Genomic DNA, 72,089 nt, shown 5'->3' on the forward strand with positions numbered 1-72,089 from the left:
GCGCAATGAAAATCATCTTTCTGGAATTGTGACTCGCGCGGGCGAGTTCAAATCTCGCTCGCGCGCCATGCAATTTCTACTGCGTGCGACAATTTTGAAAAATTCATATCTCAAGTTCTAGCTGTCGGATTGAGCTGAAATTTGGACAGCAGTTTCAAAACATCTTGAACTTCATTCTGAACGGTGGAGATTGGATTTTGATCTCTCTAAAATTAAATTGATTTTTTGAACAAAGCTGCTTCGTAATTCACTCTTCAACAATTCATTTTCCTACAAAATTAACCCGGAGAGTGAAATACACTGTGAGGCCCGGTTACTCTAATTACATTTAATTATCATACAAACAAGTAATTAGAAGTCAAAGCAGTGGAAAAACGATTTAAAATAAATTTTGGGCCTATAAAAATTTCGGCATGGCCTCCACGTAAGTAGGACATCCCAAAATACACAGACAGCAGTTTATTTAAAATAACTAAAACTAGGACCTCAACAAATTTAAACATCACACAACCATGTGCCGGCCAGGCACGAAAACAAATTAAAACAGTTAACACATACCTGAGCCGACAAGGCTTGATAATAATTTAAAACATAGCAGGAACTCTCAAATACAACACAAATACATCGGGGCATATCCCCGGAGAATATTAAAATGACTCTAACATAATACATAATATAACTCCGATAATACATAATATAACTGGGAGACAAGACATGATCCAACCTCCTCAACGAGCTCCGCCAGCGGACCCTTCGCCTGGTGCTGAAAAGTCACTTGGGTAGCCTACCATGGTGCCAAACAGCAGCCACAGTAGCCTCCCAGAATTAAATGAGGTTAGGATTCTGGTATGAAACAGTTAGGCAACAACAACAAAACATATAAACTATGCATAAACACATTATAAAATGTAGTATGCAATGCATGAACTGGGCTCAAAGTAAACGAGATAACAGGAGCCAACAAACGGTACGATAACAACTGGAACAATGCTCGAGCTAGAACACAGGGGAGCTACATCGTCATGTAACTAAACCGCCCTGCCAAGTATGCGAGGTATGTCGTGCTGGGTGAAATTAAACACCCACGACTCGGCTCCATACAGCTGATAACGATACAACAGATAGGCACAATAACGAACAACATACGATGTCAAGATTCCAAGTGCATATCACACAGAAAATGCATCAAGGAATAGACAATCATAATTTCGGTCTCAGGGATACTAGGCATAAAAAGCCACCAGCTGATTCCCGAAATAACAATACGTGTGCCCAGAGTACAATACAACATGATAACGGGTAACAAGAATGATAGGGCTCAACGTGTGATGTAGTGAATATCATGCCCTATTCTAAATGCCACAAAATATATCAAATAATTTAACATATAAACAACGAGGCATTTAAATTCACATAATCCATATAGTTCACGTAATCAACATAATATCGGTAAAACAATATTTATATTTTTACCGTTGTATGTTACAACCGTAACATACCTATACCAATTCAAACGAAGGTCCTCAACTCTAATTCCCAAAGTTTCGGCCTACAACACAATTAATATTTCAATATATATCAAAACGATGCGATATAACCAACGAAATCAAATTAAATCCAAGCGGGTAAAATCCCAATATCGGGCAGCCCACTATACCTCAACTAAACCAGTTGGAAACTCACGCTCAAGGCTGGAAGCAGGGATTAAAACATCACAACTCGAAGCTAAACTAGCTGGACCGTAGCAACCTTCGAACTCGTCGAAAAGCTCGCCGGAAAATGGCTGGAAAAGGGGCAAACGAACAGGGGAAGGTTCAGCTATCCTTAAGATTCAAAATACAGCATAAATATTGTCTAAAATACTCCAAGATCGAAGCTAGTTACCTTGAAGAAACACAGCAGAAATAGCAGCACAACCAGCTTCTGAAAGTGGGTCGATTCGTGCCTAAACGTGGACCAAAATCAGCGATTATTAGCTTCAATCGAAGCCACGGATGTAAGGAAGAAAACCCAACAAACGAATTGAATTTTGGACTCCGAACGAAGAAGTTATGGGCAATTTACCGGAGCTGCGCAGAGGGGTGACGGGAGTGACGGGATTTGGAATTAGGGAAGAACTTTTCTTATCTTTTCTCTTTCTTTTCTTTATGCGTGTGATGTATATATGTAAGGGTGTGTGTTTGCCTCTATTTAATTATTATTTGGGCAACTTGACACAGTCCAGATATTTTAACGCTCGTGTATTATTTTAGCTCTAATATGTATTTTATATCGCTTAAATCTCGATATTCAAAAATACATATATTTTTTAATACACTTTCTAATTTATTTGGCATAAATAATTATTTTTATTGAACATCTCAATAATTATTCTAATTATGCCAAATTACCAGATAATTAACTTCTGGGTCTTACATACACAAACATGGACTAAAACACATAAAAACACATAAAAACAATATGAATGCACACAAAATAGACATAAAAATATCACAAACTAATGCATACAAAATGTACTTATGATTCAGCTATCTATTATAAGATTGATTTACGATTCGGATATCATCAGCTATGGGTACGAGATGAAGATATCCCTAAAAATGCTTTCAGAACAAGGTATAGACATTATGAATTTATTCTCATGTCTTTTGGTTCAACCAATGCTCCTGCAGTATTTATGGGATTGATGAATAGAGTATTTCAGAAATATTTGGATGATTTTGTCATTATTTTTATTGATGATATATTGATATATTCCAAAAATGTGCATGATCACGTTGAACATCTCAGAATCATCTTACAGACTTTGAGAACTGAGAAATTATATGCCAAGTTATCGAAATGTGAGTTTTGGTTGCAGAAATTTGTATTTCTTGGGCATATCATTTTAGGTGATGGCATTTCAGTGGATCCAAGCAAGGTAGAGGATATACTTAATTGGCCTAGACCTACATCAGTGCCAGAAATACAGAGTTTTATGGGCTTAGCAGGATACTATCACAGATTTATCAAGATTTTTCCAGCATTTCCAAGCCTATTATGCAGTTAACTCAGAAGAATATGCCGTATGTTTGGACTGAAGCTTGTGAATCTAGTTTCTTGGAGTTGAAAAAGAGGCTTACCAGTGCACCTATCTTGACGATTCCTTCAGGTGCAGGTGATTTTGTTGTTTATTGTGATGCTTCTCACAGGGGTCTGGGTTGTGTGCTTATGCAGCGAGGTCATGTTATAGCTTATGCTTCGAGACAGTTAAAGCCACACGAGACTTGGTATCCTATCCATGATTTGGAGCTTGCCGCTATTGTCTTTGCATTGAAGATATGACGACATTATCTGTATGTTGAGAAGTTTGACATCTATCCTGATCACAAAAGTTTAAAATATCTATTTTCGCAGTCAAAATTGAATATGAGCCAGCGTAGATGGCTTGATTTATTGAAAGATTTTGATTGCGAGATTAAATACTATCCAGGGAAATCTAATGCAGCTGCAGATGCCTTAAGTAGAAAGGTATATTCTTTATCCTTATCTATGATAGGTGTATCTCAATTGGTAGAAGATTGCTGTATTTCTGGATTATTATTTAAAACAGATATGCAGCCTATCAGAGTTTGTGTTATTAAAGCTGAGCCAGAACTTCTGATGAGAATCAAAAAGCACAGAAAGATGATCAGAATATTCAAAAATCAATTGAAATGTTCAAATCTGGGCATCAATCTGAATATCAGGTCAGTGCTGATGATGTGTTATATGTGAATAACAGAATTGTTGTACCAGACATTTCAGATTTGAAACAACAGATAGTGAAAGAGGCTCACAGCAGTAGATTCAGTATTCATCCTGGTGGCAGAAAAATGTATAATGATCTAAAGACACGGTATTGGTGGAAACAGATGAAAGCAGATGTCACAGGTTTTGTGTCTAAATGTTTGAATTGCCAACATGTGAGAGCGGAAAGAAAGAGGCCAGGTGGTCTATTGCAGAGTTTGTCCATTCCAGAGTGGAAGTGGGATTACATTTCCATGGATTTCGTTACACAGCTACCATGTTCATCCAGAGGGTGCGATGCCATTTGGGTGATTATTGACAGGTTGACAAAATCAGCGTGCTTTATTCCGTACAAAATGACGTACAAACATGATCAAATGGCAGAAATTTATGTCAGAGAAGTGGTAAGATTACATGGTGTGCCTAAATCTATTGTTTCAGATCGAGACCCTAGATTTACACCACACTTTTGGAATAGCTTGCAACAAGCTCTTGGTACTCAATTGCATCTGAGTACAGCTTATCATACTCAAACGGACGGACAGTCAGAGCGGACTATCCAGACACTTGAGGATATGCTGAGAGCTGTAGTACTAGATTTTGGTACTACTTGGCAATATTCATTACCACTTGCAGAATTTTTTTACAATAACAGCTATCAGATAAGCATTGAGATGACTTCATTTGAAGCACTGTACAGAAAGAAATGTAGATCACCGTTATACTGGGATGATATCTCAGAAGTACCTGACGTTGGGCCTGATATGATCCGAGAAATGATTGAAAAAGTGAAGCTTATACAGAAAAGAATGAAAACAGCTCAGGACAGACAAAAAAAGTATGCGGATATCAGACGACGGCCTCTATCATTTGACCAGGGAGACAGAGTGTTCTTGAATATATCTCCGTTTAGAGGTACAGTCAGATTCGACAAGAAAGGAAAATTATCTCCACGTTTTATTGGTCCGTATGAGATTATCGAGAAGATAGACGATCTTGCTTATCGACTCGCTCTTCCTCCATCTTTGTCTGATATTCATGATATATTCCATATCTCGATGCTTCGGAAGTATCAGCCTGATTCTTCCCATATTATTCAGCCTGATGAAGCTGAACTTGATGAAACTCTCAGTTATTTTGAGCAACCTATTCAGATTCTTGATCGCAAAGACAAACAGCTCAGAAACAAGAGTATTCAGTTAGTCAAAGTTCAGTGGAGTCGACATGACATTGAAGAAGCGACTTGGGAGACTGAGTCAGATATGAGAAAAATATTTATAGAGTTGTTCCATTGATGTGAGTTCTTATTCTGTTTTCTATCATTTATTTATCTTATCTGTATACAGACTGCTTATACATATTGCTTATGAATTCGAGGACGAACTCATGCTTTAGAGGGGGAGAAATGTAAGACCCGAAATTATTTAATTTTAATATAAGAATATTTAATTTAGGAATATTTAGAGTTTAGAATTAAATTCTAATATTATTAAATTATTTAGTATTGAAATTGAATTAAATTGATTTTCCGGGGACTGAATTGAAAATATGCCAAAGTACAGGGACCAAAGTGCAAATAGTTGAAATTGAAGTAGACACATGGCCTTTTTATACATTTAAACGTGTATACATTATATTTTATCAGATATTATTGGCAAAAAAAACGTACACATCAGAATTCCCTTCAAGTTCTCAAGTTTCAAACTTTGATTTCTCAATAACCATTCATCCGATTTTTAATCCGGGCATAGTTTTGGAATCCTTACAAGAAAGGTTACGCTTTGATGTAAGTATCTCAATGATTCAGCATATTTCGAGATTTTTATGTTGAAGGAATCATATTTTAATTGTGACTATGTGTTCTTGAGAATATATGCATCGATATATTGCAATCGGATTGAAGAACGGACAAGTATTGTATCTGCTATGAAATTCCAGCCTTTATTCAAGATGTATAGCTTCTGATATGTTGGCATATGTTGTTGTGTATGCTGATATGTATGTGTTGTAAGTTGGAAAAGAATGGCATATTGAATTCGATATCGTTTCGATTACCGATCTTGTACCGTTAAGTCGTTAAGTCAGGAATTGGCTAGTATTGGATTCTCCTTGATTGAGATATGATTGAAGTGAGTTTCTTACTGATATTTCTAGTTAATCTATTGTGTTTTCAGCTTGAAAACAAGGGACATCGAACTCAAGAACTTTGATTTTGAATCGGAAGAATAAAGAACAAGATTGGAGCATTTTAAACACAAGAAAGAAAGGTATAAATTGATACAACCACGAAGGGATAGAATATTCGAGATAGATATATGATTCTCGAATTTCCTAAACCACATACGTGTATGCTTAGTTGCTTTTGCTTGTTTGTATGTATAATGTGAACTTTCTTGACTAGTATGAGTTGTATGTTTTGGTTTTGGCTTGTTGTATATAGATTATAGCTTAATGCATTAGTTTTGTATGCATTTATCTTGAGCCAAAAACCAAGTCTCATAGAGGGCCTGGCGGCCTAGATTGCAATTGGTGTTTGGTAAGTTGTAGTAAGTGTCAAGGGATATAGATTTAATCCTAGAGCTAGATGACTTACTATGATTGTACCAAAGTCAGAGAATTTAAGATATTTGACGCCACCTCGAGAGGGAGAGTCGGTGGTTAGTGGGATATTTTATTTTCCGGGATCCCAATAACTAAGAATTCTTTGTATCAGACTTGATAACCTTTCCTTTGGAACATGCATTTCATTTTTGTTTAACATTATAGCATGTTCATATCATTTATACTAAGAATTATATTTCTCACCGGAGTTATCCGGCTATTGCTTTGTTTTGTATGTGTGCATGGCAATAGGTGGGGCGAGATCGAATCAACAACCACCAGGATAGATTGAGATAAAGCTTAGCAAGTGAGGACTCAGGTTTTAAGCAAGAGAACATGTAATATGAATTGCTAAACATGTTAGAATAAGAACAAGAACCTTTGTATATATGTGTTACTTGTTGTATGCTCGTTTTTCATCTAGCTTTTCTTGTATTTGAATCACTAGATGGATGTGTTATTGACTCATGAATATATTTAGAACTTGGTTTAAATGTTGTGCATGTTTTGGATTGAAAAGAGAAACTTTTAGAAGCACTTAAACAGAGCACACAAGAGCTGAGAAAAACAGAGTCGAGCACTGCTCAGGGCAATGCTCGAGCTGCACAATTTGGCAGCTCGGGCACAGCCCAAGACAACCCAACCCATAGGTTGGGTAAAGAGGGAGCGCTCGAGCGGCCAAATAGTACAGCTCGAGCTCACCCTCCTTGAGTTAAAAAAAAAATTTATTCATTTAGCGACGGGTTTTTGCGTTGCCAAATGTATGGTTTTGCGTCGCCATATGTTCGGTATTACAGATTAAATATTTCTAGTTATTAATTGCCCTATAAGCTTAGATTAGCACCCGAGGTCCCCACAGTTCAGACGGTCCGAACTCGTGCCTATATATAAGGCCGAGGATCTCATAATTTAGACGCTCAGAAACTTCTCTCCTTCGTCCACGTGGCTCTATTTTAGGGCTTTGGGTACTTTTATTTTAGAGTTGAAATAGGAAGTATATTTTAGTACAGTCAGACAGTGTCTGAAATAGTAGCGGAGAAGTGCTCGAAGCTGTGGAGCTGCAGCAGGGGTGTGCCCATAGGTGCGGGATAGTCGCCATCAGCGGGCTAAAGACGAACGGTGGTATAGATTTTGCTTTCTAAAAATATTTAGAAGTATGCAATAGCTTATTTAAGGCTTTTAGAGCATAAATATTGATGCATGAATATTTGCATTGTAGAGTTGGTGATAAGCGTGAAACCTAGAGTGAGACTCATAGGACTGCTTTTAGAAAGATACGTAAGTACTGACTGATATTGTTAGCGGGTATGCATGCTAATATGTTGCAATATTTATGTGTCATGATTGCATGTTTATGTTATGCTACATATGCATATATCTTGATTAGCGGTATTATTGCCTTACACAGTATAGGGGTTGCTCAGCCCCATTGCATGTGTGGATGGATACCATGGTTTTGGTTTCGGATATGTCCACGGGTTATATGGTACGTGAGTAACCTCCTGATGCGATGGCTCAGCGTGCTACATACCATGGCGCCTAAACTGAGTAGGATATTATTCCTAGTATGACACCCAAGTATACATATGCATGCATCATGTTTATATGTTATCTGTATTAGCGTATTGAGCTTATAGCTCACGTCCAGTATTTTGTTGTTGTCTGGACGCCCCATTCGACGGGGCAGTTGCAGGTGCAAGTAGTGCGCCCAGAGACTCGGAGCAGTCGGTGACCAGGAAGAGACAGCAGGACTTAGCTGTAGGAATTATTGTTGTTAAAATTTATTCGATTGAGTTGTATATCGAATTATTTTATTAGTCGGTTGTATTCTGCTAACCAGTATTTATTTAAGATTCCGCAAAGTTTTTCTGATTAGTGTTAATTGTATGCTTTGTTAACTCTAAATTCTGATTAGTAATGAATTCGGGTTGGCTCACTACACATATTTATATCAATGAAACGGGTCGATTTGATCCATATTTTTAATCAAAAGAATTAATTTTATTTTTAACATAAAAAATAATATTTTTTTTATAGATTTGATCGAATCAGAGATCCGTTCACAAAATTAATGAATTATGAGGCACCCTCATCTGATTTTTTGTGAAAAATTATTAGGATACAACATGACATAGAGTATATAGTATTAATGGAAAAAAGTAGACATGTAAATTCAAAAATAATTTTATTTGAAATTGTGCATATCAAATAAGAGAAAAAAACAAATAATAAATAGTAGATGCATAAAATTTTAATTTTTTTATTTGAAATTGTGCATGATATATTTTTTTAATGAATTATTACTTAATTAGTTGAAGAGTTACATAAATAAATAATTAAAAAAACACATTAATTACGTAGTATTAATGGAAAAAAGATAGTCATGTAAATTCACAAATAATTTTATTTGAAATAATGCATACCAAATAAGAGAAAAAGGCAGGAGGAGGATTCATATAATCAAACCATGCAAACTTGTATGATAAAAATTGTCCGGTTAAATATAAATACTAAATGAGAATAATCGAAAGGAAAAGCATGTGTTTGAAGAAAATATTTTAGAAATTTATGGAGAATTACTTCGAACTTAATTATTATGTGATTATACCTTAGGAAATGTAAATGTTTCATGTTGCTAGAAGCTATTTATATTGATTTTAATATTTTTTTAAAAAAAATCGATTTACCACAATTAGCATTTTTCTTACTCAATTTTGTTATATCTTAATTATTCGTGGAAAAATATTTAGCTTATGAATTGAATTGTTCACAAATTCATAATGTATACCTAATGCACGATGCGCGGAGCATATATAAAATGTTTTTTGAATAAATAATGTTTTGATTTTAATTTATTTTCATGTTATTTCAAGACTAATAACTTAAATATTTAAAAATTTATATTTAGATTAAGATAAAAAAATATTAGTACTTTTAAAATTCTATAAAAAAAATAGATAAAATGTGATTAAAAAAATAAATTGATAAGTAATGTGATATTGTTTGAAATAAGTTGAGGGGAAGTTAAAATAAAATGAGGATTTGATTGTATTTTTGTAAAATTAATTAAGATGTCATGACTAAATTGATTGAAAATTAGTTAGCAAATGGTATAATTTTAATTAAACAGTAAGGTGTTAATTAGTTGATAATTAAGCAATAAACGGAAACTCAAAAGACAAATATAAGCTTTTTGATTCAAACGGAAGCTCAAAAGACACATATAAAGCAGCACTTTTAAGCAACCAAAATTTCGAGGTTTTATAGATTTAGGAATTGAAAGATACTAAAAAAAATATTACCATAAACGTATAATTTATCAAAGAGAAGCGAAATTCGAAGAAAATTAAAGGAAACAAGTATAGAATCATTAACAGTGTATTTTTACCACACATATAAAACATTGGTACAAGTACAACTCCAATTTCAAAGGTTGCTCACTTGTTTTGGAGTATAGTACTGAAGGTGTTGAGACATGATCTTCTTCAATGCTACAACAACATATTTCATGCTAATTCTCCTTTCGCTAGGATTCTCCATACAACATTTTAAAGCTATCTCCATTATTGACACCAAGCATTCCACCTTTTCATGGAGATATTCTTCTTCCGAGTTCAATAATTCCGAATCTATAACTTGCACAATTGCATCAGGCACACAATCATTCACCCACTTCCTTAGGCTTAAATCCCCTGTAAACTTTATATCATTCGGCTTCATTCCCGTAAAAACTTCCATCAACATTATGCCGTAGCTGTAAACATCACATTTTACGGATACCAATCCTTCCGAACCATATTCTATAAAACAAGAAAAAAAAAATAAGTTCATCAAAGTTATATATAGCAAGTAAAAGTTTAAAAATGTGATTAATGAAGGAGATGAAAAATGGCATGTTCACCTGGTGCAATATAGCCTAATGTGGCAAGCGTCCTTGTGAGCGTAACGCTAACTCCATCACTTAGAAGCTTCGCGACCCCAAAATCGCTCAAATGGGCAACCATTTCTTCATCTAAGAGCACATTGCTTGGCTTTAAATCACAATGAATTATCGGTATTGAGTAACCATAGTGTAGATATTCTAGTGCACATGCTATGTCTATCATTATGTTCAGTCTTTGCACGATATTCAAGAAGTTGTTTTCCAAATATAGCCATTGTTCGAGGCTTCCATTAGGCATATATTTGAGAACCAATGCCTTGAAGTCTTCGTTCGAGCAACTTCCAATGACTTTGCAGAGATTTCTATGACGTAGCGTACGCAAGACTTCACATTCAGTGTCAAAACTCTTGAATCCGCCTTCTGAATGCGAGTGGAACACTTTCACCGCCACATCTTCGCCATCCTCAAGCGTCCCTTTGTAGACAGAACCATAACTTCCTGTCCCAAGTAAATGATTCTCATTGAATCCTTCGGTTGCCTTTACAAGTTCCTGATACGAGACTCGTGATGGTGCAGTAATGAATGAACTCTCTGTAGGGGATTCTACCTTGTTTTTCTCTCGGTATCTTGCAAGTAGATATGACATGGCTATGATGAAAGCTAGCATTGAAATCCCCACGAAAACATACACAACATGAGGACTCACTTTCTTCCTCTTCGATTTAGGGATTGTATTTTCATGACAAGGTGGAACTCCATATTTAGAATCACCACAAAGCCCTTCATTAGAAATGAAGAATTTACTTGGAAAAGATTTGAAGGGGCCACCAGTAGGGATGGGACCGCTTAACTCATTGAAAGAAACATCGAAGTACTTGAGATACTGAAGTGCTTCCAGCGACGTTGAGATAGTTCCAGAAAGATTGTTGTGTGAAAGATCCAGTGTCTCCAAACTCACCAACTTACCAATGGACTCGGGAATAGATCCTTGAAATCTGTTTCGTGCCAAAGAAAGATCGACAATGCTCCCTACGCCTCCAATAGAGCTAGGAATGATACTTGAGAATTGATTTTTTGAGAAATCAAGGATGGTTGCAACCTTCATATATCTAATATCTGAAGGTAGAGAACCCGTCAACATATTTGAAGACAAATCCAACTCGAGAATATCGCGGAGTCTCCATAGGCTTGTAGGTATCACATAATTTAATCTGTTTGTCCCCAAGTATAGTGCCCTTAGAGAAGTAAGATTTCCAATGCAATCAGGGATAGAACCAGTGATTTTGTTATGCATAAGAGACAATAGAGCCAAATTCGGTAGTGTGCAGAGGATATCAGGTATCGATCCCCTCAGTTTGTTGTGGTGAAGAGAAAAAGCTTGAAGTTTTCTCAGGTTTTCCAATGTATTCGGAATAGCTCCTGTGAGTTCATTACGGAACATACCCAGAATAATCAAATTTTCAAGATTTCCAAGTCCATCTGGAATTCTGCCTCGAAGACCACAGTTGTGAGCATATAATTTCTGAATAGAAGTTGACAGATTCCCTATGGAAACTGGGAGAACTCCATTGAAAGGATTAGCTCCTATACTGAATTCACTTAGATAGCTGCAGTTGCTCAATGGAGTGATGAAGCTTAGTTCCGATGTTTCACTAACCAAATTGTTCGCGGTTAATAGTAAAATTTCCAAAAGACTCAACTTCCCAAAGGAGTGGGGAATTTGTCCAGTGAGATTGTTGAAAGAAAAGTCGAGGAAGATGAGTTTGGACGAATTTGAGATAGAATCAGTCATTTCTCCAAAGAAAAAATTGTGATCGAGGTAGAACACTTCTAGATCAGGTAGCCCATGATTCAAAATCGATGGAAGGTGACCCAATAGCTTATTCGATGAAACAACAATCGACCTTAATGTTGAGATGTTGAAGATTTTTTCAGGGATATAACCACTCAAGTCATTGTATGACAAATCCAAGAACAACAAGTTGTTAAGATTGCCTATCCCTTCTGGAATTGTTCCTGAAAAACAAGGACGATTTCATATAAATTTCTTGGATGCACAAGCTGCAATTTCATCAAGTATTTTACCTGTCAACTTGTTATAACCAATATACAACATTTGCAGCATTGTTAAGTTTCCGATCCCTTTTGGTATGCTTCCAGTTAAGTTGTTCCCATAGAAATAAGCCTTTCTGAGCTGAGAAGAAGAAGAACACATGTCGGACGGAATGGAACCGGTTAGATTACATTCTGCAACATTGATGTATTGCAATGAGGAGCTGTTGCAGATAGATGAAGGTACAGAGCCCACGAAAAAGTTATCTTCCATTCGTAGCTCCGTCAACTTTTCAAGGTTACCGATCTCTTTTGGGATTTCACCTGGCAAAAGAGTGAACTTCATAAAACTTAATATTGTTTTGAAAAGGTTAAAAGTCCATCAACAACATAAAATAGGAATAACATGCTGCAAATTCAATGAGCAAGATCCTGAGCCAATACAAGGTTTACCACCTACAAGCATAGTTAATAAAATGTAGAACTCTCCGCAATTCTTGAGGTTCCAGATAGGAGAAACCTTGTGTTTGATAAAGTTCGACATCCCAAGAGACAACAAGATTATGATAACATATAGAGGTTAACGCCTTATGTATGAGTATGAATAGTTAGAAAGGTATACTCTATAAACAAGAAAGGCACATTCGAATGCAGTGAAATGAAATCCAATGATGAAATTTCTGTTTCAAAATAAGATATACCACCTGTAAAATGGTTGAAACTAAGATACAATACTTCAAGTGCCCTTAAGCTTCCAATGCCTCGAGGGATGGAGCCAGTAAACTTATTATACCACAAGGAGAGAACAGTAAGCTGTGAACACTCGGAAATATTTAGCGGTATGGGACCTTCCAGCTCGTTGGAAGATAGATAAAGCGTTTTCAGATTCCAGAGGCGGCGGCACATGCCTTCAGGGAGATTGCCGGACAAACTATTCCCTGTCAAAGCAAGATTTTCCATGGTGGATATGTTGAAAACTGACATCGGTACGACACCGATAAGGTTGTTAGATTGTAATCGCAATTCCTTCAAGTTAAACAAACTTCCAAAGGCTTCTGGGATTTCTCCCTGTAAAGGATTGAATGATATATCAAAAACTTCCAGCTTGGACATATTCGTTACGAAACTTGGTATGGAACCAGTAAAAAAATTGTTCCGAAGATTCAAGAACCGAAGTTCAACCAAGATCCCGAACAAAGAAGGGATGTTGCCGGTGAAGCTGTTGAACCCGAAATCCAAGAATCTCAATCTATGCAACTTTGCCAACTCTTGGGGAAGTTGGCCACGAAAACTGTTATTTCTCAAGTTTAGAGAAACTAGGAACGACAGGTTTCCCAGTTGTGAGGGCAGATTTCCGTGAAGTCCCATCTCTGAAATATCTAAAGCTGTAACTCTTGGGTGGCGAGAACTGCAAGTAACTCCAATCCATTCGCATGTTGGGGAAGAATGGGACCAGTTTCGGGACAAAACATGAGAAGGGTCTAAACTGAGTTGGGATTTGAATGCAAGAAGGGCAGATTGATCAGTGATTATGTTGGTTAACGCCATGGCCAAACAAGCCATGATCAGAATATTTAGTAATGAAACTGCCACAAGAAAACACTGTCCCTTCTTCATGCCCATTTCCAGAAATATATATTTCATTCATATCATATCATATCATAAGACGATCGAATGCTTAAGTTCAAATTTAAATTTAAGAAAAGTTGTGAATCCGAGTATCCGACGACTTGTTTACTCTAGCTTGCAAAATTGCCCGAAAGTCTTCGTTTCACACCAAAAACCAAGTGGAAAAGGACATACTTCCATATCTCCTGTTCAGTTTCATAAATTTCAACTTGACTACGATTGATTTTTTTTTTTTGACTACGCATCCTTGGTGTCAGTTTTTGGTGTGCATTGGATAAACATCAGGCTAATACAATAGCCAGTAAATCATATTAGTGAGTCAAGTAACTCGCACTGACAGGTTCATCCGAAAAAGTGTGGCTGAAAAATTGATTTCGCGATCATTGTTCAAATTCTCACCAACTAGGTTCCTCAAGGACCCATTGTGTTAGATATGTGTTGATTTGTTAATGATTTTATTTCATCTTGTATCCTTATTGATATGATATTTTTCTTGTATATAGGTGTTTATCTTAGGTTGTGATTTGTATCCTTCTAGATTGATAGTCTAGCACACTCTGGTATAAATATACATATTGCGAGATCAATAATATTATTCAAGTTCTCTCAATCTCTACATGGTATCAGAGAAATTAGGCAAACGTCGCTAACCCTATATTTCTTTTTTCATGACCGACGGCACACCATCGGTCACCACCGTGACCACCATGGCCCTTACCCCACCGTCCAGCTCTCTTATTGCCATTAATGTGGCAGCGCAAGCTAGCTCCTTTGAAACTTACTTCCACAAACTACCCGGCATGGCGTCTTCAATTCCAGTCTCTGCTAATTGGCTACGACCTCTTTGGCTATGTGGATGGCTCGATGCCCTGCCCACCGCCAACAATCACCAGCAATGCTGTTACGATCTCCAATCCTGCCCACTCCTTTTGGGTTCGACAGGATCAGCTACTGCTCAACGGTATTATTGGTGCTTTCTCACCCACCTTAATCCCGTTTATTGCCGCGTCCAACACTTCTCATGATGCATGGCAAACTCTGGCCAAAACCTATGCGGCTCCGAGTCGTGGCCGTATCTTACAACTCAAGACTCAGATCTCCAATCCGGTGAAAGACTCCAAGTCTATCACTGACTATATGCACGACATCAAGGCAACGATTGATGCCCTTACCAAACCTTTGTCAGGCCAGCGTCTTCGCCAGTTACTTTTCAAGATTGGTGTTTCCTCGGAACCTCCATCGTGAGGGGGCCTGTTAGATATGTGTTGATTTGATAATGATTTTATTTCATCTTGTATCCTTATTGATATGATCTTTTCCTTGTATATAGGTGTTTTATCTTAGGTTGTCATTTGTATCCTTCTAGATTGATAGTCTAGCATACTCTTGTATAAATATACATATTGTGAGATCAATAATATTATTCAAGTTCTCTCAATCTCTACACATTGTATGGGCTGCCCAGCCTAGCCCACACCTAGGGATAACAATGGTTCGGGTCTAAATCGGGCCCTGCATCGAACCCGGCACGGCGGGGCGAGTTTAGACCCAGCCAAGCGGGCTCACATGCTTTTCCGGGACAGGTCCCGGGTTTAGCCGGACCTGCCCTGCCAAAATATATATAATAATATATAAATATTAAATATATGTATATATATTAATAATATATAAGGGGAGTGTTATTACACTCCAAAACGTGTTAATAACACTCCACCTTACCTAATCAATTTAATATTAGACAAAATTATCCTTATCATATCTTTTCTTATATAATAGAATTTTGATTTACCTTAATAAATCATACACACTTTTGTTTTAACTTTTAACTACTACAGTATTAATTTTTAGAATTTTGTTGCATACTTTATATCGGATATCATTTATTTTATCCTAAATTTTAGAATGATATACGAATGGTTATCGGAGTTTTTCAAAATGAAATATATATATATATATATATATATATATATATATATATATATATATATATATATATATAATATGTTGGATGTAAAAAATTTGATTTACAAAAAGTTTATTAAATTTTGATTTACCAAAATTTTATTAAAATTTAATATAAAAAAAAATATTTTAAAATTTAAGACTAAAATTTAAATTTATATGTTATTTTATACTTTTTATTCTGTAATATATTTTTTCGTGATTAAAAACATATATTTTATAATATAAAAATATTATTTAAACTCAATTATTATAATTTAAATAAACTAAATATTAACTATAAATTTATAAAAAAAAATTATTTTAAAATAAATTTTTTATTAAGTTATATATATTTTATAAGATATTATAATTATTTTAAAATTTTAAGTTATACTTAAAAAAATTGAGATAGGTTATACTCAATAAAAAACTAAAACATAAAAATGAACTATCAATTTTTTTCGAAAAATTAAAATAAAATATAAATTAAATGAAAGTAAAATTAGTAATTATTTTTTGATATTTTTTTGTGTTTTCATTAACAAATTAAACTATATTATTTTTAGTAATAATGTTATAGAAAACATATTTTAAGAATAGAAGGTCTGAAACTAAGAATGAGTTTGCTAAAAATAAAACCAATCAAAGGTTAGAATTGTCAATTTTTAATATAAAATTAAAAATGGAGTGTGTTAACCCTAATATATAATTATATTTTTATATTAAATAATCGATAATTTATCCATAATTTGAGTTTATAATATTTTTGGATTGAAATGATTTTAATATATCATGATATTTTTAATATGAAAATATATTATTATAAAATTTCTTTGGTTCTTAATTATTAATTAAATAAAAAATTATACATTTTAACTTGTGAGAATATTTTTTGTCCTAAATATTGTTAATATAAATTTGAAAAATAATTTAACAATTTTTTGTTAATTTTTGAAGTTATTAAAAAATTTTATTTAATAAAATTTAAATTATATAAAATTTGGCGGATCCAACAGATCTAACTCGGATTGGACCCGCTGGGTTCACGGAGCGATGCGGGTCCAAGGGGAGGCGAGGCGGGTCTCGGGTTTGCCCCGAACCCGCCCCCAACCAGCCCCGCTGCCATTCTTACCCACACCCAAGGGCAGAGCTACTCCTTGGCCCGGTGGCCCAATTTTTTTAAAAAATTTTATACATATTTTTGTGTTTATTTTTTGGATCACTTTGGAATTAGCCTGGGTAGCCCAAAACTAATAACTAATGCATTAGCCCATTAAAATACTCACTCATGGACATGCATTAGCCCACTAATATACCCACTCATTGAATGATTATAGAAGCCCAAAAAATCTATAATGTAAGGTGTTAGAATTTTTTTTCCTAAGAATAATTACTAAATTTTTTTCTTGAGAATTCTTTTTTTATACATTGTTTTCAAAAGAAACTTTTAGCCCGGGTAGACTTCAATTTCTGGCTTCGTCATTGCCCACGCCCTTATCCCTTATATATATGTGTATGTATTTTTTTTAAAAAAATATGTATGTATTTGTGTATATGACTTGGGCTTAATATAATTTTTATAGCACAACCCAACTCTTCATTACATTTAATGGAAAACTGCAATTTTGATTTTGTATATTTCTCACTTTGTGATTTTGGTCCTCTATATTTACATATTTCAGTTTTAGTCTTGCATGTTCTGATTTTTTATAATTTCAGTCCTTTTTCTTCTAAAATACTTACGTGACACTATACACGTCAGCTCCACACAACACTGCATTGGTGTCACATCAGCGTCACATCGAAAAAATGACTAAAATTACAAAAAAAATAAAAAATATAACAGACTAAAACTGAAATTTGAAAATATACAAGACCAAAATCGCAGAGTGACAAATAACAAGATCAAAAAAGCAATTTTTCCTTACATTTATTGGGCTTTGTTCTTTGAAAAATACTAATAAAAAATTACAAGACAATTAGTAAAGAATTGATGGTGTGAGTGGGAAAAAGCTTTAAATGGTACATTCGATAATATAGTTTAACTATTCAAGCAAGTTAAGAATAAAAAGAAATTTCTTAATCACACAGTTAAATTTTTACAAAATTGTTTTTTTTAAAAATCTAATCTACTTATGAAATATAATATATATAATTTAATACTATTAAATATTAATGCTATGTAAAGAATTTGTTAACCTATTTAATTATGAAAATATAAAAATTTAGCCCTCCCTGGCCATAACGATTCATTTTTGTAATTTTTATTAATTGGAGGAGGATGCAGTAAATTAAGGTACAATTAAGTCTTGAAAAAATTGTGCCGATCGAGCAGTTTCAAAGGCTCCAATTTTTCAAACATGCGAAAAAGTTTTCTGAAAAATTATTCAAACAGTCTAAAACAAACCATTTGTCGCGTCAAATTACATTGCTTGTCCGTCTCGAGTTGGGGTGCAAACGAACCGAACCTGTTTGTGAGCTTTACGAGCCCGCTCGATAAATATTTGATTCGTATTCGAGCTTATCGAACTCGAGCCGAATTCGAACATGTTCGAACATTTTTTCGAGCCGAGCTCGAGCCGAAATTACTCCGTTCGATAGTTCGCGAATAGTTCGCGAGCCTTAATATTTAATTAATATAATATAATTATATAATAATATATATACATTTCGAGCTTTCGAACCATAATATCCGAATAGTTCACGAATAGGTTCGAATATTTTGAACCGAACTCGAAATCGAACTTCATTTCGAGCCGAACTCGAGCCAAAATATTTGAAATTATCGAACTTCGAATCGAGCTCGAGCTCGAATATACTCTTATCGAGCCAAATTCGAACCTTAAAATTTTACCATTATTCGGCTCGATTCGGTTCGTTTGCACCCCTAGTCTCGAACACCGAAGTGCCAAAAAAAGTCTGTTCCACATAATATCTCTCTTCTCATTTGAATTTCGAAAATGATACATTTTATTTAGATTTTTCTCCTTAAAAACAAAAACCGATTTCTTCTCCATTTTTAGTGGTGGGGCAGTATATATAATATTTCTTCAAATCTCTCACACTCACTCACTCACTCACTCACTCTCTTTCTTTTCTTTTTTTTTTTTTATTTTTTTTTCCATTCTTCAATTTGTCAAAAAAGATAAAGGTTCAACATGCATATTGTATTAAAACCAAACTATATTTTATAACGAAATTTGTTCTTTTGCATCTCAAATACAAATCATAAACAAAATAAATAAATGAAAACTAAAATCTATCAACATAGGGAAAATAAAATGAAAACCAAATAATTATAGTTGCGCTTCTAAATTTCTCATTTTTCATCAGCCCGATATTAGGTATGCTCTTCCTCTTTGAGTTCTTCGTTCTTACCTGAGAAAGGAAGTAAGGAGGTGAGTGATAAGTGTGTTTAGTATGCATTATTTTATGTTATTTTATATTTATTTTGCGTGTATTTATTTTATTTTCGTGAGTTTTATTAGTGTTTTATTTTATATGTATGCATTATACTCTCCTGGTTGAATTTTGTAGGAAAATAAGCATTTTATGGGAATCCTGTGCAAACAAGCCCCGCGCGCGCGAGCCTATTGCTCACGCGTGTGCAGAAGGATTATCCAGAGGCATCCAGGCTAATGCGCGCGCGGAGGAGCTTCTGCCCCACGCGCGCGCAGAAGAGTTTTCCAGAGAAGTTGCAGGGAAGTCGCGCGCGAGGCGTTTAAGGAATCACTGTTTTTAATAGGTGCGCGCGCGCGAGCTATGAAATGCGCGCGCGGAGGAGCTTCTGCCCCGCGCGCGCGCAGAAGAGTTTTCCAGAGAAGTTGCAGGGAAGTCGCGCGCGAGGCGTTTAAGGTATCACTGTTTTTTATAGGTGCGCGTGCGCGCGTGTTCGTGAGGTGCAAAATCCGAGAATTTTAGTTTTACGAGGATTCTAATTGGCGCGGCCCTATAAATAGAAATTTTATACTCTTTTTCCAGACTTTTTGTCTTTTTAAGTACGCGCGAAGCTTACGGCGGCTGTGGAACAAACTTCTCCAGATTTTCTTCTACTCTAGTATTTTTTATTTTATGATTTTAGACTTGGTTTATTTAATTATGTTTATTAGTGAGTAGTAGTTTTTATTCGATCAAGACCACGTGATTGGGCCAGACAATTGATGTAGAAAACTCGTTTGTTTATTTGCGATTTTCAGACTTGATTTGAATTTATTGTTTATTGAATTTATATTTGTCTTGTGAATTTCCTGGCCAGTTATTTGCTTGCATGTTAATTGATTCCAATTCGATAGAGGAGGTTTCGATTTTGATCACTTCAATAATCAACATAGTGTAAAACTGACTAGAAATAGAATTCGGTTTTATTATGCGGTTTAGGTGTCGACTGAATTTTCACAGTTATTCATGCATTCAAATTTGATTAGAATTACGAAAGATTAGTTCATCAATATTTGAATAGGTTTGATTGTTCTAGAAATAGTCATTCGAACAAATTAGGAAAATTCTTGTGAATTAAGATTAAGTATGATGTCTTAGATCGACCGCTTGTTACATGAATTTTCTGGTACCCACGTGTGTCCTTGATCGAGCTTTTCCCAAATTGGATTTAAATCTAAATTTTCCAGGTGCGTTTTAGTTAATTAAATTTTAATTGCAATTTTTATTTTTATTTTAAAATCTGAAATCCTTCTTTTTGATTAGTCTAGATTAAGTAGAAATAAATATATTTTGGTAATCATATGTATACAGTCCCTGTGGGTTCGACATTCTAATTTTATTCACTATCTATAATTTGACCTGGTGCGCTTGCCAGTTGATTTTTAATCATACCGATTTAGCCGGTCAAGTTTTTGGCGCCGTTGCCGGGGACTGTTTGATATCAGAATTTTTATTTCGCTTGAGATTAGACCTTATTTATTTTCTTAATTTCTGACTATAATTTCTTGGTGATTTTCAGGTACCTTCTGTTGTGCATGCATAACATTCGATCAAGGAAATTACTACCACTTGATTTGGAGATCGAACGCACGCTTAGCAGGATCCGAAAAGCCAAGAAATCTATCAATCTTGAACTAGAGTCAGAATCTGAATCTGAAGTAGAGATGGCAGACAACCGTACTATTTGGGATATTATCCGTCCGCCAACTGAAGGCTATGGATCTAGCATAGTTCGCCCCGCTGTTGAGGCGAACAATTTTGAGCTAAAACCCTCTACTATTCAGCTGATTCAATTGCAAGCTAGATTTGGGGGTATACATCTGTGGAAGACCCCTACGCTCATCTGGAGCATTTTCTGTCGATCTGCAACACGTTCAAGGTGAATGGGGTAACATCTGATGTAGTGCTACTGCGGTTATTCCCATTCTCTCTACAAGGAGAAGCTGTTGAGTGGCTAGACAATTTGCCTGCTGGATCAATTACTACATGAGATCAACTTGTTCAGACCTTTCTGAATAAGTATTTTCCCCCTACAAAGATGGCTAAACTGTTCTCAGATATCATCTCATTCAGGCAGAAGGAAGCTGAATCTTTACATGCTGCTTGGACTCGATTCAAAAAGATGTTGAGGATGTGTCCTCAACATAATCTTACTAAGAGCCAGCAGACTCAGACTTTCTACAATGAGGCTGATCAATCTGTTCGATCCATGTTGGATGTCGCTGCTAATGGAAGCCTATTCAGGAAAACACCGGCAGAGGCATGAGAAATCATTGGAAATATGGCTGAAAGCAACATTGGATGGCCAGATGCTAAAAAGGAAAAAAAGGCTGGAGTACTAGAAGTTGATGCACTAACAACACTGAATGCCAAGATCGATGCTCTTACTCATCAGATGGAAGTTATGAAGACATCTTCAGCCAACCAAGTGCAAGTTCAACAGCCTGACGAACAACAAGTATTTGAAGTTGATGCTGCGAATTTTTTGGGGAATCAAGGGAGAAAGATGTACAATCCCTACAGCAATACTTACAATCCTGGCTGGAAGAACCATCCAAATTTCTCTTGGAAAGCTGCAGATTCTACAGCTAATACATCGAAGCCAGTCGAGAAGAAGCCCTCCTTTGAAGAAATCATGATGAAATATGTAGCTGGTACTGAGATCCGTCTACAAAATCAGGAGGCAATGTTGCAGAAGTTAGAAACACAGATGAGTCAGATAGCAACACAGCTGTCTACTAGGCCAGCAGGATCGTTGCCTAGTAATACTGAGAGGAATCCCAAGGATGTCAATGCTATTCTGGTGGTGACTAGATTGCAAGCAGATACTGTGGAGAAAAATACTGAGGATGAGGAAGCAAGTGAGCTAAGCAAGGAAAAAGGGCTGGAGGAAGTGCCAAAACAGTCAGACTCGACGCCTACGGGCAAGAAAGGTAAGTCCTCTCACCCAATTATTAATGAGAATATTGATTTGAGTAAACTGCCCTTCCCCCAAAGAGCAAAGCAACTGCAATTGGATAATCAATTTGCAAAATTCTTAGAGATTTTCAAAAAGCTTCATATTAATATTCCCTTTGCAGACGCTTTGGCTCAAATGCCCAGTTATGCAAAATTTTTAAAAGAGATTTTGTCTAACAAAATAAAACTTGTGGATTTTGAAACTGTGAAGTTGTCGGAGGAATGTTCTGCTATTTTACAAAATAAACTCCCTCCGAAACTCAAGGATCCCGGTAGCTTTTCAATTCCATGCACTATTGGAAAATCATTTTTTAACAAGGCTTTTATGTGATTTAGGTGCAAGTATTAATCTTATGCCTTATTCATGTTTTGAAAAGCTAGGAATTGGTGAAGTTAAGCCAACTACTATCTCCCTGCAATTAGCTGACAGATCTATAAAATATCCAAGGGGGATTGTAGAAGATGTGTTAGTTAAGGTTGATAAGTTTATATTTACAGTGAACTTTGTTGTGCTTGATATGGAAGAGGATCGTGAGATCCCTCTTATTTTGAGTAGACCATTCTTAGCCACTGGAAAAGCATTGATTGATGTGCATAAGGGAGATTTGATGTTGCGTATGAATGATGAGAAAGTTATATTTAATGTTTTTCAGGGCATTCGATATCCTGTAGACGATTCTGATTGTTTCAGAATTGATATTACTGATGATTTGGTTGAGTATTCTGTGCAGGAACAGTTGTCTATGGATCCATTAGAAATATGTTTGACAGGTACAACTGATGAAGAGCATGTCAGTGAGGAAGTTCATGAAGTAGCACGGTATTTGGATTGGAGTTTTCCCTTCGACAGACTCATCAATACCAAGATGGGGGAGCTTAACCATACTCCAAAACCACTAAAGCCATCCACCGAGGAGCCCCCCACTCTTGAACTTAAACCACTCCCTTCTCATTTGAAATATTTGTATTTATTAAAGAATGATAAACTGCCAGTAATTTGTTCATCTTCTTTAACAGGTTGTGAGGAGGAAAAACTATTGCGGGTGATTCGAGAACACATAAGAGCCATCGGATGGAGCTTAGCCGATATCAAGGGGATTAGTCCAACCATGTGCATGCACAAAATATTGATGGAAGCGGAGCACAAGACATCTACTCAACCACAGAGGCAACTCAACTCAGCGATGCAAGAGGTAGTGAAAAAGGAGGTAATCAAGCTCCTTGATGCAGGTATTATCTATCCTATTTTTGATAGTGAATGGGTGAGTCCAATTCAAGTAGTGCCTAAAAAGGGAGGGATGACTGTAATTGAAAATGCAAATAATGAATTAATTCCTACTAGAACTGTTACGGGGTGGAGAGTTTGTATTGATTATAGGAAATTGAATGATCTCACCCGTAAGGATCACTTCCCCCTCCCCTTTATTGATCAGATGGTTGAGAGACTTGCAGGGCATGCGTTTTATTTTTTTTTGGATGGTTATTCTGGATATATGCAAATTCCTATAGTACCTGAGGACTAACATAAAACCACTTTTACTTGTACTTATGGTACTTTTGCTTATAAAAGAATGTCGTTTGGTCTTTGTAATGCCCCTGCCACTTTTCAGCGGTGTATGATGGCTATTTTTCATGATATGGTTGAAAAATTTATAGAAGTGTTAATGGATGATTTCTCTATGGTTGGATCTGAAAGAGTGGGTGCCCGGTTAGCCAACTTGTGGCTAAGGGCTTTTATGACTCTATGTATAAACAATCTTTGTTTAATATAATTTAAATTCATTAATGGCATTTTCTTTGTCTTTCTTCATATTGTTATATTGTGATATACTATTGTTGTTTTGATAAAGACCTTGAATATACTATAGTGTAAGTAAGATGAGATAGTGAATAAAGAGAGATCACTATTATGAAACACATCTTATAGTCACTGTATATTCTAAACAGTTCCTAGTCAATTGAGCTGTCTGCTAATAAGGATAAGGATCACTCGAGATTGAGACTAGCATTTGTGATGTCAAGTACCATGTTTCATTGGTAATGGACATGGAGATATTCAAAGCATGCAAATGGATATTCATATGATGAATGATCGAACTACCCTATTCGGACTTTCCAAGTGGTTATCACTTATCGAGTGGATAAAGTACGCGATTTTGGTTGTACACCATTAGTCCTTACTACTTGAAACATCATTGAGACTCTATATGCTAGTACTGTACTTTGACTCATTTACCGACTCTATTGGGGTCAACAGGTGTCGGGATTGGGTACAGTTACGACACATATAGGAGTCGATGCTTTGTTGTCAAGGATTCACCACATACTTACGAGTGTGGATATCCTATGCGATCTGAGGAGATATTAGTGTGATGAATCTCTGGCCAGAGTACATGATGTGTTTTAGGTTACTCGGTTTTCCTAGTAACACATGCGATGTCACTATTTGATCTCCAAGATGTAATGCATAGTTATCGAATCTCGAACAACTCTCGATGCACCAATGGTTGTTGATTCGATCGGGATATATGGATGAAGGGACCGTACTGTACGCTAACCAAAATCTACTGGTTCTTGCAGGCACTATCAGTGATACCTAGGGAATCATGGGGCGATGTTGCTAGACGCTCTTACCATGATTCATTGGGCAAGTCGAAAATTGTTGTTCCGAGTCACAAAGAGTTGTGAGCCCACGGCTAGCTGTATCCCTGAACCATTGAGGGTCACACAAGTAATGGATTACTAAACCCCGTTGAGATAGTTAAATTTAATGAAAGAGAAGTTGGACTTCTTAACTAAAAGGGAGTGAAATTTCCTAAAATGACATAGGGATGAACATTTTTGGAAATCACTGAATTCGGATTCAGAAAAATTATCTTGACTTTAAAAGGTGCAGAAATAGTTTCTGTGCACATTGGTGAAATCGGTTTATCAATCGGAGTCATGATGAATTTTATATTAATTTCTATAATAACGGGCTTGGCTTGTTAGGCTTAAGTTATGGATTGTGGTCCCTAAGGAGTTAGAGTCCTAATACAATCATAACTTAATTTAGTGTAGAAATTATCTATAAATAGATGAGTAGTGTTCGAAAATCACAAGAATTCATTCTAGCAATTTTTGAAAATCACTCATATTATTTCAAGGGGATTTTCGAAATCCTCTGTCCCTTTTTGAGAAAATTCAGTTTGTGATTTTTACGGAAAATTTGTGAAAATTCCTCGCAAGCGTACAAGTATCAAGTTTTAATATAGTGATTAAAATCAGATATCGTTCCCACAGAGAGTAAAATGAAAATCTTAGTGCTTGTAAATAAAATAGTCCAAACTTTATCTAGAAAATCAATAATCAAGAATTTTTCAATAAAAATAAATAATCAATGAAGTTTCGATAGCACACACACAACTTTCAGGAATAATCAATCAGAGAATAATGGTCTAGAGGTATAGATTTCACCTGGTTTCAACAACAATCAATCCTAATTAATTAATTTTCATGAATTTCAGTCAATTAATAGCCAAGAACACTTACGTGTATTATTCCCTCTCCCGAGTGCCGAATAAAATATATCAACTACAATTCAATTCCAATATCCCTACTAAGAATTTACTTGCAGTGATCAATTCAAAACTATCTTCTCTTTAAAAGCTCTGTTAAAATTATACACTCTCCCGAGCGATATAAATAATTAACAGTGTAATTTCTAATGGTCCTATTCAAAAACTCCTCTCCCGAGTGCCAGATTTCAAATAAATATAACAAATCAATTATTGATCAAATAATTGAAAAGACAATCAATTCTAGAAAAAACAATTAATCTAGAATAAACTCAATCCAATAAAATCAAGAATTCATGAAAGTGTCTACACCAGGCTCCATCCGACCTCTAGACTCTAAAAATTTAGTTCATAATAAAATTCTGAATAAAACAATAATTCATAAATTCAAACATATTCAAAATAAAATAAAAGTAAGAAATCAAATCCGTCGTCGACGCCGTGTCCGGTCGATCAAACTCCGTCTTCGTTCTTCACGATGAAGCTCCAGAATAAAATAAAAGTCACGATCAAATCTCTGATTTCTGTGTAATTGTTGTGGCGGCTCCTCTCCATAATCAGATGAAAAATTGCCTTTTATATCGTGCACAAAAGCCCACTCAAAAGCCCATAAAATATAGAAATTTCTTTTCGCTAAAATATGGCGACGCGCGCCCGCTCCACAATCCATGCGCCCGCGTATAGCCTTCTGATCTCGATTCTTCACGCCTTTAGAATCTTTGCGCGACAGCGCTTGATCTTCATTCTTTAGCGCTCAAGCGTGCGCTGACTTTAGGCCCAACAAGAAAGCCCATACTATTCCTTTTCTTTTTCTGTACGTTTCTTTTCTTTTCTTTTCTTCCTTTCCTTCCTTTCTTTTATTCTTTTCTTTTTTCTCTTTTAATTCTTCTTCCACTCCTCTCCAAATAATTCAATAATTATTCTTTTCTCCACAAAATTCCATAATTCTCTGTAAACACAAAAACACTAAAATACCCACATAAATCTGCTCGAAACAAATAATTAATAATTAAAATCATATATAAATTAAGTGTATAAAATACACTTATCAAATACCCTCAAACTTAGACTTTTGCTAGTCCCGAGCAAAACTATTAAATTTCAAAAACTCATTCTATCAAAAAAACAACAAGAATAGTCAAGAAATATTATGGAGCAATGGCATCATTAATGATTTCAAAAATATCAAATCCAATCATATCCAACCTACTAACACTTGAAAGTTTCAGCCAATCACAAACTAATAACCGCATAAACTCACAATCTCCGCAACTCACGTTCAAAACACCCTTATCCAAGTTCAATTCAAACATTCATAGATCATGAGGACTTTTCAAGGATAGCATAGGATCAAATATAAGATATTGAATCAAAAAACACTCACAATTAGGTAAATGCAAAGAATAATAGTGTGTGCTTGTTTCGATCAAAATTCATAATCATTAAAAGCATCAATCAATAGTCCATAGGCTAAATTCTCGCAACTCTTCTCCACTAGTATATTAGGCAACTGAGACTCGGTCAATAGGACTTATTCAGCTTATAGTGTAAGGCCTGGCTCATGGCTACAAATGAAGGATAAGAATTCAAAATAAGGAGTAATTCATATTTTTATGCTCATTCTAACTTCAACTCCTTTTTCATTCACAATTTCACATTCTTTCTTTTTTTTTCAATTCACTTCATTGATTTTCAACCTTTTCACTTTCTCTTCTACAACTCTTCATTCACATTTTTTTCTTTCTCTTCTACTATCTCTTTTCATTTTTTTTCTTTTCAATTCACCACCACACCATTCCATTTTTCACAAATATCAACTAGGAGCATATAACAATTTAACATTCAACTTACTCTCTTAAAGGTAGGAAATATTGTTTAGGCTATTCAGGTAGTCAATGTAGGACCTTGAAATAATGACGAATGGGGGTTTAATCACACGTTTACACGCATGCCATTCGATTTTCAATAAAGCTCAAACAAGGTACTAGGGATAACATAAATAATTAGGTAGCTTGAAAGGCTCAAACACATTCAGAAAAATCGCCTAAATCATTCCTAATCTCAGTATTGCCTGTATTTCGCCTCGAAGAGTTCTAGACAAGTTTCAATCCACAATTAATTCATACAAATATCAATCAGTGCAGAAAAAATAATCATCAGCAGTTAACGATGATTTTCACAAAAATTCAGATTTTTCGTACCTCACTATACTCATAAATGTGTAGGCTCAAATAGGCAACTAAGGATAAATTTTTCAATGAAAATTAGGCCCAAAAATTCCAAACAATGCATCAATCATATCTATGTCTGTATGTCTCAAAAATCAGATTCAAGTATTAATCTCATAGTATATAGGAAATTGTTCATCTAATTGGTTCCATTTTTTTCAAAAATATTTTGTCAGATAGGTAGACAATCATGGATTTCAGTTATAGCACAAAAAATTTTTTTTCATTGGCCATGCATCCATATATTTCTCAACTTCTTTTCAACTCAACTAACAACAACAACTAAACTCAACAAAAAATTTTATCTATGAAATTCAAAACTCAACTTTCAACAATCAATTCAACAAAATCAGACATTGATTTACCCCCCCAAACTTAATGTAATCATTGTCCCTAATGATTAAAAACAATAAAAAGAACAAGGAACTCATACATTCGACATCGAGCATCAGGACTCGGCGTCATCATCATCATCTCCATGGAAAGAAGGTGCAGCAGCAGCAGTATCATCAGAAGACCACTGCGGAGGAGGTGGATAAGGCACAATAGTGGGAGGATAATTTTGGGCGAGAGCGGCAGTGAAGTCATGCATATATGTCATATGTGCTCGCATCATCTTCCACTGCTTCTTCATCTGAGTAAGCACGGCCGTAGAATCATCACGAGTAGAATACTCAGTGGCCGGATGCGTCGGTAGTGACATGGGTCCTTCCAAATGGGAAGGTGCTGGCTCAAAGTGTGGTAGTGGCTCCGAGTGCTGTGGTGGTTCAGCTGCCTGTTCAGAAGTACTAGCCGTTTTTTTCTTCGTGTCCCGTCTCAGTGCACCAGTAATTCTTATAGGACCCCGAATTGGAAGAATCTGCTCCGTATCATCCCACACAACACCGGCTAACCGTCAAAGTTGAGTAATCAAGGACGAGTGGGGTAAACTGATAGTCGAAGATCCCCTAACAGCAGAAATGATAGAATCCTGAATTACTCTCCCAGCATCAACGGATTTCCCTGTCACAATGCAGTACACCAGTCCAGCTCTAACCTTAGTACCATCGGATGTATGCCCAGATGGCAACATCCTGGCAGCCACAAACTCATGCCAATTATTCGCTTCTCGTCAAAGAAATATGGATGGAAATGTAACAACTTCATCCTTCGCATTCCTCTTCCATTCCGCCCCATCCTCACACAAGGTCTGAAGTACAATGTTATCTGGATATGATTGATTCTTGAATACCTCATACTCATCATCTGCAATGTCCAAATCTGGCATTTCATAAAGGCTGTTAATTGTACTCTTATCAAAAGGCACCAATTTTCCTCGAACTCGAACTTTCAGATTCACGTCTTTGACCATCAAATTTGCATAAAACTCATGAATCAATGATATAACAGCATTCGGTGGACTTCTCACGAATGTATCCCAACCTCTTCTCTCAGCTTCAATTAACGCCGGTGCACTATGCTCTCTCAAACTCATTCCTCTTTCTTTGTGCATCTCTCTCTCCATTACATCAAAACAATACTCCTCTGTTGTGGCATTCCAAAATCTGTTTCTATCATATGAAGCAGCAGAGGACGAAGAAATTGCTCCTTTCCCTTTGGTTTTTGGGGGCATTGTGACTCAATAATTCAACTCAATTCAATTGCCTATGAAATTCTCGCAATCCCAACACTTCACACCAAGCAACTTTCTCGACAAGATTTAGGTCAGACAATTGAACAAACACGCAGTATGCATTACTGAAATGATATCGAAATATACTAACATTGGCTATTCTCCATACCACAGATTGAATAAATCAACTACCGCACACATTACAGATAGAACCCGGCTAATTATATAAGGGAAAATTAGAGCTTTTTTTACCAATTCAAGAAGAGAACTTGACAACCCTTCACAAGACCCTGTTTCTAGACGAGCGTAGATGAAGCAAGATGAATTCTGGGAATCTCTGTTTTGCGATGGCCTTGAAGATCAAAATCCCAAGGATGTTATGTTTTGTCCAGGGGAAAATTTATGATGGCAAGATGCGAGAGTGTGAAATTTAGACATGGAATGGAAACAAGCAGACTGAAGTGGCTTTTTAATGTCTGAATCAATTAATTCGTGGCCCCTTAAGTAGCGCGATAGCGCTTTGATATTCGCTGCTCACGTGCGCGATAGCGCAAGATTTCTTCCCACTCTTTATGCGCGATAGCGCTAGTAGTAGCGCCCTTCCGGAGCGCGATAGCTCTTAATGTCTGCGCCCTTACGTTGCACGATAGCGCTCGATTCTTGCGCGGTTACATTGCGCGATAGCGCTCGATTCTTGCGCGGTTGTAGAGGGCGATAGCGCTTAAGTGTGCGCATTTAAGTATGCGTAGAGGAGAGGCGGGCGCGGTGGATTCACGAGCGAGCGCGCATAAGCGTCTGCCCAAACTTTTAAAATCCTGAAAAAAATTCAACACATTTATAAAATCAGGTCTCCATAATTCCCAACAATAATTTCAAAAACAAAAACAGAAATTAATCTAATGAACAAGAATAAAAATTAAAGCATAAATAAAAAATAATAAAAAATTAAAAATAAAAATAACATAAAACAAAAATTTTGGGTTGCCTCCCAAAAAACGCTTGGTTTAGAGTCGTCAGCTCGACTTTCACCGGTGTTAATTCTTCCCTTTCTCTTTAACGCGCCAAATAAATTCCATGAACCGCCTTTTAAATTTCGCTCTCTTTTTTGTGGCCTTCTTTGGTGGTAAATTTGGCGCTTTTTCCTTCGATGAATCGACCGCAAAATCAGATCTTTTACAGTTCTCCAACTTCATAACCGGTTCAATTGAGCATAAGTCTTCGATGGATGGATTAGATATCTTCATGAATAAGTTGAAAATCACTCTCTCGCCTTCCACACCCATCGACAACGCACCCTTCTTCACTTATATCTTGGCATCAGCCGTGACCAAGAAAGGTCTCCCCAATATCAGGGGAGCACCATGATCTGCTTCTATATCCAATACCACAAAATCCGCTGGAAAGATGAATTTATCCACCTTGACTAGAACATCTTCAACAATTCCTAGTGGATATTTAATGCTTCTATCCGCCAATTGCAATGAAATCTTAGTTGATTTCATGTCTCCCAACGCCAAGGCCCTGTAAATAGATAATGACATTAAATTAATACTGGCCCCTAAATCACATAGTGCATTATTAAAATAAGAAGAGCCAATAGAACAAGGAATAGTAAAACTCCCTGGATCCTTAAGTTTTTGTGGCATCTTCTTTTGCAGCACCGCACTGCACTCTTCAGTCAAATTGACCACCTCGTTCTCTAGCAGTCTCCTTTTCTTGGACATCATCTCCTTGATGAATTTTGCGTAGTTCGGCATTTGCTCCAAAGCATCAGCAAAGGGAATGTTGATGTGAATTTTCTTGAAAATCTCCAAGAATTTGGAGAACTGCTCGTCCAATGCTTTCTTCTTGAACCTCTGCGGGTAGGGAAGTGGAGGCTTGTACATCGGTTTCGGCTCCAGTTCCGGCTCCTTCTTTTTTTTCTCGACTTTCTCCTCTTTCATAGCAGGTTCTTGGACTCCAATTTCTTTTCTACTCCTCAACTCTATGGCATTGCACTGCTCCTTGGGATTTACCTCAGTATTGCTAGGGAACTGGCCGCGGTTGTTGTCCTTCAGTGCGTTCGCCAACTGCCCTATGCTGGTTTCCATGGATTGCAACACAGCACCCATGTTGGCCATGTGCGTCTCCAAGCTGTCAAGGCGAGACTCAGTTCTTGCCATACTCTTACCTGATTCCTGCACAAAGGTACTAACCACATCCTCCAAAGACAACTTACCATCACCCTTATTAGTATTGTTAGCATAAGAAAAATCTTCATGATTTCGAAAGCTAGGATGGTAAGTATTAGGGACAGGATTACCTCTGAAAGCTCCATAACCTCTTTGATTTATGTACTGGGCTTGTTCATGATAGTGAGAGTCCTCCATAACACTCCGCACACCTGCTGGTTCTGCAACACTCACTTTATTCAATGCAGCTACCTGTGTAGTCAGTGCTGATAATTGAGCAGTGATGGATGTGAGAGGATCCACTGCATACACTCCAGCTGGCTTTTTTACTCCCATACGCTCAGATGGCCATTGAAAGCTATTGACCGTCATCTGCTCTAACATATCATAAGCCTGAACATGATCCTTCGCAAATATAGTACCTCCAGCAGCAGAATCGACATTCATCCTTGTAGGCGCATTCAGTCCATTGTAAAACCACTCGATTTTTTCCCAATCTGCAAAATTGTGGTTAGGACAACGTCTTAATAATTCTTTATACATTTCCCACGCCTTGTATAACTGTTCAGAGTCCATCTGCCTGAAAGTACTGATCTCAATCTTCAGTTGGGTGGTTTTGGCAGGTGGAAAATATTTCGCAAGAAATTTTTCTGCCATCCCCTCCCATGTAGTGATGCTTCCAAGTGGCAGTGACTGCAACCAACTTCTGGCTTGATCCCTGAGAGAAAATGGAAACAAGCGTAAGCAAATAATATCCTCAGACACACCATTTATTTTTACCGTATCCGTTATCTCCAAGAAGGTGCGTAGGTGTAGGTGAGGATCAGCAGTGGCGCTCCCGTTAAATTGGTTCTGTTGAACCATGTTGATCAAGGACGGCTTTAGCTCAAAATTGTTTACATTGATAGTTCCACGAGCGATTCCAGAATAGTGAGCCTGGATCGTCGGCCGAAAGTGATCTCTAATTGGCACTAGGGGAGCTTGATTTGCTTCTTGTTCAGCCATTCTTTCAATTTCTTCTCTTCTAGCTCGTCTTAAAGCACGTGCAGTGCGCTCGATCTCCGGATCAAACAGTAGAAAATTAGCACTTTGAGATCGTCGCATAAACTGCAATTAAAAGATAAGAATAAATTAATTAGTAACTAAAAAAAAATAAAAAAAAACTCTAAATTAAAATCTAGACTAATTGGTAACAGGACTAAAAATAATCAAAATTTAATCCCCGGCAACGGCGCCAAAAACTTGTTATGAAAATTCCTCGCAAGCGTACAAGTATCAAGTTTTAATATAGTGATTAAAATCAGATATCGATCCCACAGGGAGTAAAATGAAAATCATAGTGCTTGTAATTAAAATAGTCCAAACTTTATTTAGAAAATCAATAATCAAGAATTTTGCAATAAAAATAAATAATCAATGAAGTTTCGATAGCACACACACAACTTTCAGGAATAATCAATCAGAGAATAATGGTCTAGAGGTATAGATTTCACCTGGTTTCAACAACAATCAATCCTAATTAATTAATCTTCATGAATTTCAGTCAATTAATAGCCAAGAACACTTACGTGTATTATTCCCTCTTCCGAGTGCCGAATAAAATATATCAACTACAATTCAATTCCAATATCCCTATTAAGAATTTACTTGCAGTGATCAATTCAAAACTATCTTCTCTTTAAAAGCTCTGTTAAAATTATACACTCTCCCGAGCGATATAAATAATTAACAGTGTAATTTCTAATGGTCCTATTCAAAAACTCCTCTCCCGAGTGCCAGATTTCAAATAAATATAACAAATCAATTATTGATCAAATAATTGAAAAGACAATCAATTCTAGAAAAAAACAATTAATCTAGAATAAACTCAATCCAATAAAATCAAGAATTCATGAAAGTGTCTACACCAGGCTCCATCCGACCTCTAGACTCTAAAAATTTAGTTCATAATAAAATTCTGAATAAAACAATAATTCATAAATTCAAACACATTCAAAATAAAATAAAAGTAAGAAATCAAATCCGTCGTCGACGCCGTGTCCGGTCGATCAAACTCCGTCTTCGTTCTTCACGATGAAGCTCCAGAATAAAATAAAAGTCACGATCAAATCTCTGATTTTTGTGTAATTGTTGTGGCGGATCCTCTCCATAATCAGATGAAAAATTGCCTTTTATATCGTGCACAAAAGCCCACTCAAAAGCCCATAAAATATAGAAATTTCCTTCCGCTAAAATATGGTGACGCGCGCCCGCTCCACAATCCATGCGCCCGCGTATAGCCTTCTGATCTCGATTCTTCACGCCTTTAGAATCTTTGCGCGATAGCGCTTGATCTTCATTCTTTAGCGCTCAAGCGTGCGCTGACTTTAGGCCCAACAAGAAAGCCCATACTATTCCTTTTCTTTCTCTGTACGTTTCTTTTCTTTTCTTTTCTTCCTTTCCTTCCTTTCTTTTATTCTTTTCTTTTTTCTCTTTTAATTATTTTTCCACTCCTCTCCAAATAATTCAATAATTATTATTTTCTCCACAAAATTCCATAATTCCCTGTAAACACAAAAACACTAAAATACCCACATAAATCTGCTCGGAACAAACAATTAATAATTAAAATCATATATAAATTAAGTGTATAAAATACACTTATCAAATTACATTCTGAATTGACATATCAAATCTGTTTATTCTCATCGATAAACATCTGATTGATTTCTAGTGCAATCAATCAGAGGGTTTCTGTTTTCTGTTCGTGGACCTGATTTCGGAGATTGATCGTGAAGCCATCGGTTCCCGGGATATACAAAAATAACAGATTAAATTCTGTTGGTGTCCATAATCAAGCCGTTGCTTGAAGAGGTAAAAATTTAATTGTGATTTTATTTTTACTTGCATAATTTAATCGTAAAGTTTTGATACCCATAATATGGAATTGTTCCATATAAAATTTTAAACTTCCGCTGCACTGGGTATCAATTCTTAATTGATCTGAACACGTTTTTCCAACAGTGGTATCAGAGCCAGGTTGCTCAGATCAAACGATTAAATTAATCGATTGTACAAAATTTTTGGCCTTGGGTTTTTTAAACAAAAACAAAAATTTAAAATTAAATTTTAATGGGCACATCGGGCAGCGAAAAAAACAAAAATTTAAAATTAAATTTTAATGGGCACATCGGGCAGCGAACGTCGCTGCCCAAGGGCAGCGATTGGATCGCTGCCCAAGGGGCAGCGACAGGCTGCCCTGCCCGGGACCCATTTTGGGACGCGGGTGCCTGGGATTGTCCCGGGCAGCCTGGGAAAATTAAAATTGATTTTTTAATTATAATTTTAATATTTTAGAATTTTATTTTTTGGTCCGATCGAAAATTGTTTTTGATTGGTCCACGAGGCATCAGATCAAATTGTTTGAGTCCGAAATTTTTAAAATTGATTTTTGGATAAATTTGAATTTTTGGAAAATTTGTAAATCTTATCCGTTAAATTAGATTTTATAAAATTAATTATTTTGGTATAATTGATGATAAGATATGATCTTATGAATGTATTATATAAAATATGATTTTATCTTTTAATTATGATGTCATTGCATGTTATCCAATGTTTTAATTATTGGATAAAAGGATGATCGATTGCCATGACCAATATTGTAGGTGTATGTTAGGTAGTTTACATTTGGTTTTATTGTTGTTGGGTTTTATTAATAGTCTTGGTTTATGGCCCAATTTGAATTGTCATTTGTAATAAAAAGTGGGCTTGGTTTATGGCCCGTTCCCACCCATTAAATATGTATCCCCTACTTGTCATCGAAATTTATTGTAAATTTGTTAGACTTAGTGGGAGATAAAGATTTGAAGACAATGGTGGGCCCAGCAGACGATAAAGACCGAAGAAATGTAAATGAAAGCTCAATGTAATAGGATTGCATTGCATACTTGCATATCACCTAGGATTGGACTTAGACTCGTGATTGGCAACCACGGGTCGATTAGAAAATGGGATCGATCATCCTTAAATAATATATGATATTATTGATGTATGCATGTTTAGACTAAATTGTATGAATCCCGCAAGCATACATAAATTGCATGATGAGACAGATTTTCAAAAATTAAAAATCCCTCATTTTAAATATGATTTAAAATTGATATCAAGATAAACAAAAGGGAATTTAAATATTGTTTAAATATTCCTACCTTCCATCAACGATCAATGTATGAGATGCTACCCGCGGGCACGGTCCGGCTCATATTATTGGGGGGGCCCGTTCGTCGGAAAGTTGTACATTGGATCGACACATGTTGTAAGTTGGGTGGAACTCCCATGGGATTGGCTCATATTATTGGGGATCCACATGGCGACCGTACATCACAACTTAATATTGATGGGTCATCTTGACATGTCACATTAAACGACATCATATTATTGGGCCCTTATTGGACATGAGGTAAAAAACATGGGGGTTGCTTTGGAAGCAATTGGGCTCTACCTTTTGAAAATTATGGTTGGCTGATATTATTCGGGACTATAGTTTGTCAATTGGACTCCATGTTCCCACTAAGAAAACAAGTTTCCCGTTTTCACTAGAGGGTAGTGAAATCGTTAAAATAGTGGGAGTGAAATTCATAAAATAAATTTTGCCATATTTTATGTCTTAGTAAATTAATTAAGCAGTCATCGATTATTGTCTGTTTCATCTCAGTATATCATTATGATGAATATTCGTAATCCACATGTTTCAATTCTCGAACAAAACAAACTTTCTGACGCAAACTATACGGAATGGTTCCATAAGTTAAGATTGTCCTGAGCTTGGAAAAAAATTTCTAAGTGTTAGAAAAGGCTCCTCCGAAAACAGCCCCGGCTGTTGTAACTTCGGAAAGGTTGGCCGAGCTAGAGAAATGGTAGAACCATGATCTCAAGGCCAAATGTTACATGCAAAGATGGACAAGTCTAAATAAGTTTGCCATCACTGCAAGAAACCCGGTTACTAGAAGCGCAACTGCAAAGAATGTATATCGAGTAGTTACGAACTACAAAGGATATATTTTATAAATGTTTCACTTAATACTATTTCTTGGGTATTGGATACCAGATGTAGATCTCACATTTGCAATGAGTTGCAGATGATGACAAGAAGTCGTAAGCTTAGGATGGGTGAGACCCAGTTAAGGCTCGGGAATGATTCCAGAGTTGAATCCAAAAGCTATGGGAAACATTTGTTTAATTTTGCAAAAACAATTTTAAGCTATATTTTGAGAGAGATGTTTTTATTTGTACCAAGATTTCATTAAAACATTATTTCTTTTTCTATTCTTGATAGAAAAGATATTTCTTGAAAATTTGCGAATGGGATTTGCAATATTTACAAAAATGAATGTTTGATTTGAAATGGACAATTTAAAAACGATCTATATAACTTAAAATTAAAAGACATTCCAATTAATTATGTTGATAAACCGGTAACAACAAATAAAAAGAAAAATGATAGTCAAAACCCGGCAAACCTTGGGCATGCTAGACTAGGTCATATTTCCTCAAGGAGGATGAACAAGCTAGTGGGAGAGTGCATGTTTGATATGTCTGATATTAACTCTCTAATTACTTGTGAGTGCCTAAAAGGAAAAATGACTAAATCTCCTTTCAAAGAAAAGCCTGAGCGTAGTCAAAATCTGTTGGATTTGATCCATACAGATGTTTGTGGACCATTTAGTATCAGTACTAAATTTGGTCACACCTACTTCATTACCTTTACTGATGATTATTCTAGGTATGAGTTTTTATATTTAATGAAATATAAGTCTGAATCATTTGAAAAGTTCAAAGAATTCAAGGGTGAAGTAGAAAACAAATAGGTAGAAGTATTAAAGCACTTCGATCGGATCGAGGTGGAGAATACTTAAGTACTGAGTTTTTGAGCTATCTAAAAGAGAATGGAATTCTCTTTCAGTGGACTCCTCCTATGACACCTCAACTAAATGGTGTCTTGGAGCGTCGCAATCGAACTTTGTTGGACATGGTTCGATCTATGATGAGCTTCACTGAGCTCCCTCCTTCGTTTTGGGGCTATGCACTTGAAACGGCGGTGTTGTTGTTGAACAATGTTCACACCAAAGCAGTGAATAAAACTCCATACGAGTTATGGAATGACAAAGCTCCCAAGTATTCGTACTTGAGGATTGGGGATGTCCTACTTACGTGAAGCAGACAGTGGGAGATAAGTTGGATAGTCGATCCACCTTATGTTATTTTGTAGGATATCCGAAGAATTCAATCGGATATTATTTCTATCATCCTACTGAAATAAAAGTGTTTGTTTCGAGGAATGCCACCTTCATGAAGAAGGAGTTTTTATTAGATAAGAAAGGCAAGATGATGGAACTCGAAGAAATTCGAGAAGAACCTGAGATACAAAATAACGATCCCACACCTCAAGAACCTTCAGTGGACACGCCTAAATCTAGGAGATCCGAGAGGACTTCTAGACCTCCTATTCGATATGGTCTTCTTCTTGAAAGGGATCAAAGTGAACCCAACATTGGATGTGATCTAAGAAACTTAGAGGAAGCAATTTTTGATGCGGATTTATGGCTTGACGCTATGCAGTCGGAAATAGACTCGATGCATACAAACCAAGTTTGATCTTTAGTAGATCCTCCCGATGGAATTGTTCCAATAGGGTGTAAATGGATCTACAAGAGAAAACTTGGGCCTGATGGCAAGGTACTAACCTACAAAGCACGATTGGTAGCAAAAGGTTATACTCAAAGACAAGGAGTTGACTATGATGAAACATTTTCACCAGTCGCAATGTTCAAGTCCATAAGAATCCTTATTGCCATAGCAGCATGGTATGACTATGAGATATGACAAATGGATGTGAAGACTGCATTTCTTAATGGAAACATTAAGGAAGAAATCTATATGATGCAGCCCGAGGGATTCACATCCATGGGAAGCGAGCATAAGGTATGCAAGCTTCAGAGATCAATTTATGGTCTCAAACAAGCATCAAGAAGTTGGAACCAGAAATTTGATGAAACAATAAAGGACTTTGGTTTCATCAAAAACCCGGAGGAACCGTGCGTGTACAAGAAAGTAGTTAAGGATGCGGTGACGTTCTTAGTGCTTTATGTTGATGACATCCTACTCATTGGGAATGACGTAGGGATGTTGCAGTCAATAAAGATATGGTTATCAGGTAGATTCTCGATGAAGGATTTGGGTGAGGCCTCCTATATTCTAGGGATACAGATCTATAGAGATAGATCTAAGAGAATGATAGGACTCACTCAAGTAACCTACATCGACACCATATTGAAAAGGTTTTCTATGGATGAGTCCAAGAGAGGACATCTACCTATGTGTCATGGAGTTTCTCTATCCAAGTCTATGTGTCCCAAGACTGATGAAGAGATAAAGAAAATGACACACATACCATATGCGTCAGCCATAGGTAGTATTATGTATGGGATGATATCTACCAGACCGGATGTAGCCTTTGCTCTGAGTGTCACGAGCAGATATCAGGCCAACCCCGGTCAAATGCATTGGAAAGCCGTGAAGGATATTCTTAAGTACTTGAGAAGGACTAAGAATATATTCATGGTTTATGAAGGAAGAGAATTGAAATTGGAAGGTTATACCGACTCTAGCTTCCAAAGCGACGTGGATGACTCGAAGTCAACCTCTGGATTTGTATTCATGCTCAATGGCAGTGCTGTCTCTTGGAAGAGTTCCAAGCAGGACACCACAACGGATTCCACCACTGAGGCAGAATACATTGCAGCATCAGCTGCTGCTAAAGAGGCCGTTTGGATGAGGAATTTCGTCCAAGAGTTGGGCGTAATTCCTGAAGCTGTTGGTCCAGTTTCGGTGTACTGCGACAACACTGGTGTCGTTGCTTAGGCAAAGAAACCAAGGTCTCATCAAAGATCCAAACACGTACTGAGGAAATACCACATCATCCGGGAGATTGTGGAAAGAGGAGACATCACTGTCGAGAGAGTGACCTCTACAGACAATATCGCTGATCCACTTACTAAGCCCTTGCCAGGACCATTGTTTGACAAACATCGCAAAGCAATGGGATTACGTAGTATGACTGGTTGGCTTTAGGGCAAGTGGGAGATTGAAAGAGTGGGTGCCCGGTTAGCCAACTTGTGGCTAAGGGCTTTTATGACTCTATGTATAAACAATCTTTGTTTAATATAATTTACATTCATTAATGGCATTTTCTTTGTCTTTCTTCATATTGTTATATTGTGATATACTATTGTTGTTTTGATAAAGACCTTGAATATACTATAGTGTAAGTAAGATGAGATAGTGAATAAAGAGAGATCACTATTATGAAACACATCTTATAGTCAATGTATATTCTAAACAGTTCCTAGTCAATTGAGCCGTTCGCTAATAAGGATAAGGATCGCTCGAGATTGAGACTAGAATTTGTGATGCCAAGTATCATGTTTCATTGGTAATGGACATGGAGATGTTCAAAGCATGCAAATGGATATTCATATGATGAATGATCGAACTACCCTATTCGAACTTTCCAAGTGGTTATCACTTATCGAGTGGATAAAGTCCGCGGTTTTTGTTGTACACCATTAGTCCTTACTACTTGAAACATCATTGAGACTCTATATGCTAGTACTGTACTTTGACTCGTTTATCGACTCTATTGGGGTCAACAGGTGTCGGGATTGGGTATAGTTACGACACATATAGGAGTCGATGCTTTGTTGTCAAGGATTCACCACATACTTGCGAGTGTGGATATCCTATGCGATCTGAGGAGATATTAGTGTGATGAATCTCTGGCCAGAGTACATGATGTGTTTTAGGTTACTCGGTTTTCCTAGTAACACATGCGATGTCACTATTTGATCTCCAAGATGTAATGCATAGTTATCGAATCTCGAACGACTTTCGATGCACCAATGGTTGTTGATTCGATCGGGATATATGGATGAAAGGACCGTACTGTACGCTAACCAAAATCTACTGGTTCTTGCAGGCACTATCAGTGATACCTAGGGAATCATGGGGCGATGTTGCTAGATGCTCTTACCATGATTCGTTGGGCAAGTCAGAAATTGTTGTTTCGAGTCACAAGGAGTTGTGAGCCCACGGCTAGCTGTATCCCTGAACCATTGAGGGTCACACAAGTAATGGATTACTAAACCCCATTGAGATAGTTAAATTTAAAGAGTTAAATTTAATGAAAGAGAAGTTGGACTTCTTAACTAAAAGGGAGTGGAATTTCCTAAAATGACATAGGGATGAGCATTTTTGGAAATCACTGAATTCGGATTCAGAAAAATTATCTTGACTTTAAAAGGTGCAGAAATGGTTTCTGTGCACATTGGTGAAATCGGTTTATCAATCGGAGTCATGATGAATTTTATATTAATTTCTATAATAACGGGCTTGGCTTGTTGGGCTTAAGTTATGGATTGTGGGCCCTAAGGAGTTAGAGTCCTAATACAATCATAACTTAATCTAGTGTAGAAATTATCTATAAATAGATGAGTAGTGTTCGAAAATCACAAGAATTCATTCTAGCAATTTTCGAAAATCACTCATATTATTTCAAGGGGATTTTCGAAATCCTCTGTCCCTTTTTGAGAAAATTCAGTTTTTGATTTTTACGAAAAATTACATTCTGAATTGACAGATCAAATCTGTTTATTCTCATCGATAAACATCTGATTGATTTCTAGTGCAATCAATCAGAGGGTTTCTGTTTTCTGTTCGTGGACCTGATTTCGGAGATTGATCATGAAGCCATCGGTTCCCGGGATATACAAGAAGAACAGATTAAATTCTGTTGGTGTCCATAATCAAGCCGTTGCTTGAAGAGGTAAAAATTTAATTGTGATTTTATTTTTACTTGCATAATTTAATCGTAAAGTTTTGATACCCATAATATGGAATTGTTCCATATAAAATTTAAAACTTCCGCTGCACCGGGTATCAATTCTTAATTGATCTGAACACGTTTTTCCAACAGGATCATCGTTTGATGCATGTTTATTTAATCTGAAAAAAGTGTTGCAGAGATGTGAGGAGAGCAATCTTGTGTTAAATTGGGAAAAATGCCACTTCATGGTAAAAGAGGGCATTGTTTTAGGACACAAGATGTCTGAGGTAGGTGTGGAGGTAGATCGAGCAAAACTTGAAGTAATTGAAAAACTTCCACCTCCCACGAATTTAAAGGGCATTAGGAGTTTTCTTGGGCATGCGGGTTTCTATAGGAGATTTATTAAAGATTTTTCTTCTTTTGCTAAACCCCTTATAACTAATTTATTAATCAAAGAGGTGCCTTTTAATTTTTCTGCTGAGTGCTTGCAGGCCTTTCAGATTTTGAAGCTGAAATTAACAACTGCACCAGTGATAGTAGCGCCTGACTGGAATCTGCCGTTTGAATTGATGTGTGACGCCAGTGACACTGCGTTGGGAGCCGTGCTTGGACAAAAGAGGGACAAAGTACTTCATGTGATTTACTACGCCAGTATCACCCTGTCAGCCGCCCAACTGAATTATGCAACTACTGAAAAAGAACTTCTTGCAGTAGTGTTTGCCCTGGATAAATTTAGGTCTTATTTGGTGGGAAGCAAAGTCATCGTTCACACAGACCATTTGGCATTGAAGTATTTGATGAGAAAAAAGGATGCTAAACCCAGGTTAATTCGTTGGGTTTTATTGTTGCAAGAATTTAATTTGAAAATTGTTGACAGGAAGGGCGCGGAGAATCAAGTTGCGGACCACCTTTCTCGTTTGGAAAATCAAGGAGCTGAAACGCAAGTGATTCATGATGATTTTCCTGATGAATAGCTGTTTGAGGTATCTAATTTACCATGGTATGCAGACATCGTTAACTATATGTCAAGTAAGTTTCTTCCTTCGCATTTAACTTATCAACAGAAAAAGAAATTTTTCTCTGAGTTGAAATATTTTTTGTGGGAATATCTTTTTCTGTTTAAGATCTGTGCAGATGGTATAATTCGTAGGTGTATTCCAGTGGAAGAGGTAAGATCTATACTCTCACATTGTCACACAGGTCCGACTGGAGGTCACTTCGGCGCGGGTCGTACCGCTGCTAAATTACTTCAGTCGGGATTTTATTGGCTTTCTTTGTTTAAGGATGCATATGCCTATGTGATTACTTGTGATGTTTGTCAGAAAATTGGTAATATTTCTAGGAGACATGAAATGCCCCTCAACAATATTCTTGTTTGTGAAGTTTTTGATGTATGGGGTATAGATTTCATGGGGCCGTTTCCTGCGTCTGAAGGGAACAAATATATCCTGGTTGCGGTCGATTATGTGTCTAAGTGGGTTGAAGCACTTGCATGTAGGACAAATGACTCTAGGGTGGTTGTTAAGTTTTTGAAAAAATTCATATTTTCTAGATATGGTACCCCTAGAGCCATAATTAGTGATGGAGGAACCCACTTTTGTAATCAGCAATTTGATACACTTTTGACAAAATATGGGGTCACTCACAAGATGGCAACACCTTATCATCCCCAGACTAGTGGGCAAGTTGAGATTTCTAATAGGGAGTTGAAAAGAATTTTGGAAATAACTGTGAATTCAAACAGAAAAGAGTGTTCGAATAAATTAGATGATGCGTTATGGGCCTATCGCACTGCTTTTAAAACACCTATAGGAACTTCTCCCTTTAGGTTGTTATATGGCAAAGCATGTCATCTTCCTGTTGAACTTGAGCATAAAGCATGGGCTACTAAATTTCTAAATTTTGATGTGCAGGCTACAGGTGAAGAACGTTTGCTACAGTTGAATGAACTTGAGGAGCTCAGGTTGGATGCCTATGAAAATGCCAGAATTTACAAAGAAAAGACCAAGAAATGGCATGATCAGCGCATTGTCTCACGTGAGTTCGAGGTAGGCCAAACTTTTTTATTATATAACTCACGTTTGAAGCTCATGCCAGGAAAGCTACGTTCAAGATGGTCAGGACCGTTTACTATCAAGCAAGTGATGCCGTATGGTACGGTAGAAATTTATAGTCCTGCCACAGGAGCATTCAAAGTTAATGGGCAAAGGATAAAAGTTTATCGAGGTGGTATCGTGGATCAGACACAGACCACCGTCGACTTGCAAAACCCGATAAATTAAAAAGGGAGGTACAGTCGGGCGATAGACTATAAATTTAGTGCTGGCTGGGAGGCAACCCAGTAATTATTTTGATCGTTTACATTTTTATTTTAGTTTTGTTTTTAGTATTTTTCGTTTTTATTGTTTAATTTTTTTTTTTGTTTTGTTTTATTTTTTTTATGCAGGCCAAAGTTTCTGTTCTATTCCACTGCGCACGCGCGAGGGCCCTTCCTCGCGCGCACGCAGGCTAGTACTCCAGAGGCTTGCTAAGGGGAACGCGCGTGCGTGCGCGCAATGCAATCTTCCAGAGGCACACTTAAAGTCTCTCGCGTGCGCGAGAGACGCAGATTGAAAGCGACGGGATTTTCTCTTTCTCTCCCATTCTTTTCTACCTCTTTTCTTTCCTCCCTCTCATAAACCCTAAATCCCCAAATCTTTCCTCTCCAATTCCTCCATGTATTCTTGACATCCTTTCTTGTAATTTGCAGATTGTTGGAGTTTATCATCGCGCTTCAAGTTTGGGTCCGCCAATTTCTGCCCAAATCCTTCTATTGCTCACCACCACTAACCGCCGCCACTCACCACCGTCAGCCACCGCCGATCGCCGCCTCTGTTCTGGTCGACCACCACCATGCCAGCCAAGCGATTTCGTTAGTCCGGCCCTATCATCGCTAGCTCCTCATCCTCCGCGGCAATCTCCAATAAGTTCGTCTCTCGGGAAGCCCAACAAAGGTACGAACATGCTCGCCTCAATCAAAATCCTATTGCTGAGCGTGGGATAAATATGGATTGTAATGAATTTGTTGCTTTGGGGATTATTAAGAGAAAATGGATTGTATTTTGTCAAGTGCTCGAACCCGCCATTGTTCCAATGGTTCGGGAATTTTATGCTAATGTCCCTGCCCGAGAGGACTCGAAAGCTTTTGTCCGAGGAAAACTTGTATCATTTGATGCCGAAACATTGAATAGGTTGTTTGATACTCCTGCTGTTGAGGATAGCCAATTTAGGAGTTTTAAGGCGAATCCGGACTATTCTTTGATGTTGAGAGAGATGTGTTATGCGGGCGTTCAGTGGCACGATCCCGTCCGGTTCACTCATTTCCCGGAGCGTTTTTTGAAACTTGAGTCAGCTTTGTGGTATGCTTTCATAGCCCGACGACTTTTACCCGTGCTCCACACAGTTGACGTGCAGGCAGATAGAGCTATTCTTGTTTATGCTATCACGAAGAGGTGGCCGGTTAATGTGGGCACTCTTGTCCACGATTCCATTCTTTATTCGATGCGGACTCCGACGGTGGGCCTATACTTTCCCCATACCATCACAGCCCTATGTCGCCAGGCGGGTGTCCAGTTTAGTCCCGATGAGGAGTGCCTTTCAAGACCGTAGATGAGAAGCTTGCTAATACCAAGCAAGCAAAGTGAAATTTGGAATTCTATAGCGGTCAGCGGCATGTTGGGAGTTCCTCTAGCAGTCGACCACCGCCTCAGCCCTCTCCTCCTCGCCGCACCGCTCAGGATATGGCCGTCGAGAGTTCCGCTTTCGACCACTATGCCATGGATTATTTTCAGGCTACTTCCACTCATCTCCATAATGTGGAAGACATCATTCGCAGCATTGGGGCTTGATACATCGGGCTTTCGAGCGGTACCTCGTTATCTACCTCCATTTCCATTCCAGTCTACCGTACCACCCCAGTATGCTCCGGTTGCACCACAGGATCCATCCATTCCCGAAGAATAAGACGATGACTAGTCACCAGAGGAGTCTTTTTGTTTCATTTTCCTTGTTTCATTTGCATTTGTTCATGTTGTCGTTGTTTGTATTCTGAAGCATTGAGGGCAATGCTTTGGATAAGTATGGGGGGGGGGGTGTTTATTTGTTAGTTATCTTGTGTTGTGTTCATTCTGTTTGCATTCGTTTTGTGTCGTTAGTTGCATCTAGTCGTATTCATAGCATTTGATTTTGTTGATGTTTGTATTATCGATGCAAGTTGAATGAATTTTGTTAGCCAATGATGATTGAGTGGAAAAGATAAATTATGTTGAAAGTTTTTGCTAAATTTTTGCTCTTGATTGCACATGAAAAGATGTCAGTCGACTCGTGAATAATATTAAGCACGCATGTGAGACTAGTGTAGTGTAGCGATGTAATTAATGAAGTTCGTGGTTGTTTGACCATTGCACGACAATAGGTATTTGTTGATCATGATAGTACCTTTGGATTCTTGATGATTGTTAGACATTGCATGTATGATCTTGGGCGTACCTGTAAAATTTTTGAATTTTTTTTTTTGAAAATTAAGTTAACTCCATCCGGGTTACGAGCAGAGATTGAAATCCTAATATCTGTTCTTGACTAAGTATGCGGATCTCATGGGGTTAAAAATTTTGAAAATTTAAAATAACAATTTCATCCGGGCTTGGACAATGATTGAAATCCTAATCATTGCGCCATGGCTAAGTTTGCGGGTTAAATGGGATTGATGCTCCATCCGGGCTATAGACGACGGGATTGAAATTCAAATCCTATCTTAGTTATAGCTAAGTTTGCGGGTAATTATTGGGGCTTATTAAAAAAATACCGGGTGCAAAATCCGGAGGTACGTAATTAATCTCAAGAAAGTACATGTTTTTGTTTGGGATTGTTGAGATGACGGAATACTGGATTGTGACACTTGCACTAATTTGTCATAGGTCGCTAAGCATTCTTAGGACAGAATCTTTTGAAGTTGCATGAAGCTGGAATGACATGGCACACACACACGTTTGAGTTCAACTGACAGTGTATTGTGGACGATCGAAAGTTGTTTTAGTTTTTTGGGAAATCGATTTAGGACTCGTCTGAGGCTATTTTGAACATGACTCATTCATACTTGTATCTTTGCATTTTGTTTTTGCATGTCTTTCTTGAGGGCGAGCAAGATTTAAGTATGAGAGTGTTGATAAGTGTGTTTAGTATTCATTATTTTATGTCATTTTATATTTATTTTGCATGCATTTATTTTATTTTCGTGAGTTTTATTATTGTTTTATTTTATGTGTATGCATTATACTCTCCTGGTTGAATTTTGTAGGAAAATAAGCATTTTTTGGGAATCCTGTGCGGGCAAGCCGCGCGCGCGCGAGCCTCTTGCTCGCGCGTGCGTAGAAGGATTATCCAGAGGCATCCAGGCTAATGCGCGCGCGGGCGAGCTTCTTCCCCGCACGCGCGCAGAAGAGTTTTCCAGAGAAGTTGCAGGGAAGTCGCGCGCGCGCGAGGCGTTTAAGGAATCACTGTTTTTTTATAGGTGCGCGCGCACGAGCTATGCAATGCGTGCGCGCGTGTTCGTGAGGTGCAAATTTTGAGAATTTTAGTTTTACGAGGATTCTAATTGGCGCGGCCCTATAAATAGAAATTTTATACTCTTTTTCCAGACTTTTTGTCTTTTTGAGTACGCGCGAAGCTTACGGCGGCTGTGGAACAAACTTCTCCAGATTTTCTTCTACTTTAGTATTTTTTTTATTTTATGATTTTAGACTTGGTTTATTTAATTATGTTTATTAGTGAGTAGTAGTTTTTATTCAATCAAGACTACGTGATTGGGCCAGACAATTGATGTAGAAAACTCGTTTGTTTATTTGAGATTTTCAGACTTGATTTGAATTTATTGTTTATTGAATTTATATTTGTCTTGTGAATTTCCTAGCCAGTTATTTGCTTGCATGTTAATTGATTCCAATTCGACAGAGGAGGTTTCGATTTTGATCACTTCAATAATCAACATAGTGTAAAACTGACTAGAAATAGAATTCGGTTTCATTATGCGGTTAAGGTGTCGACTGAATTTTCACAGTTATTCATGCATTCAAATTTGATTAGAATTACAAAAGATTAGTTCATCAATATTTGAATAGGTTTGATTGTTCTAGAAATAGTCTTTCGAACAAATTAGGAAAATTCCTGTGAATTAAGATTAAGTCTGATGTCTTAGATCGACCGCTTGTTACATGAATTGTCTGGTACTCACGTGTGTCCTTGATCGAGCTTTTCCCAAATTTGATTTAAATCTACATTTTCCAGGTGCGTTTTAGTTAATTAAATTTTAATTGCAATTTTTATTTTTATTTTAAAATCTGAAATCCTTCTTTTTGATTAGTCTAGATTAAGTACTAGAAATAAATATATTTTGGTAATCATATGTATACAGTCCCTGTGGGTTCGACATTCGAATTTTATTCACTATCTATAATTTGACCTGATGCGCTTGCCAGTTGATTTTTAATCATAATGATTTAGCCGGTCAGTGAGTATTTGGGAAACACTCAGCAAGTGAGAGTCAACCGAATATTGAATATAAATATAATATGAGTTCAAAAGTGACGTGCATGTCACAATATTTCTTAATATTAAGTAATTATTTATGTAAATAATGTATAAATTATATTTAAATTTAACTTTGGAGATCATTTTATAAGATTGTCTAATAATCGATCGCTAAATAATTTAACTAGGATAATTTTAATTTTTTTATTTTCATAATCAGTAGATGTACGAACTGTTATGATAATTTGTTATGTATTTAATTAGTACTGTTTGATGTAATGTCTGAAGGAAAACTGAAGTATAGTATTGTATGGTTAATTACCGAGTCACCAATTAATTTGAACATATGAAAATTAGATTTTATAGCTTTTGACACCATGCAGTATTGATCTGATTCTGCACAAGGATAATCAAAATAGTATGCTCCCCCCGGGCTAGGGTATATGTAAGTGCTGGACTGAGAGCTTGAAGGCTATATAGATGCTGATTATGGAGGATCGGTTGTAGATAGAAGATTCACTTCCGGATATTGCACTTCCCTTGGAGGAAATCTAATGACATGGAGAACAGGGAGAAGTAAGAAACAAGATGTGGTTGAACGATCAAGTAGAGAAGCTGAATTTAGAGCAATAACTTTGGGGATATGTGAGCTATTATGATTAAAATAATATCAGAAAATCTCAAGATCAAGTGGGAAGGACCAATTAAATTGTTGTGTGATAATAAATTGGTCATAAATATTGCTCATAATTCAGTGCAACATGAAAGGACTAAGCATGTTGAGATAGATATGTACTTTATAAAGAAGAAGATATATAGTGGACTCATTTGTACTCTTACGTTTCTACCAAAGTCAATTGGCAATGCATTCACAAAAGGACTTAACAATGCAACCTTTCAAGACTTGATTTTCAAGTTGGGAATGATGGATGCATGCTCATCAGTTTAAGTGGGAGTGTTGAAGATCTCGATGAGATAATATAGAGATGTTAATTGATTGTGATTGTAATTCTAAATACATATTGTATGATATATATATATATATATATATATATATATATATATTTGATTATCATAGATTAGGGAATTAGTTAGGGAATTTAATCTTTTAGTATTTTTTTTTCTTTTAGGAGTCTTATCTTGTAAAGTGTTTGAATACACGTTCATATTGTATTGAATAGAGTGAGTTGAATCCTCAAAGTTCGCACAAAAGCGAGAACGCAGGGTGGTGGCTGATGGCCCGTAGAGTCCAATTGCTACAAAATGGGCTCGGTATGATCGTCTAACCGAGCCCATAATGGTGTAGGGATTTTTGTTTTGAAAAAGTGTTTTTTAAATTGGCTTTTAAAGGAAAAATTACATTTTCAGTTATTGTAATTTTTTTTTCATTTTTATCAAGTTAATAATGAATTTGTAATTTAGTCACGTGACTTGCATTTCTTTTTCATTTTGATAATATTACGATGAATTTTCACTTTTAAGGGTGTTTGGCTAAGTTTATTAAAAAGAGCTTATAAGCTCTTAGAGCTCAAAAGCTGTTTTACGAGCTTATAAGTTGTTAGAACTTATTTTAAAAATAAGCTGTTAAAGTATTTAGGTAAACTTATTTTAAATAACTTAAAGATGTTGATATGTTTGGTATTATAAGACCTTTTTATTGTTAAAATTACCAAAAAGGGTATAATTCTATGAAAATAATATTTTGAGTTATACACATATGAAAATAGTTTTAGAATAAACCTATATTAAAAAATAAATTTGTTTTAATATTTTATTTTTAGAAAAATTTATGTGATTTGTAATTTTTTTAAAATAATATTTAATATTTAATAAGTGGAGGATAAGATAGAGATTTATTAAAATATTTAAGGATATTTTAGAGATATGAAATATTAAAATAAGATCTTTTTAAAAAAAGTACCTCCCCCTTACTTTTTTAAAAACAGCTTATAAGCTGTCAAACAACTTATTTTGACAGCTTATAAGCTGTTTTTTTAAAAAAATTACCAAACACATTTTCAGAGTTTAAAAGCTCTAAAATAGCTTATAAGCTATTTGAAAGAGCTTTTAAGCTTTACCAAACACCCTCTTAGTCTTAGGGCACCTACAATAACACAAATATTTCTCCCAAATATTTGTTAGTCCATCATGCCACATCATCTATCCAATATCAGACCTTTCAAATATCTTACATTCCACAATTAAATATCCAACAATCCAAATATTTGTGGACCCCACTGTTATTATTTTATTACTACCAATTAATTTTTTATTTAAATAAAATAATTATAAACATTATTTTATAACGGTTACATCATAACACCAAGTACAATTAATTTAAAAGACTAAATTTATTTTAATAAAATATTTAAATTTTTAAAAATAAATTTTAATTTTTTTAAAATAAACGATATCATATATAGCAACATTAATGTTTGAAATTATCGTCTATAATTTATTTAATACAAAAATTTCTATTAAACGACAAATGGTAATACATCGATACGAATGCTTGACAAATTATAAATTAAATTACTTCTTCACTAATCAGAACGACACGTTTTTCAAATGCGTTCAACCAAGTCGTGACGAAACTGATGATGCACTTGACCATCGTGTAACTCCGATTTTTTAAAAACAACAACCCAATTAATCTACATAATAAATGTTTAAAAAAATTTTAAAAAAAGAAAATAAATTGCAACGTGTGGAAAGAATTTCCACCCGTTGCGCGCGTGATATCATGCAGTGAGCAGCACGCCTGCCATTACTAAAAATAAAAAATTAATTTTTTTAAACTGGAAATTTCCGAACACAAATCTGTGCCCGGACTAGACCTGGCCATGGTCCGGATCCGGGTTGGTATTTTATCAATCCTTAACCGGCCCGCCCATGGACGATTTCGGTCTGGGTTGGTAAATAGGAGGTTCCGATCCGGGTCCGGTTAAACCGCCGGTTCAGGGTCCAAGCCAACCCTTGCAATTTTTTTTTAAAAAAATTATAGCGCCCCCGCGCTACAAAATCAGCGCGGGGGCGCTGCACCTTCGAATTTAATTCGAAGGTTCAACCGTGCAAGTGTGCAACTTCAATTTTTTTCAAAAAAATTTTAATTTTTTTTATAAGACATTTTTTTAAATAAACTCAGTAAAATATTTCATATCTCCATAATAAAAAAATCTATTACATTTATTAAATAAAAAATATATTAGAATTTCATCATCTTATATTACGAATCTATTACATTTTATTCTAATTCACTTGCATTTCCTCCCGTCGTAGTTACGGATGTTCCTTCGGTATCATCTTGGTCTTCTTCATCACTTAGAATATGTTGTGTTCGAGTAACGACTTTTGACCAATCATTAAGCAAACATTGGGCTTCCAAATTTTCCGGCCTTAAGCTAGAACATCTCTCGTCCAATGTATTTTCTCTAATACTAAATGATTGCTCCACTGCAACTGTTGAAACCAGACAAGCTAGAATTTCTTTTGTCATTATAGACAAAATTGGATATATTTGTGTTTTTTGCGACAACCATCTCAAAATTTCCAAGTTTTCCTCATCTGTATCACTAAAATCAAAAGTAGTGGTAAAATAATTCTCAAGTTCCTGACTGGAACTTGAGGATCCTCGTGGATGTTTCGTCCGTTCCCTTAATAAAAGTTGTGCATCATGTGAAACAATTTGTCCACCATATTTCATGTTATATTCATTATAAATATCAAATAAATGACTTTAATGATTTTTAATATTAAACAAAATCAATGAGATAGTAGGAATCGTTTTTGCAATAGGCTCCAAAGATTCATAATATAATGTTAACATGTCGCTTAAGCCATCTAATTTAAGTCTAGGATCTAAAACAAAAGCAATAAAAAATTTTCAAGAATGATCAAAACATATTTTTCTCATTTTGCTTTCATGACTAGAATACATTAGGATAAAACACTATCATTAGATTTAGCATGTTCATAAAAAATACAAGCAATGTTTGCAACAATGTGTTAAAACTAAATGTGAAGTAGGATAATAAACACCAGATATTGGAGCTTGAACAAATTGATGAAAAAATGTACATAATAAATCTTTATATTCAAAAAAGGATAATAACAATTTGTATGTTGAATTCCAATGAGTTGGAACGTCTCGTGCAAACCGCTTAGGCATCATACCATTTACTCTACAAAACTTTCCTCATTGCTTCATAACTTGGGAATGCGTCCATAAATAATGAATAGTGTTCCTGATTGGTTGAATATGTGTGCCTAAAATTTTTAGCCCATATTGAACACACAAATTTAAAATATGACATGTGCATCTAATATGAAAAAATTTGCCACCTAGTGATGGTTTACATATTTCAATAAGCTCACTAATACTAGAAGTATTTGCACTAGTATTATCAAAAGACATTTAAAAAACTTTAGTAGTTAAACCATATTCTTCTAAACTAACAAATAAAAGTTGAGAAATATTTTGTGTCGTGTGTGATTCATTGAAACATCTATATGTAAACAACCTTTTTTGAATGTTCCAATTATTATCAATCCAATGACATGTAATACCCATATATGAAACTTTGTCAATGATCACTCCAAATATCGGAACACAAAGAAACATTATTATTCAAACTATAAAATTCCTTAATTAATTCTTTCTTTTGATCGACAACTAACTTTTTCATAGTGCGTTTGAGACTATTTCTTAGAATACGTCTAATAGAAGGATTTGCACTTGTAAAAAGCCAATTTTCAAAAGATAATTTATCACTAAAACTAAAATAAATTTGTTCAACCGCACAAAATTTAGCCATTTCTTTTCTAAATCTAGCATCGTTATATTTAAATAGTTGAGATTCATTACCCGGTTGAGAAGGGAATGCTGGAATTTGAGTTTGAGAACGATCAATCCCAATTTCCACCGGATGATTTCTCGATATGTCGCGTCAAAGTTCCATAACCACCTCCTAGTTTAAATGAGTAACATTTCGAACTATATTTTCATTTGGCTTGGAAATCACAGGAGGGAAGCATCATCTTCTCGAAATTTTTGGTGAAGATATCGGATGTCGGGAGCGGCACCGCTCGAGTTTGTCTTTGAGAGGTCGCCAGATCGTTTATACTTTCTTGACTTGCATGATGACGTGGTTGTTCAACTTGTTGTACTCTTTGTTGCGCCTCTTGTCGAAGTTCTTGAATTTTATCATCGGAATATTCAAGATCAAAGCCATCGACATTGAATTGAGGATACTCGACCTCGGGTGGTATGATGCTCTTTTTCCTTCATTTTCCTTTGTCACCCCTACGACTTGATCCCGCTCCAGACATTTGTATAAATATGAAAATAAATCAACAATTAACAATAAACCAATAATCGAGACTTGATATTTTTGATAATTCAAGAAATTAGAAGGAATTGAGAATGAATAGAATGAAGAGAAAATTATGTAAACAAAATGAAAGGGGTTGGGGGTATTTATAGATAAAAAATAGATTTTTTTTTTAAAAAAAGTTTTCGGCAGACCCGGCGGATCCAGCGAGTCGACCCGCCGGGTCGGCCGGGTTTTAACGGCCATGAAATCGTGGCCCTTGAGAGCTCCAACGACCACAATCAAGTGGAAGTTGGATCATCTGGGCGCCCATGGGGGCGCCAGGTTTCAAACCCGTCAGGTTGGAAGGTTCCAACCCGGCGGGTTATACCCGTGCAAAACCCGCCGGGTTTTCGATTTTCCAAATAAAAAGCCGGGATCGGACCGAACAATTGCGGGTCCGGTCCCGGTTCCGGGTCTGGCTCGTTGACCCGATTTATCGGCCCGTGTTTGGGTCGGGTCTGGGTCCAAACCGACCCTTGGCCAGGTCTAGTCCGGACATTTCCAACTTAGTACAAGGGAGGACATTTGTGTGTAGCTAAGGACATTTGGAGAAATGACCTCTTCAAATGTCCTCTATTGTGGTTGTCCTTATAATTTATTATTATTATTATTATTTTTATATTTTGATCTTTTTTAGACTAAATCCATCTAGAGGTAAGGGTGTGCAACGATCGGTCTGGTTCGTTTTTTCATAATTACGCTTTGGTTTTTCGGTCTACGATTTTTTGAAATGTCTAATCAAATAACCAAACCATTTAATTACGATTTGGTTCAATTTTATAATACTACGGTCTGGTTTATACGATCGGTTTTGTGGTTTTAGAAATAAATTCAATTGATTAATTATATCATTCTCCGAGTTATAAATTGGTAATTTAAATTCAGTTTTATATAATTTTTTGTTAGGTTTTATGAGTTTACAATTAAAAATTTGATAAAAATTTGTTTTTATCATTTTTTCAATTATGCTAGTTATACATTAAATTATTTTAAAATGTATACAAATATCTTGTAACGAAATTTTTAGTAAAGTTATAATTAGTTATAAAAATTTAATGCATAAAAATATATTCAAATAAATATACAAAAATTTATATTTGAATTATTAAACTTATATTCATCTACCAATAAGTATAAATATAAATAAAACATTTATTTTATTAAATTATGGTTTAATCGATCGGTTTGGTTTCGAAGTAAATAAAACCATAACCAAACCATAATAATTTCTGAAAGGAAATAGGGGTTGCACATAATCAGTTTGAGGTGTTGTCACAAGGTGCTGACAACACTTTTAATAACACATTGAGTAATTTGCAGCGGAATATAATTTAAGCGTGAATAAAATAAACAAGCAACCAAATACATAGACTCAAATGTTTTAAGCAAGAGTATAAAATATTCTTGCAGCGTCTCAGGAAAAAACTTTCACTAGAAAATAATTCAAAGAGTTTTACAAACCCTAAAACTAGTGATTATTGTAAAATCAATTTTCTCCAACATATGAAAAAATAAATCAAAGAAAAACATCTCCTAAAATTCTATATGAAATAGAATAAATAAACAAAACACGGAGATGAATCCTTGAGGCCAAAACTCGACTAGAACACATCAATGTTTGATCTTCGATCTTCACGTGTTCTTCAAGGCTTCAAGGTTACACGACCAACACAGCTACAATAATTCTCCAGAATTCTTCTCTTAAGTTTGTATGTACGTATATCTCTCTAAATCTCACACGGTCGTGTATTTCTCTCTAGGCTCGTTCTCTTTCCTTGTACACGCCTATCTCAATATATAGTCAAGAATCATTCTCTTATTGGTTTCCTTATATACGTAGGATTCTCCTAGATTTGATCATATCAAATCTACAAAACATAAGAAAAGATATGTTAGATATGAGAAGCAAATATTATGATTAAGTATAATAATATCTCAAATCTACTTAACAAAGGAAATAAATAACTTAGATAGAATTTACTTCACGTCCAAGAAAGGCAAAAGATATTAAATAAAATATTTTCAAAAACTTGAGAAATTTAGGAATAAAATATTCCTTTCAATCTTCTTTTTTTTGCCTTTCTGGACAAAACACAATTAATTCAAAAACACATCAACTTAACTCCCCCTTAATCAAAACTCCCCCTGAACAAATTTTCCCCCTAAGTGTAAGCAGAGGTTTTGTCATGAGATGTTGGCAACATCTAGTTACAACACTTCAGAACAATAAGCAAATGTAAAAGGAGAAACAAATAAAATATCAAATCAAACACACAAAAAATAGTTTTGATTAAGAGCAGATTAAAAACACCAACTTAGCAGCAAAAAATATCAAACTAAAAACACTAAACCAACTAAAGAAAATCTAGAATGGATTGCTCTCAGATGAGCCATCATCATCAGCTTTAGCGTCTTCTGCAGCTTCACTTTCTTCTCCCCCTTTTTGTTCAGAAGGGCCAGCTCCACTTAGTAGAGACTCGTAGTGAGTCTTCAACCCTTCATAATAGGCTAGATCAGCCTTAACTTGGGTGATCTTCTGCTCAGCGTGCAACAATTGAGCTTGAATAAAGGCAGTATCAACATTCTGAGCAACAGAAGGGGGGTACAAAAGTTGAAGTGGCAGAGGAGGTGTTGACAACATCTTCCACAACACCTGCAACAGCATCTGATTCAGACCAAGGTAGGTCTATCTTTCGGTTGCCTCGCAGCAATGCAGGTGCTATCTTCAGTAGTTCCTCAGCTTCAGTGAGTGGTTCATAATCATCCTTCTCGATCCCTTGAGATTTGAGCATTGAATAGATCAGAGAGGGATATGGTAGCTTAAGTGTAGGTTGAGCAAAATCTACAAAGGTCATGACTGTGTCAAACACCAGTCTACCATAGTTGAAGGCAACCCCAGTGCCAATAGCATACAATACAGGAGCCTGATGCTTTGTGACAACTGTAGAATTTCCAGAAGGAGTCCAAGTTTTCACAGCTGTCTTATGCAATACAGAGTAGAAAGAAGTGAGTTTGGCAGAAGCTAGCTTGTGAGGATGAGCTGGATATACAGGGACTTGACCATCTGTAATGACAGAGGTCATCTCATCTAGAGAGGGTAGCACAACATCATTAGTAGACGAGGTACGCAAGAACCCATTGATTACTGCTGGGCTGAATTGAAGAAGTTGGCCTCTCACATATACCTTTCCATATTTGACATATTATGGATCCTTCACAGCTTCAGTTAAATTACAGTAGAATTCTCGAACAATTTCCCTACAATACAGACCAGCAGTGGTAACAGTGGACAATATGTTTCTTAACTCAAAAAAATTGTACCACGTTCTGAGCTTCATAGCTCTCCAAGTCAATATTGTGTTCCTCAAGGAACTCATGATCAGCATACTTGTCCCAGCAATCAGCGATCTCCTTGGAATAAAAAGCAGAGGATTAGGAAGAATTTACCCGATATTCTTCACCCAAGGTGTTGTCCAGGGTGTCAGAAACACCTTCCTCAGCATCTTCCTCAGAGTCATCAGATTCTGACTCTTTTTCCAATTCTTGTTCAGCATTTGAGTCTTCGCTTGATTCAGAGCTAGAACTATCAGAGGGATGAGGACGGTTATAAGCATACTCTTGAAGCATTTCTTCATTGGGTTCATCATCGGATTCATGAATAGGAGTAGGAGCAGCAACAATAGGCTTCTTGCTTTTGGAAGCTTCATTCCAGCCATGAATTTGGCAATCGATGCTTCCTTATCATCCGAAAAAGCAAGAGGATCAACCATGATGGTCTCCTCAACAACAGGCACAGATGCAGATGCATCTTCTTTGACAGCAGGAACAGTGGTTTGAGTCTCTGAGGCAGAGGAGTCAATGACTCTGTTGAATCATCAGTAGAAGAGGAGTCTTTCTTTGATGTTTCCTCTGTTTCAAATAGAACTCGGATAGTTGGAACAGATGGTTCCATGGCACTGGCCTTTCCCCTTTTTTGATGCACCAATTTGTAATCCTCATCATCACTTGCATCACCAGATGAGTACTCGCTTTCCACCAGAGAAGGTCTAGAAGGTTGACCCTTTCCACGAAATCTCTTCGAAGCTGTATAGTCTGGATTGTATTCGGCTTGGCGCTTGGATCAACGAGTCAAGGGTTTTGTGGAAAACACCTTTTTTAGAACGGACATGTCAGGCAAATTTTTCACGTCAATGACATTACCAGTCTCTCCTGGAGCAATGGAGTCCAGGGGCACAGGTTCCTCAACAACTGGAACCAACGCTTGCTCTAACACAGGGTGTGGTAAAGTAGGTGTCGTAACACCTCCAGAAGCATCCACTGTAAATCCCATCTCAAAACGGATGTCATGAGAATCAAATCCCTTTCCTGCCATTAGAAGATTGCGAACAGTGAAAAACTTTAGGGCAGACGAAAGAACAAAAACAGAGGCAACAAAAATATGAGAAATTCGGAGGCTCAAGATGATAAGAATATATTTCCGAAACCAGATAAATATAAATACTAATACACTCAACCTTTCCTATTCTCACTTGAATTTACAGCCCCTTATGGAAAAAAATCCCCAACAGTAACAATCCTATTTAAATTAGGAAACAAATATTTTCAATTTTTGCAATAATCTTCGGTCCAAATATTTTGCCAAATATCTCCAATTTTAAATCCTCATCGGAATATAACACCACTGAAACGAAATCCAATCACATTCAAATTCAAAAATTCAGTGGATAGGGCAAAAATCAAAATTTTGTTCGATCAGAATTTATAACCTTTATGCCAAAAATATTCACAAAATAACAAAATATGCATATCCTAATTATGTCTAAAACAGAGTGTGACATAAAAATAAAATGCAATCATATGCAAAAAATATTTTGACAAGTGAGGTGTTTTTCACGGTGTTGGCAACATCTTCTAACAACACTTCAGGATTCATAAAGATTTTGGTATCCAATTCATTATTGCAGAAGTTGTAGCCGGCACACTAAAGGAAACGATCTTCAAAGGATCCCTTTAGGTAGATTTTCCATTTGCTTCTGATTCTTCAATCAAATTTGATGATTGATTTGATTACGATTAAACAAATTGAAAATTTGAGTTTCTGATTTTGTTATCACTTTCACTTGGGACAAGATCATGGAATACACGAACATCCTCCACTACTTTGTGATTTAGTCAAAACTCATTTTCAATTAAATCTCATATTAAACTGTAAAACATTGTGCACAGAATCCTGAGTGAAAACTAGTCAATGGTTACAAGGTATCAAAAACATCACAAAACAGAATGAATGCATGAATGCAATATGTCTAATGAACCTAAAAATGCCCATGCATGAAAAGGTGTTGTCACAGGGTATTGGCAACACTCCTGACAACATCTCTGTTCGATCTATAATGCACACATACTGAGAGACTTTCTTAGACTATAGAATCTCTCTAAATCCAAAGCTTTTGTGAATATATCAGCTAATTGGTTATTTGTTCCAACAAACTCAATTAAGATCATGCTTTTCTCGACCAAATCTCGAATGAAGTGATGTCTAATGTCAATTTGTTTAGTTCGAGAGTTTTGTACTGGATTTTTGGATATATCAATGTCACTAGTATTATCACAGTGCACAATAGGAGTATCACTCTTAACTCCATAATCATTCAGCATTTGATTCATCCATAGGAGTTGTGAGCAACAACTACCTACAGCAACATACTCAGACTCGGCAGTAGAAAGTGAGACACAATTTTGTTTCTTACTATACCAAGACAAAGGTTAATTCCCAAGTAGAAACATCCTCCCGAAGTGCTCTTTCTCTCATCTAAATCCCCAGACCAATCAGCATCACTAAACCCTAACAAATTCGAATTGGTTTCTTTAGTGTACCACAAACTCAAATTCAAAGTGCATGCCCCATATTTTAGTATACGTTTCACGGCCTTTAAGTGAGTAATTTTTGGGTTAGATTGATATCTATCACACAGACAAACACTATACATGATATCAGGCCTAGTAGCACTCAAATAAAAAAGACTACCAATCATGCTTCTGTAGAGGGTATTGTCAACACCTTCGGCAACATCCTCCCTAGACAGTTTTCATTAGACCCCATAGGTGTACGCATGTGTTTAGTGTTGTCATTCAGAAACTTTTTCACCAAATTTTTAGCATACTTTCTTTGACACAAAAATATACCATCATGCATTTGTTTCACTTGCAAGCCCAAGAAATAATTTAACTCACCAACCATGCTCATTTCAAATGTAGAAGACATGCGCTTCACAAAATCATCAACAAGTTAGTCATTTGAAGCACAAAAGATTATATCATCTACATAAAGTTGGCAAATTAAGATATTACCTTGAGAGTTTTGCACAAATAAAATCTTATCAACTTCACCTCTTTTGAAGCCAATATTGAGCAAGTACTCGATTAGTCTTCCATACCATGCACATGGTGCTTGCTTCAATCCATACAATGCCTTTTTCAAATTATACACATAATCAAGATGATTTGGATCCTCAAACCCTTTAGGTTGTTTCACATAAACTTCTTCATTTAGGATCCAATTCAAAAAATCACTTTTTACATCCATTTGAAAAATTTTCATTCCCATGTTACATGAAATAGCAAGCAGAATTCGGACTGACTCAATGCGGGCTACAGGAGAAAAGGTTTCATCAAAATCCACCCCCTCAACCTGTGTATACCCTTGAGCTACCAACCTAGCTTTATTTCTAATGATGTTTCCTGACTCATCATTTTTATTTTTGAAAATCCATTTAGTTCCTATAACATTACCATGAGCAGGACACGGTACCAAGTACCAAACATCATTCCTAACAAATTGTTCTAACTTTTCATGCATAACATTGACCCAAAATTCATCCTTTAAAGCTTCTTCAACCTTTTTGGGTTCAATGTTTGACACGAAACAAGAAAATCTTACCTGAGAATATGTAGAGCTCGTGCACATTAAACCTGCCATATTTCGATAATCCACTTTCTCTTTATTTCGAGTTTGCAAGTCTCCATGCACATCCCCAATTACTTGTGAGGTTGGGTGATTCTTCTGAATTCTTCTTGGAACATTCTTTCCAACTTCATTCAACTCACTGTGCTCATCAGTATTCTCATCAGTAGGTTTCTCAACTTTTGTTTCTAGAATTTCTTCAGGAGGTGTTGTAACACCTTGGACAACATCTAAATTTTCAGAATTATCAAGCAGATCATCAACTTCATCCTCAGCTGTTTTCTTCTTTAGATCTTGAAAATCATCAAATACAACATTAATAGACTCATAAATAGTCCTAGTTCTCAAGTTATATATCCTACAGGCTCGGCTATTTGATGAATATCCCAAGAACATACACTTATCACTCTTTGCATCAAACTTAGCACGATGATCCCTATCTTTCAAAACGTGACATACACATCCAAAAACATGAAAATATTTAAGGTTTGGCCTCTTTCCCATGATTATTTCATAGGATGTCATAGTGGTACCATTCCTCAAATAAACTCTATTTGAAATATGACATGTAGTATTCAAGGCTTCAACCCAAAAACGTTTTGAAATATTTTTCGAACTTAACATCACTCTATCCATTTCTTGCAAAGTCCTAATCCTTTTAGCAATTCCATTTTGTTGTGGAGTTTTAGGAGCAGAAAATTCGTGAGAAATACCTTTCTTATCACACAAACTTGCAAAAGAAGAGTTTTCGAACTCCTTACCATGATCAGTTTTCTTGAAGAATTTAAAATCCATAATCAAAATTTATGGAATAAAGATTTAACAACCTAATATATCCTTAAACTATAAAATTCTTTAATCAAAAAAAATTATCATCAAATTTCATATTCAATTAATGTGACATCTCATGCAATTTATTAACCAATAGAATAGATTCACAAATTTTGTAGATCTTATTTTATATCATCAAAATAATTTATGTGAATCAAAACAAAACATATGCTAGAGTTTTCCACAATTTAGTTTAAACAAATACAAACTTAATTTACCAAAAATAAATTAGTTCAATAAATAAATAAAATGACTTGAAGTTAGTCATAAATCAACCCATTGACATCATCATGCATAGGCTATCATCAATCCATCATCATCGTTGCTGAATATAGATGATGGTCAAATTCATTGGGTTTAACATTTATTTTTTTTTTCGGTTGATAGTGTTGCGATCTTACTACCGCACATTCATAATTTTCAATCAATAGCATATGCAGTTCATCATTGAACATCAATTCTCTATTCATAAAAATAGTGACAAATAATAGATCATTATTCTTCTAGAGCATTAAGAACAAATATATGATTTGAATCGATATCAAGTCAATATATTTTGATATATATATCTCACATATATCTTTAATAATCTTTTCTTATGGATATTGACAATTTTAGATCATATATCGATATTTATTGAGAAATTGTACTAAATTTTCCAATTCATAAGATCCTCAACAACCAAAAGAACATTAAATTATATTCTTCCAGAATATTTTCAAATCTTGGATCTTATATTAATATTCTTCACGAATATTATCAAATCTTGCATCTTTTTATCAATATTTTAATATTGATATATTTTGACATGAGATCTATTTCTTTAATGATATTTGTAGATGTTTGATATCATATCAGATATCAATTATGATTTCTTCACTTTCTCAATATACGAAATCATATATTACATCTTTATCATGAATCTATTCATATTTTCTATATATTATATTATAACTAGGAATCTCTTTAGATTCTCAATATATTTGATCTTATATCAGATCTTAATCTTGAATATCTCAATATTCAATATATTATATCATGAATTCATGAATATCTTTCGATATATCAAAATTGTAATCGTGAATCTCTCAAAATTCTCAATATATCATGATCATGAATTTCTTCAAATTCTCAATATAAAATCATGTTGTGCTACTTTATAGCCATCAACATATTCATGATATTTCATGGACACCAATATATCAATTATTTTCTTTGTGCTACTTCTAGAGCACCAATGAATATCTCTTTGTGCTACTTCTAGAACACCAATGAATATCTCTCAAAATTGACAACACGTTGTGCTATTCCAATAGCATCAATAAAACGAGAATTATTTTCGTTCTCAGTTGGTTACAACATCGTGCTGATAACGTGTTATAAATCATAAGAGAATAAGAGAGATGAGTAGAGAGAATTAATGAGAGAAGAGAGAATTCATATGAGTCAATACTCAGATGCAAATTTCATTGAACTCAAACACCTCTATTTATAGAGAAAGATTACAACATACAAATCTCTACAAATATTATCTTTACATATTTATCTTGATCACATATCTTTAATAAGATAATCATCTATAATAATAATATGTTTATAACAAATTGTCATTATTGGTGATATCATACCCACATACATAGAGTCTGTTTGATTAGAAAAGTCAAGGGGATAAAACCTTTTTTTAAAAAGAAAACATTTTTCTTAAAAATTATTTTGTTGGTTACAGAAGTTGTTTGAAAAAAAACACATACATAAGTGTTTTTTCAAACGATAGAATGTCTAGTTTTCGGGCTTTTATTTCAAATTACATGAAAAAATAAAAATAAAACTTTTTAACATTTATTCAAACGTCAAAATGACTTCTATTTTTTAAAAAAAATAAAAATAAAAACACTTTAAAAAGCTGAACTTATTTAAATGCTTTTAAAAGTGGGTTTTTTGAAATTACAACTTTTGTATCCAAACTAACTCATAGTAACAGATTGGTTTTCCTCGTTTTACAGATAAATTCGAATTATTATTAAATTATAGTAACGGATTGGTTTCCCTCATAGTAACCACTTTTGCTCTTTTGGTGTAACATTATCTAAATTTTTTAAAATTTTTTAATTTTGTTTATCTATCTGCCTTTTAAATTTTTAGATGACTATATTACTCATAATACAAATAGTATTAGAATTTATTAGTTTAAAAATAACGAGAATTATATATTTAAATAGTTATTCAAACTGGTACAAACACAATTAAAGCTGAAACAGAAAATGTGAAGATATTAGTAATGATCTATACTATTATCTTTCTATTCTTTCTATATTATAAAAGTTGAGACTCTTAGTGGTCCAACTTGATGACATCAAATAGTTTTTTTACAAAAAATACTCATGTACACTTTAAAAAAAAACTAAATTTACTCATAACTACCACATCTTATCCATTTTCAAAAGTTCAAAAATTCAAATATTATCTTTGACAACTCAAATATTCATATATTATTTAAGAAAATTATATCTTTATTATCTTTATTATTTTACACATGCAACGTGTATGCTCCGTCGCTAGTATATATAAAAGTTGAGGGTTTTTGAATAACTGTTTTTTGTTGTGTCATGACACACCAAAAATAACTTCCAATTTTACCATTTTATCCACATTTTGGTCCACTTTTTCTCTTCTACCTTTTTGAATATAGTAATATATTAAATTTATATTATCTTTCTAATAACTAATTTTCAAATACTAAATAATATATTATTTCATAAATAAAAATCATAAAATATCATATATTATATCACACACGCAACTGCGTGTGCTTCTGTCGCTAGTAATAATAATCTTGCATCATGTACGTGTCTACCCCCTTGAATAAAGGAAAGCGAAGAAATATTTGAGGAGATTTTTTTTTGGTAGGAAATATGATAAACAATAACTAATGCATACAGGAGTTTTTGACTCTCACTCTGTTATTGGAAAAAAAAAATTATTATAGCAATATATATATATATATATATATATAATATTATTATAGTTGTATATATAAGTTTTAAACCCTAGAACACGTGAGAATTGAGGAGAAGTGAATTTTCGGAATCTTACAGATATTAAATAAAATCTTCGCCATGATATTGTGTGATACTCACGTCACTTTCTTTACTCCACTAATTCCTTCAATTAGCGAGAGCTCGTGAGGTTAAAAATTTTCGGAAAATTCCTTCTTCCGAAAAGCCAAAAAATTTACATAATTGAGAGTCAACATATAGCCACGGAAATCTTATTATATCTTACTACGTTGTTATTATATCATAATTTAATTCATAACAAAACCAAAATTATTACACAAAAAATCAGTCATTTTATACAACCTTTAATTTTCTTAACCATTAGATGTTTATTTATTTATCAAAATGAAATTAACTTAGTAAAATTTTGGTGTCTTTTTATTTATAGGAAAATATCACATACCTTTAAAATTGATGATTGGTTTCCTTTTCGTGACTATTTATTTATGAAAACATTATCTTTTTGTATTTTTAATTACACAATTACTTTTATAATCTTTTTTTTAAAAAAAAAAAATTATTTTACAAACACACAACACGTGCACGAGAGTACTATTTATTTATAATTAAAGTAGAGTCGAATTTTTATTGACCTTATCATAAAAAAAAAAATTATTTTACAAACACACAACACGTGCACGAGAGTACTATTTATTTATAATTAAAGTAGAGTCGAATTTTTATTGACCTTATCATAAATATAATTGTCTAACACCGGCTGTTTTGAGACGACAAGCCTTATGATCCATCAACGACTCTAGTTCTGCGGTAAAATTTTATTTATTTTTATGAATTTATGATTAATAACAGTTGTATGTGATTGTTGTATGTATGAATCAACGATCGTAGTTGGATTTTTATATAAAAAATTGCAATATATCTATTGCGTATTCAATCCAATTCGTAGAATAAAAGTAGCAGGTAACACTCCGGTCCATGAATTCAATTAACTTTAGGAGTTTATAATTTTTAATCCAGAAGAGGCAAAAAAATTATCTGTGGTAGAATTAAGTGTCGCTTTGAATGGTGATAAATAGATTTTGATCATTGAAGAATGGTTAATAATTTTTATCACCACAGTCGGATGATTTGTTTGTTTGTTTTAATAATATCCACAATTTTGTGTTATCAATAATGAATTAGGTTATATTTATATGATCAGTATCTTACAAATTTTATTATGTTTTACTTTGCGGAGGATATATGTATATAATAAGTATTAAGTTTTGGTTTAATTACATGTTATGTTAATGTGATTAAAACTTATTTTAAGCCGTACGTTTATAACATGTTACATTCTATATGTTATTTTATGAGCTTTTGATTATCAAAATTACAGCTTTTGATTATCAAAATTACAAAAATAAATAAAAGTTTCTGGGCATGTTATGGGATTTTTTTTTTTTGACAGCACATGTTATGGGATTTTTGTACATGGGATATAAAGAAAATTTATGAGGATGTTTTATACTACCGCACGTCTATTAAAAGCTAGTCAAATTTTCTCATCTAATTTGGCTCATAATATCATATTATTTGTATTTCAGTTTCCGAATTCCACTGGTTTGAGTGATGGAAAACATCGGTACTGATGATGTTCCGGAGTGGCTTTTGACGGAGGTTCTTCTCAGACTTCCGGTAGTGGCGTTATATAGGTTTAAAGTGGTGTGCAAACAATGGCTTGGGCTGATTTCTTGCCCGTATTTCATTGGTAAATATGCTTGTCGGGAATCAATATCGCCTCATTGGGGCTTCGTGTCTCCTATGGCATATGTGTGTTGCAAACGTAACGGTGTTGAGGAGCACCAGCTGCTGATGGACTTGCATTCTGGAGATCTAGATGTTCAACCCCGAATAATTCCGCCAATGCGGAACTAGAAATGGGTTCCTATATAATAAAGGGAGTGAGCAACGGGTTGGTTTTGTGTAGCTGTATTGCGTTGGATCCTGAAACTAATGAACAGCATTCGTATTGGGGCGTATGCAACCCCGTCACCAAGCAGTGTTTTGCCCTTCCCCAGCAATTCGCTAAAGGGTTTCACTGGATAAATTGCTGGGGATTCCTGTCTCAAATGAAAGATAGAGTCGTCACAAGTTACACCGTAGTGACTTATCTGGAGAGAGAGTCTAAATTTGTAGTGTTCTTCTCAGAAATCGGCGAGTGGAAGGCCTACACCGTGCCCTCGAGTGTGTATATTGACCCTGCTTACATGCAAATGACATCCACCGATGTTGATGGAATTCTGCATTGGATAAATCCCTTGAATGGGATTATTGCATATGATCCCCATCGCAACCCCGAAGCCCTCAGTATCATCCCTTTTCCTACGGACCGGGACGACAGAATGCAGGGGAAAGGCCGGATGGGAATGTGTGGCATACACCAAGGATATCTGAGATACAATTGGAATCTGCTGCTATGAGCCTGAGTGTGTGGCTGCTGGACGATTATGGTTGCGGAGACAATTGCACTAGTAGAATTTTCGCTTTTTACTTCGGCTATTAACTGAAGTAGTAGATAGATAACTACCGAAGTAGATGCACATGAAGTAATAGGATACTATTTTACTTCGCTTAAAAACCGAAGTCTTAGACATGAATTTATCGAAGTCTTTGGTCGGTTCACGGAGTCAAAACCGGTTCATGATTGGACCGGTTCCGAAGTAAAAGGATGCCTTTTACTTCATCATTTTCATTATGTGATGAAGTAATATAATATCTATGACTTCGATATTTACATTGACTGACGAAGTAAATGCATGTATTTTACTTCGGCAGTTTCATTAAGTGACGAAGTAATAGAATATATATGATTTCGGTATTTAGGATGACTGAGGCAGTAAAAGCAGTTCTTTTACTTCGGAATTTTCATTAGGGGACGAAGTAAATGCATGTATTTTACTTCCGCAGTTTCATTAAGCGACGAAGTAATAGAACATATATGACTTTGGTATTTACATTGAGTGATGCAGTAAATGCTCTATTTAACTTCAAATGCTATGTAACTTGGCGAAGTAGAAACATGCCCTTTACTTCAACAATTTCATTAACTAAAGTAATAAAGTACATATGGCTTCAGCTTTTACATTGGTTTGATGAAGTAAAAATATATGTACCATTAAATCAATATATATATATATATATATATATATATATAGTTCTGAAACGTAAAATGTACTCAATAGATTGATAAATTATCCATCCAAAATCTACAAACATCCGTAAATCCACAAGTACATCTATCAATCAAAAATTATGCATCCACGAGTATTTCTTCAAAAGTAAAAGTGTTATAACAAGTAGTATATCCAATAATACATGGAAACAAAACACATATTTTTCCCAACGTGCATGACCAATTTAGGAACCTACATAGGAGTAGACGAATTCGCTCCATTCACTTCTAATTTCGTCAAATTGAGCTTGACCAAAATATTGGTTCTTGATGGATCCTGAATACTGAAATGTAAAAAAATAAAATAGATCAGATTAAAATTCAAGATCGAGGATACATATTTGCTGGTTCACAAGGGTAACAACAACATATGCGGGTACTGATCAAAGATCGTCATTGCAATAAATAATTAAATTAAAACATTACAAATTGAAAACACAATCTATCAAGGATACATATATATTTGTTCCACAAATAATTCCAACAGCTAGCTAGCTAAAGAAAACACTGACACCCAATTGATGTTAACAATGCAGTGAACCATAGCTTGTCCACCAAAATCAAATGTTAGTTCACTAGGAACGTCCATTACTGCAAAAAGCTAAAGAGACCATGGAGCAGTCGCACGAAATACCATTGACCCCAACGAAACTAAAACATTAATCACCAATCATCATAGAGCATTCGCAAAAGTGAGACCATGGAGCAGTCGCACGAAATACCATTGACCCCAACCAAACTAAAACATTAATCACCAATCATCATAGAGAATTCGCAAGTAATCTCAGACAGTTTTGATTCCAAAAATTATCAGCATGAAATAATGCCCTTGTTCGTACGAGAAAATATGATATAAACCAGCGACTCAGCGAGCAAGTACAATATGTCAATATCTCTAACAAAAATTTGATTAAGAAATAATTATAAAGCACTCTCACCCTTAACAGTGCCAAGACAAAAAGTTTGGAAAGAAGGATGCCAAAAATGCCAACTTCAAAACAGAAGCCTCTACCAAAAATGTCAACTTCAGATTCATTTTTGAGCAACTAAGCAGCAAAAAAGGATGGAAACAGATTTTCACATAAACCAAATCATAAAATGAAAAGGAAACTCACCATCTTCTCCAACTGTAGATTTTCAGATTCAACAATATCTTTTATGTACTTCATCACACAAAATCCGCATTCAACAGAACCACTTTGTTTTATATTACCCTACATGAAATAAAAAAATATTGCTACAATCACAATCCAAACAATAAGTTTTGAAACACAAAAAAACTGAAATAGGTAAGAACAAATGAGTAAAGCTCTCAAATATAATATAACACTAAAACACCATCCCTAGTCCCTATAGTACAATACTGTAACACCTTCAAAATATTGCAACAATCACATTCATGTCTTCATATGTAAGCATAACACATACCGTCAATTGTTTAAAAACTGGCATACCTCTCGAGGCATTGTACATCTTCACCCCACTACATTTGAAAAAGTCAAAAGTTATTTTTTTTTCATATGTATAAGTGAATTGATTCGTCAACATAATCCACTACCTACTTTGTCACTATCTTTTTCCATGCTTCGTCTCGGCATCTATTAGTAGTAGAGTCCAACAAATAGATCATATTTTTATCTTCATTGACGATATTCAAGATCCAATGATACCTGCCAAAATGAAAAAAAATGACATTGACTAGTATACAGTATGAATTTTTAATTAAGTAAAATCGTACCCAGTGTTGTATGGGATGAGGCATATGCTGTCTCTACACACTGCTTCCAACTGGTTAGCAATATGTTGAGATAAGCGACTGCCATCGCTGTCAATTGGGCATGTAGGTATGTGTCCAGGATCCACAAATGAAATACTATCAGCCCGTTTTGCTTCCTTCAAATATTTGTACAGGTGACTACAATCAAGATTACAAACTTCGGTGAGAAATCTGTCCAATAGTGGACAAGTTCCAAATAAAATATTAAATATGCAAACATTATAAGTTAAACACAACATACCCCATATAAACCAAAATATGTCTGGCACCTATCTCTTTCATCTCCATAAATGGTATGATATCTTGTCTCAGCAACCATACGCCTTGAGGACGTCCAAACATAGCATCATCAAACTTCACGTAGATGCTGTCAATTTCATCCATCAACCTAACAACATACGAGTATATAAACTTGCATGCCATGGGTAATGTTTTTTCAACGTCCTTGAACTTCTCACGCTGGCCAGCAGCATCCAAAATAGAAAATGGTTGATTTCTCTCCTTCTACAGATCAGCAAACAACTTTTGTATGTCATGGCCAAGGCATGCGCTTAAAAGAAATCATAATGCACAAGCAAAAAAGAAGATGAAAGTGAAAAAAATCTTCAACTCGAAATACCTATGCCCATAAAACCGGACACTATCCATATTAATGAACAGATGACAAAGGCAATAAAATCATTTGATCTACACATGTAGAGTGCAAGTGTATTATTCAAGAGAATATTACTTATAAAACCAATAAGTATACAAATCAAGACAAAGACAATAAAATCATCTACTCTCCCAATTTTCATAATTAAAAATCAGTATACTTGGTCACAATACCTTTTTCTTTGGAAAAATTACTAACTCTTTAGGCCAGCCAACAATGGCTCCAATTGCATCACTGACGATTGTTGGTCCAGACTTAAATGGGATTGGAAGCTTTGCTGCTTCATCTAACACAACATCAACAAACACCTTGAAGTTCTCTTCCCCAAGTGGAACATTGTGAATCATGACATTTGGGCCCCCATCTGATATTATTGTGCCATACGCCACCACATTTTCACGTTTTTTGACGGCAAGGTGGCATTTTTTACCCTTTAAGAAAAATAAATTATTATATATACATATGTAAATGTGATAATGCCTAAGATTACAGCAAGAATTGTATAATGCCTAAGATTACAGTAAGAATTTTATGACGCATAACTTTCAAAATGTAGGAATGACTGAGTATAATGAATGGATGCCATTAATTTTCATATTTGCCTTAAGTTATCTGATTAAATTGTTCTTAACAAAATGAGAAATAACAGAGGAAAAAAGTTAAGGAGAAAAAGAAGAGTTCTGGTCCAATTATAAAAGGCAAACAACTAAAGTCAGCGTATGGATAATCAATCAAGATTTAAATCTTGTACTCACCGAGATCTCTTCCCACACCTTTTGTTTAATGTTTTCTGGAACATCGGGCCACGACTTTATATTGATTGGCACCATGGATCTAGCAATGGATCCAATGTATGATTGTAGTGCCCTCCCATTTGCATTGTATGTTGGCCGCCCCATATCATCATAATCGATCTTCGCTTTTTTTCCCCATCTTGCAGCTGCACTTACTTTAGCCATCAATGTAGGACCTCGCTTCTTTTGAACATTTACATGATGTTATTCTCCATCAGTAAGTCCAAGTTCCTCTTCATCTCCATGATTATCATCAACATGTTCTTCTTGAAGCTCTTCCACTGCAACTTTTTTTTTCTGTTTTCTTTGCATCATTATATATGTTTAACACTGCATAAATTTTTTGGAAACCAACGTTAAATAATAATGATAACATAAATATGGCATAAATAATAACAAGAAGTCAAAAGACACAAATAATAACAATAAGACAAAATAAATAAATAATAACTATAATAATAATAATAATACTAATAAAAGTTCATAACATATATTTTTAAAGCCCATAAAGTGTCTTTGCTTATCCATAACAAAACATGACATAAAGTATTAAACATCATTTTTTCTTGTTCGTTTCCCAGACACCCTCGTTATCTGCTCTAAAGTATCTTTCATGAACAGGTATATCATGAGTATCAACATCGTCAATTGGTCGAGAATCAGGAATACAGTTCCAACCATCGTCCTCCCCCTCATAACACCTATTTGGCACTGGGAGCACAATTGACCATCCCTTTTTTGATGGGTCATCAATATAAAAAACTTGATTCACTTGACTTTCAAGGACAAATTCATCATTCTGGTGCCCTCTTTTGTTCATGTTGACCAAAGTGAAGCCACAATCATAATTGTTTATTACTCCTTTATCATTCGCGACCCAAGCGCACTTGAAAAGAGGAACTTGAAATTGATGATAGTCTAATTCCCATATTTCTTCAATTACTCCATAGAAAGACACATCAGCAATCAAGGGATTTTTATCTTTGGCACTACAGACAAGCATGGTGCTGGCAACTAGAGAAACCCCACTGTTTTGACAAACTCTCTCATCATCCCGCTCCTTTGTTTGGTATAATTTGCCATTAATCACGTAACTACTGTACTTAATGACTTGCGCACGTGGTCCATGAGCTAGCCATGTCAATGTCGATGTCGTTCCACCATTGCAGCTGTCTATTTCAGCAGCCACCTAACATGT

At 35.5% G+C, this 72,089-nt stretch overlaps 2 protein-coding genes and 2 long non-coding RNA genes across 6 annotated transcripts in view; 1 reads left to right on the forward strand and 3 right to left on the reverse strand.

The window, feature by feature from the left end:
* Positions 1-400: 400 nt before the first annotated feature.
* On the reverse strand, positions 401-2,132 carry LOC140893151 (uncharacterized). Of its 3 annotated transcripts, XR_012153042.1 has the most exons (5): positions 2,065-2,132; positions 1,885-1,945; positions 1,658-1,783; positions 1,500-1,549; positions 401-816 (listed from the first exon to the last, which is right to left on the reverse strand). It is a non-coding gene; the product is annotated as an uncharacterized lncRNA (long non-coding RNA). The 3 variants fall into 3 exon arrangements; XR_012153043.1 differs by having other exon boundaries at positions 401-784; positions 1,885-2,112; XR_012153041.1 differs by having other exon boundaries at positions 1,885-2,112.
* A 7,547-nt stretch (positions 2,133-9,679) lies between these two features.
* On the reverse strand, positions 9,680-13,999 carry LOC140891194 (uncharacterized). Its single transcript, XM_073299555.1, has 4 exons — positions 13,009-13,999; positions 12,338-12,628; positions 10,271-12,268; positions 9,680-10,169 (listed from the first exon to the last, which is right to left on the reverse strand). Exons 1-4 carry the CDS (start codon positions 13,946-13,948, stop codon positions 9,796-9,798), a joined length of 3,603 nt encoding a protein of 1,200 aa, XP_073155656.1. The 5' UTR covers positions 13,949-13,999; the 3' UTR covers positions 9,680-9,795.
* A 7,711-nt stretch (positions 14,000-21,710) lies between these two features.
* Positions 21,711-42,677, forward strand: LOC140888326 (uncharacterized). Its single transcript, XM_073296009.1, has 6 exons — positions 21,711-22,248; positions 22,772-23,044; positions 23,291-23,466; positions 41,901-42,087; positions 42,370-42,526; positions 42,581-42,677. Exons 1-6 carry the CDS (start codon positions 21,711-21,713, stop codon positions 42,675-42,677), a joined length of 1,428 nt encoding a protein of 475 aa, XP_073152110.1.
* A 25,005-nt stretch (positions 42,678-67,682) lies between these two features.
* Positions 67,683-72,089, reverse strand: part of LOC140893247 (uncharacterized) — a 9,190-nt gene continuing 4,783 nt past the window's right edge. Inside the window, exons 3-4 of the long non-coding RNA XR_012153069.1 lie at positions 68,781-68,879; positions 67,683-67,949 (exon numbers count right to left, since the gene is read on the reverse strand). This is a non-coding gene — a long non-coding RNA (uncharacterized lncRNA). The remainder of the gene's footprint in view (positions 67,950-68,780; positions 68,880-72,089) is intronic.

The sequence above is a fragment of the Henckelia pumila genome, chromosome 3, assembly GCF_033568475.1.
Source record: "Henckelia pumila isolate YLH828 chromosome 3, ASM3356847v2, whole genome shotgun sequence".
Classification (NCBI taxonomy): Eukaryota; Viridiplantae; Streptophyta; class Magnoliopsida; order Lamiales; family Gesneriaceae; genus Henckelia; species Henckelia pumila.

What these genes read in the sequence shown, in the direction of transcription:
- LOC140891194 (XM_073299555.1), bottom strand. Translation starts at nt 13,948, where the DNA reads ATGAAATATATATTTCTGGAAATGGGCATGAAGAAGGGACAGTGTTTT. An exon ending in TAGTTTCAACCATTTTACAG is followed by an intron (nt 12,629 to 13,008) that starts GTGGTATATCTT and finishes CTCTTTTGCCAG; the next exon opens with GTGAAATCCCAAAAGAGATC. An exon ending in TGGTTATAACAAGTTGACAG is followed by an intron (nt 12,269 to 12,337) that starts GTAAAATACTTG and finishes CTTGTTTTTCAG; the next exon opens with GAACAATTCCAGAAGGGATA.
- LOC140888326 (XM_073296009.1), top strand. Translation starts at nt 21,711, where the DNA reads ATGGAAGTTATGAAGACATCTTCAGCCAACCAAGTGCAAGTTCAACAG. An exon ending in GAGTTTTCTTGGGCATGCGG is followed by an intron (nt 42,088 to 42,369) that starts GTTTCTATAGGA and finishes TCACCCTGTCAG; the next exon opens with CCGCCCAACTGAATTATGCA. An exon ending in AAAAAGGATGCTAAACCCAG is followed by an intron (nt 42,527 to 42,580) that starts GTTAATTCGTTG and finishes AATTGTTGACAG; the next exon opens with GAAGGGCGCGGAGAATCAAG.